Source organism: Gossypium hirsutum, chromosome D07 (genome assembly GCF_007990345.1).
Source record: "Gossypium hirsutum isolate 1008001.06 chromosome D07, Gossypium_hirsutum_v2.1, whole genome shotgun sequence".
Lineage (NCBI taxonomy): Eukaryota > Viridiplantae > Streptophyta > Magnoliopsida > Malvales > Malvaceae > Gossypium > Gossypium hirsutum.
This window is the reverse complement of record NC_053443.1, coordinates 53,495,083-53,567,171: the sequence shown is the minus strand read 5'-3', so window position 1 is coordinate 53,567,171 and position 72,089 is coordinate 53,495,083. Positions and strand designations below refer to the sequence as shown.

Here is a 72,089-nt window from a genome sequence, read left to right as displayed (position 1 = left end):
ATAGGTACCTCAATCACAACATATCATTAATTCATGTCATTCTTAATGGCATTGGAACTATACTTTATCCACATATTTCATATACATTGATAATTTACACATAGATCATAGTTAATATATACATATCTCAAAACATTAGAATAGTAACACAAAAGCCTAATACATGTCATATAATCCGAAATGAACATTCCAAAAACTATCAAGATTTAGGGATAGTGTGACTTGAGTGCCGGTCCATCCGTCCTACCTTCTAAGTATCTACAAGAACAAAGTTTAACACAAGTAAGCTTAAAGAAACTTAGTAAGCTCGACTTATTAAAATAATAAATCTTACTGAAGTAAATATAACAATAAAAAAAGTATTAATACAACTAAGAATGTTCCTTGTCATCCATAATTTCAACCGATAGATCACAAATGTTCAATGCAAAATCAAATATATGGTAAATTCATCAAAAATTACTCATCAAGTTACCTTACCGAGATTTTCAATCCGATGAACGACTTACTGATAAGAGTACATCGAAAAATCGCCCAAACACACCAGATGCTCGTAAGAGCCAGTCCATTTGAAACACACCAATGTTCATAAGAGCTAATCCCTCCAAAACACACCAATGCTCATAAAAGCTAGTCCAACCAAAACACACCAAAACAGAGAGTATAACATGAGAATTCGCTACAAATGATGAACCTCGATTTACTCGGGAAACATATATATCACTCCCTAATAATCTTCACTCCAAATCCCCCACAACACACCAAATCTCGATCATACTCTATCATGCGTTTAATTCGATCCATACATTAACATTTCTCAAATATTCTTCCATTAACAACAAATCAATATATCTATTGTACCATGCTATACTATTCAAAAATTCATATAGAAGTTAAATTTTAAACCATACGATCTTACCTAGACTGAATTATAGTAGTTGCAAAAGTTTAGAGACTATTCCGCTATTTTTACTTTTTCACGAGTATTTATGGGATCTTGATCTAAAATATAAAATTTATCAATTATCAGCTTAGATTTCACATTTCAACCCATTTTACAATTAATACCCTTTTATTTTTAAATTTATGCAATTACTCTAAACATTTACAATTTTTACAATTTAGTCCTTTAACCCCAAAATTTGTGGTCCCAAACCACTGTTCCGTCACCATTGAAAATCAGGCTGTTACAAGAGAGGTTATTGTGGGAGTAGAAGGAGAAGGAGTCTGGGTAGAGTTGTTGCCTATGCTAGGTGGGAATTTTCTGAGTTAGGTAAGATGGGGGTGCTAGGCGGAGTGGAGGAGTTGATATGATTGGCTGGTTCATTGGCTTGGTTGGTTTGGTCAGCGGGGACACCACTTTGAGATTGTGAAGCCATATTGCCTATGCTCACAGCACCAATTATTGATACAGTGACACAATAGGGTGGTGGTACAGAGGAGAATGGTGGTTGCTATGGATACCGATTCACCCATTCGGGGTAGAGGGCCAAAGGTTATGAAGAGTGGATGTGAAGATAGTATTCAAGTTGAGAGTTGAAGCTTTGTTGACAGCACATAGGCTTGGTATTCTTGGAGAGGTAATATTTTCTTCATCATTCCTAGAAGTATTTATAGGCAAGGGTCCCATGTAAGATGATGTTAACGTGTCTGACTTGCCATTTAGTCATCATTACGAATCATGTGGGGGGTGTCTTTGATGGGATGATGATGTCTGTGACAAGGTAGTTAAGCCAATGTGGTGTTTGGTGACCAACGATTTCAAGTTCCTAATGAAGACTTTGAGACTCGAACAACGGATGGCCTATACTTGTCCGGATGATCATCTCAGAAAGGAAAACTCACAAGTACAAAGGGATGCAAATTACTTTACTTATAAAGGACGACAATGGAAAGTTGATTTATTTATTTGTTGACAAAAACGAAAAATTGAGATTGAATAAGTTTTTTAAGAAATTAATTTTAAATTATTTTTTAAACTAAAAGGATATATATCACTTTCATGTGAATTAAGGGTGGGTTTGGATGGGCGATTGGGTGCGGTGCGGTGCGTTTAGCTTACTTTTGGTCTCACGCTACAGTACCGCTACAGTATCTAATCTCACCGCCACCACTGTTTTTACACTAACCGCAAGTAAACGCACCACCGGTAAACGCACCGCCCATCCAAACTCACCCTAAGTCATGGTAAGTCTTAATATCAATTCTTAGTTTAATACTTCAAGTTGAAATTCTAAACAATCCCAACACTTTATCCGTTATAAATATATCTATCTTTGGTAAAACATTTAACTTTTATCATTCATATCAATTTCTTTTGTATTATTCATGTTAAAATTCAAATTAACGTATTTCTTTAAATAAATTAATATTCCTTATTAACATTATTTAAATTTATGTAAATTTTTAATAAATATATTTTTCACGTAATATTTTTCATATGTAATAAAATTTATATGCATCTCAAACTAATTATTAAAATAATAGATTTATATATAACTAATATTGAATGAAATATGTGAGCACGACGGAGAATCACGAATAGCAAGCTCTACGGTTATCGCTCACCCTCAGGAGTCCAGCAAATATACTAAAAAGTCTTTGTCGTTTTTTAAGGTCAGTCCAGTCGTCCCCTCCATAGCTTGGAAAAAGCAGCAACCAACCAACTTAAATTACCCATTCCTTGTTTGACCTGATCAAATCCCCCCCCCCCAAACCAACAAAAAAAGGAGACAGATTTTCAATCTTTAGTTCACACTCTTTTAACACATATCTCACTTCATTTGTCCCTTTTTTTTTTCTTTAGAACTTTTAATTATGTGTTACCAAAATTCCAATTATGCTTTTGAATATTCAAACACGACGTAGACTTTGCCTATGGGGGTCTTCCCTCTGAGTTTCTCTGTGGAAAAGAATGATGTTTCCTTGTAGTTTCCATTACCCTTTTGTCTGTCCTTTGGTCTTCTTCTGTTAAAACTTGAGAAATCTAAGGTGCGTCTTTTAATATATATAATTTTTTTTTCTTCTGGGTTTTGTTTATATGCTCTTATATTCATCAAAATCTAAGTCAAGTAGTCAACTCCAACTGGTTTGCTTAAGTTTCCCCGTGGTAAAACTTTCTTTTTCTCCTTTTTGTGTTAGTCTTTCTGAATTTGGCTGAATTATTGTTCTTTATACTTTCCTTTATCTTGTTTTGGTGTGAATTTTGATTTTGGTTCCGTTTTTTCCCTTCTGTTAACTTGTTTCAGGTTTAAATGTCAAAAGAAGTATGGTTTAGTGGGTTTGGCATTTAATATCTGTTAAGCTTTTAGTAGCTATACAAGTGGGTTGCTTTTAATCCACCATTTTAAGTTTCCATTTGAGGGGTTTCTTCATGATCATGGTGTTGCATAGCCGAGTTTTTGTTCTTCTTGTCAGCGTTATGGTTTTGTTACTGCTCGGCTGTACTTTGAGCTTTGCTACTAAAGATGATATTGAGTGTTTGAAGAGCATCAAAGCTTCGTTTGAGGACTCTTTTGGCTACTTGAATTCTTCATGGAATTTCAACAACGATACTGAAGGATTCATTTGTAGGTTTACAGGGATTGATTGCTGGCACCCGGATGAGAACAGGGTTCTCAATATCAGGCTTTCTGATATGGGACTCAAGGGTGTGTTCCCTCGAGACATTATAAAATGCAAAAGTATGACAGGCTTAGATCTTTCAAGCAACAAGCTTTATGGAAAAATTCCATCTGATATCGCTAAACTTATCCCATATGTTACTTCCCTTGATCTCTCAACTAATAAATTCTCTGGAGAAATCCCAAAAAACCTTGCAAATTGTAGCTTCTTGAACATTTTGAACCTTGACCATAACAAATTGACGGGTCCGATTCCTCCAGAACTCACTTTGCTCAGCAGGATGAAAACGTTTACTGTAGCTTATAATTTCTTGACAGGGCCAATTCCGGTTTTTCGGACCATGTATTCGGTTGACAGTTTTACTAATAATTCTGCACTGTGTGGGAAGCCTTTGGATCAATGTCGGGAGACTACCAAGGGGACGAAGACTGGAGTGATTGCTGGGGCTGCTGTTGGTGGGGTGACATTTGCTGCAATTGGTACGGCCATTGTTCTCTTCTTCTATTACCGCAAAGTATCTGTCATGAGGAAGAAGGATGATGATCCAGATGGAAACAAATGGACCAAGAGCTTAAATGGAGCTAAAGGCATTAAGGCAAGCTAATTTAATACATCCATATAATATTGTTCTTTGATTATGGTTTGATATGTGATGTACTTATAAGCTAATGTTATTTCAGGTTTCCATGTTTGAAAAGGTGGTTTCCAGAATGAGATTAAATGATCTTATGAAGGCCACAAACAGTTTCCACAAAAATAATATCATCGGTTCAGGAAGAACAGGGACCATGTACATAGGAGTCCTTGAAGATGGCACCTCACTACTGATTAAGAGGTTGCAGAATTCTCAACACTCTGACAAAGAATTTTCGTCTGAGATGGCTACCCTGGGAAATGTGAAACATCGTAACTTAGTTCCCCTTTTAGGTTTCTGTGTGGCGAAGACGGAGAGGCTGTTAGTTTACAGATACATGGCAAATGGTACTCTAAATGATAACTTGCATCCTGTAGATGATGCTAAGCAGGCTATGGAGTGGTCCTTGAGGCTTAAAATTAGTATAGGGGCTGCCAGAGGATTTGCATGGCTCCACCACAACTGCAATCCTCGTATACTTCATCGAAATATAAGCTCTAAGTGTATCTTACTAGATGCAGATTTTGAGCCAAAAATATCTGATTTTGGTCTTGCCAGGCTCATGAACCCAGTTGATACCCATCTGAGCACCTTTGTCAATGGTGAGTTTGGGGATTTAGGTTATGTTGCCCCTGAATATGCAAGAACTCTTGTGGCCACTCCAAAAGGAGACGTCTACAGCTTTGGAGTTGTCCTTCTTGAGTTGGTCACCGGTGAAAGACCTACCCATATAACCAAAGCTCCTGAGACCTTCAAGGGAAGTCTTGTGGAATGGATTTCACAGCTATCAGATGACGGAAAACTTCATGATGCTATTGACACATCCTTGGTTGGGAACGGTGTTGATAATGAACTTTTCCAATTTCTTAAAGTTGCTTGTAATTGTGTATTGCCAACTCCCAAGGAGAGGCCTGCCATGTTTGAAGTATACCAACTCTTAAGAGCTATTGGTGAACGATACAATTTCACCACCGAAGATGAAATTTCGATGCCTACAGATACCAGTGATGTCGGTTATTTAGAGGAACTTATCGTTGCTCGATAAATCAACAAGAATAAGTGCAGAGATACGGGATACAGTGAGTATTTCTTGTTGTGTATGTTTAATAAAGGGCTGAGATTACATGCACTTTCTAATTAGGTCTGTGTCTTTTGTTTCATAGTAGAATACTTGATTAGTGTCATGGAGGAAACACTTTAGATTCATTAGTAAGATATTCTTATCTCCTTAATTAGGCTTTCACCCTTAGTTACACCAAGGCAATGCTACATTGTAAAGTAAGATCAAATTATAATTATGGATTCTTGTTCTTATTATTCATAAATGTGATATTTTCAAGAAATTTGCTCTTATTCAGCATCTGCCTTTAAACCCTAACTTATTCCATACAAAACAAAAGCAACCTACGTACTAGTCTCAGAGTAATTTAGCTATAAATTCGTCAATGTTTTTATCTGAATTTCCACCTTCATCAATTCCCTTCTTAGCCAAGCTCTTCCACTTGATTGAATTCTTCCTAATCTCCTTGCCTTTTTCTCCAACTTCCGTTAGTAATTCCTTTATGCACCGTTCAATGGTCTCTCTTCTCACAACCCCTTTCACATTGGGGTGAGCCCTTATTCCGATTCTCCACACATCCTCCACATGCTTTGCATTAGTGGGTTGGTCGGTCCATTGGGGCATTGCCAGCATCGGAACTCCGAGACTCAGTGCTTCTAGAGTCGAATTAAAGCCACAGTGGGTGAGAAAGCAACCAATTGCCTCATTCGACAGCACCTCCAATTGAGGGCACCATGCCACCACCAAACCTCTGAGGTCTCTTCTATGAAATTGTATGGTAGTTTGGCCATCTCTGTTTCCCTGACGACCCACAAGAAGTAGACGTTGCTCGATTTCAATGCGCATGCCAGCTCTGTCGTTTGCTCAATTCCTAGTGATGCAAGGCTTCCAAATGATACGTACAACACTGAGTCCTTTGGCTTTCCACCTAGCCAACTCATGCAAGCATCAACATTTGGCTTGAAGAGATTCATACCGTAGTCTTTGTCATTCTCGATTCTTTTGTCTAAGTACATAGATGGAATCGTTGGCCCTACTGTCATCACGTTCCAGAATCTTGACATCCAGTTCACCACCTGATGGAACAAATTCATATGGCCCAAGTCAATTGACCTGCTTATACAGCTATCATATTAAACACTGTCGGTAACCATGGTGGTCTTGATATTAGGAGTGGAATTGCATTTTGCTCATTTTTTTCAAAAAATAGGTAAATTAATCTTTTTATATTAGATTAACGAGGAAATCGGTCCTTATGTTTACAATTCCAACCATTTTTACGCTAAAAATTAGTCTTTGTATGCCAATAGAGTTGTTTATGGGCCAGTCCAGCCAAGTACGAACATTAGGCCCATTTTTTAAGTTCGGGCCTGACTTGAAAAATGAGCTTAAAATTTTGTTCAAACCCAACCTGGATAAAAATATTAAAACTCGAGTCTGGCTTGGCTCGCCTGTATTAAAAAAATTTATATTATTTTTTATACAAAATAAATTTTAAAACTATAATACGTTAAATAAAGTAAAAACGTTAAAATAAATATTTTCTAACAAATAAAAAAATTAAATAAATAAATAAATAATACTAATATAAGTGCAATTTAGCAAGTAAATACCTCTAAAATAGTAACAAAATTAATAATAAAACAAAAGTTATACAATATTCAAACAATAAAACAAAATAGTAACAATATAATAGCGAATAATAACAAAACAGTAAAAAAAAGTAAAAAAGCAGCATCAATTTTTTTACAAATTCGGGTCAGGCCTAGGCCCAAAGATTTTACCCGAGACTTGGCTTGTTTAGAAAACGGACATTATTTTTTTGTCCAAGCTCATTTCTCGGACCTATGTGTTTGCCCAAATCCTTTCACTTTTCGAACGGATTTTTAGGCTGAGCCAAATGGCCCAACTCATAAACAAGTATATATGCCAACATAAAATATACATGACAAATCATATGTACTTATTTGGTTATTTCGCTAACCACGTAAAAATTAATGAAATTTTTAATAAAAGTAATCAATTTATTTTTTGATTTAACCTATAGAAAAATATGTAATCATAAGTTTCATGCTTGTTTGAGTAGTAGCAATGAGATTCTCCAATATCATCATAAGAATAGTTAGTATTTTCAAAAAAAAATACCAGTAAGCAGAAAAATTCTGAGTGGCTGAATCCAAAGTAGCTTGCTTCAAAGTAAGCAGAAAAAGAAAAATAAGGACTGAAGTAGGAGAGTTAGAGTCGAAAAGAGGATTACTCTCTTCTTCTATAAAACTAATTTAGCTTGAGAAAAAATACAATCCGAAAACCGTGTTTAAAAAGAAAGAATATAAAAGTTTACCTCTTTCTCCAAATCGTAAAAGATGTTGAAAAACACCCAATCAGCTCCATCGATGTTGGAAAACTGATTAACAACCACATCAAACCAAGCCGGATACGATCCATAACGAGCAACAAAAGATGGTAACTCTGAAACTTGAAGAGGGGGCAATCCTGGAAGAGAAACATGAGGCACTGGGAGTGGCAACTGAAGAAGTCCCTTGCTTACATGGTAATACACGCTGTTGACGGCACAAGATTGAGTGAAAAACACCGCCGAGGGTATCCCAAACTGCTTTGCGACATCGAGTGCCCAAGGCAAGAACCCATCATAGACAAGGGCATCAACAGGGTGACCAGTTTCACCAAGTTTCTTGATTAATGCTGCTAAACTGTTGGGGCCAACGGACCAGAAAGTTGGCAGGTAGGCGTCGGAGCTACCAGCCTGTTCATAACCTCCTTGGTCGAAGCCGTCGGAGATGGTGTGGATATCAATAGAGGTGGAAGATGGGTCGGAAAAAGAGGAGTTGGAGAGGAAGACAGTGGTAACAAGGGCGGCTTTGACGCCTTTGAAGAGCAAGCGTTTAGCGAACTGGAGTATGGGGTTAATGTGACCCTGAGCTGGGTAAGGGAAGATTAAAACATGAGGTTTTTTGGGATTGTTTTCGTCCCCCATCAGTATCAGATTGCTCGCTTATCCCTTCACCACTCCTTGCTTGCCCTGCTATAAAATATTTAAGATTTACCGTGATACTCGGCAGTCGGCACTTGTCAGTTATTATTATTTTCTTCTTTTGTCTTCTTTGCCGTGTGGTACTGTGTGGATATATATAAAGTTGCTTTCTATCTGTATTTTTTAATAAGACGGCTTTTTAGTGCATGAACACAGTACATTATTATCTTTTATTATTATTATTATTATTATTATTATAATATAGGGAAGGGAAAGACATAACACAATTTAAATTCATGGTAAATAGCTGTGACAAAAATATATAGGTGAAATAAAAAAATAGTAAATAAATTATAAACAGATCGAGGCCAAGCACTTGTACGTTGAGTCCGTACAAAAGGCCATGGCGATAAACAGTCGGAGGGTGCAAACAATGAATGCAGAGTTGTATTCGTGTGACTTGGAGGCTTTTCGGGTTCAAGAGTACATTTGTCGTCGCTTGGGTCTTTCGCCTAAGTCGTACGAAGTTGGTTTGCAAAATAGGCGTTGCGAGTGAAGGATCTTTCAGACTCTCCGATATTCGTGTGGGCATGTTCATGCAGCGTGTGCGAGAGCAAAGTTAAATGTTGAACAAGTCATAAACGAGATCTACACGTTGCAGCGTACATTGCGTATCTGGGGAAACAAATTTCCCGTAATCCCTGATGTCTCAAACTGGGAAGTTCAACCGCCTGCTTTCGAGATGCTGCGAGACCGTAGTCTCCATAAACATCTAAAAGGTCGACCACAATTGACGAGAATTCAAAATGACATAGACGTCAGGGAGACAAGCGAACCCAAAGTGTGCATGGTGTGCTGAACATCCGTCCATAACCGATCAACTTGCCCACATCGTATCCATGTTTCCGGCCAATCCTCTCATAATGCCAGACTAGAAGATGACAAATGATTTATTATTGAACGCATGTTCTTGGAAAAACATTGTAAAAGTATACAAATTATAAAATGACATACTTTATTCAAATTATACAATTGATTAAATTGCAATTTAAATATATAAAAAAATTGAAATTGAAACTTGTATTGAATTGAAATTCAATTTGAAATTGAAATTGGAATTAAAATTGAAATTGAAATTGAAATGAAATTGAAATGAATTTATATTTAAAAAAGAAAAAGAAAGATATATAAGTAAAATTTAATTAATATATTTTTTTAAAATAAAAAATAATATACAAATTATAATAAAATATACATATATATTTAATTTAAAACACTTTAAATATATTAATTCAAATGTAATTCAAATAAAGTAAAATTGTAAGTTGTATTGAATTGAATTTAAAATTGGAATTGAAATGAAATTAATGAAATTATATTTAAAATATATATATAAGGAAAATTTAAAAAATAAATTGAAATTTTTATTGAAATGAAATTCAAATTGAAGAGAAATTTAAATGAAAATATATTTAAAAAAGAAAAAGAAAAAGAAAAAAAATATATATATATTGATTTGGCAGGTAGGCCTGCCAAAACCGGCCTTTGAATGGCCTACACCAAGGACAAGGCCTGCCAGGCCTATCAGCAGCCCGCATACCATGGCCTGGCCTATCAACAGCCCGCATACCAAAGCCTGTTTTGGCTGAAATGAAATTTTAATTAAAATTGAAATGAAAAAGAAAAAATGAAATTCAAATGAAGGTTTAATTAAAAAATAAAAAAGTGAAATGAAATTAAAATTTAAATGAAATTCAAATAACATGAGAAAAATCATGAAATTCAAATTAAATTTAAAAAGAAATTGCAATGAAAAAAAAATTGACATGAGAAATAAAATTTTAATTAAAAAAGAAAAAAAAAGTGAAATGAAATTCAAATAACATGAGAAAAAAAATAACATGAGAAAAAAAAATTCAAATGAATTTTAAGAAGAAATTGAAAGGAAAAAAATTGACATAAGAAATAATTTTTTAATTAAAAAAGAAAAAAAAGTGAAATGAAATTCAAATTAAAATGAAATTCAAATAACATGAGAAAAAAAATGAAATTCAAACGAATTTTAAGAAGAAATTGAAATGAAAAAAAATTGACATGACAAATGAAGTTTTAATTAAAAAAGAAAAAAAGTGAAATGAAATTAAAATTGAAATGAAATTTAAATAACCTGAGAAAAAATGAAATTCAAATGAATTTTAAGAAAAAAATTAAAATGAAAAAAATTTGACATAACAAATGAAGTTTTAATTAAAAAATAAAAAAAAAGTGAAATGAAATTCAAATTGAAATGAAATTCAAATAACTTGAGAAAAAAAATGAAATTCAAATGAATTTTAAGAAGAAATTGAAATGAAAAAAAAATTGACATGACAAATGAAGTTTTAATTAAAAAAGGAAAAAAAGTGAAATGAAATTAAAATTTAAATGAAATTTAAATAACATGAGAAAAATTGAAATTCAAATGAATTTTAAGAAAAAAATTAAAATGAAAAAAAATTGACATCACAAATGAAGTTTAAATTAAAAAAATAAAAAAAAGTGAAAATGAAATTTAAATTGAAATGAAATTCAAATAACATGAGAAAAAAATGAAATTCGAATGAATTTTAAGAAGAAATTGAAATGAAAAAAAAAATTGACCTGAAAAATGGAGTTTTAGGGCAAATAACCAATAAAAGCCCATTTATTTTTAAAATTATCAAAATGGGTCTTGAATTAATTACCGAAATGGACCATTTCTCTCAAAAACGCGTCCACGTCAGCGTATTGTCAGGGGATAAGGCAGGAAAACGCTTCCTCAAGGAAGCGCTTTGTCCACGTGGACAGAAAACGCTTCCTTGAAGGTGCGCTTTGTGTCCATGTGGACAAAGCGCTTCCTTGAGGAAGCACTTTCTTCGTTTTTTAGGATTTAGGGTTTTTTGCAATTAGAGTTAAGGTTTGGGTGTATTTGAGTTTTTAGATTTTAGGATTTTAAGGAAAAAATTAAATAAATAAGGGTTTAGGGTTTCTTAATTAAATTAATTATAAATTTTAAAAAATTATAAATTATTTATTAAGTCTAACTTTATTTAAATATAGTTAAATATTAATTACAATTATTATATTTTTTTCTCGAATTTTGAATTTAAACTTCTGCAGTTTAAAATATATATTAAATATTAAAATATTAAAATATATGTTAAATTCTATTAAATAAAGTTATTAATACTTATTTATAAATCATTCACTAACAATCAATAAAATATTTACCCATGATGTTAAGACCTTAAAGAATTATTATCCCTAAAATATTCTATTATTAATATGATTGTATTATATTAAATTTCATGTATTTTTTTTGCATATTATATTATATTAATATTTTTAATTTATTATAAATTTAAAATTAGAGCAAAAGATAAATTTAATATATATATATATATATATAAACTTTTAACTCTTTTTCTATTTTTCATAAAAAAACTCTTTTTCTATTTTAAAATTTAAAAAATACAAAAAATCATTATATATTTTATTTTTAATTTATTATTAAAAAAATTCTTTTGATAAATTTATTTTTTACTAAAAACATTTAATTTTATTAGTTTATTTTTTTAGAAGAGTTTAAAATACATAACGAATAACAACTAGCTTTATTTGATTTTTCCTTAAAAACTCTAAATACTAAACCCCAATTTAATTTTTTTTTAAAATTTATAATTAATTTACTCAAGTAACCCTAAACACTAATTTATTTAATTTTTTCCTTAAAAACCCTAAACCCTAAACCCTAATCTATTTTTTAATTTATAATTAATTTACTCAAGTTACCTTAAACCCTAATTTATTTGATTTTTCCTTAAAAACCATAAACACTAAACCCTAATCTAATTTTTTAAAATTTATAATTAATTTAATTAAGAAACCCTAAACCCTTATTTATTTAATTTTTTTTCCTTTAAACCCTAAAATCTAAAAACTCAAATACCCTTAAACCTTAACTCTAATTGCAAAAAACCCTAAATCCTAAAAAAGGGGAAAGTGCTTCCTCAAGGAAGCGCTTTGTCCACGTGGACATAAAGTGCGCCCTCAAGGAAGCGCATTGCTAAAAATGTGAATAAGGTAAATTTTATACCAAATGACTTGTTTAATTTAAATTCCTATGATCAATTGTTTTTTAAACGAGAAATATAACATTTTATTTTTACTATAAATGCAGTATCGTTATCGGATTGTGAGACCCCGATTGCATGATCCCGAATATTTTTCTGATCAGAGGGTTTTGCTGTATTTAAACGTCGCGAGTTTTGGGGTAGCCGTATACATTTAGATATCTAAGCTACAGGCCGATTTAATATCGGTCTTAGTTGAAAGATGGTGCCCAGAGACACACACGTTCCACCTCCCGTGTAGGGAGGTCACCATTACATTGCAATACGTAGCAGTCCAACTAGGGTTGTCTATCAACGGTGAATCAATGATGGTGCCTAGAAAAGTGCTTGATCCGTGGGGCACTTGCGAGTGTTTACTTGGAGGAGTGCCCCCTAACGATAAGGAAGGAAGATTAACCAATATTAATTTTACCTGGTTAAGAGAAAACTTTCAAAATCTACTGAGCAGTCCAACGTAGATGGACATTATCTACGCTACAAGAGCGTTTATTCTACAACTTATAGGTGGAGTACTGTTACCGGATGTGAATCAAAATAAAGTCCATATCATGTACCTCACCTTACTAGAGGCCCTTGAGCAAGTCAGGAGATTTAGTTGGGGCTTTGCAGTATTAGAATGCTAATACCGCGAGTTTTGTCGAGCGACAAAGCCGTCTACCAAGACCATGGGTGGTTGCTGCCTTCTACTGCAGTCTTGGGCATTATACTGAATGCCATTTCTGGCAACAGTGAGCTACCAACTGTGTGTGTGACCACTCGTGAATAGGTGAATTGATAGTTCGATTTTACCTTTTGTTTTTTAATTGTATAGTATAGTATACTCATTTTTGCATGGAAAAAATAATTCGAAAAATTATTCTATTTTTCAAATAGGCGACTCTATCAGGAATCGGGCGATCATTCACTGTACTTGTGTACCGTATGATGATTGAGACTCATTCTAGGGATAGCGTAAAATATGCTTTCAATTTTTTTTCAAATACAATAATTTCAAAAAAAAAAAAACTAATAAAGTGTTGTCTATATTACGCAGTTTCAATGAATGTTATATGTCGAGGAAGGGACACGATGGGGTTAGGTGTTAAGACAATTCGGTTGCACGTAACCTATCTGGAACCCTCCCGTCGACATCAAAGAAGTTCACAGAATGGTCAAAAAGGGTTCGGGTCAGGACGCAATAAATTGGGCGGAAAACATGAACCATACATCTTTCTGTGGAATGATCGACATTTGAGGCGCCCTTCCTTGTATGTTTTAGAGGGAGGGTTCTCTCCTTCGCGTTAGTACGCAGAATGGTTTATAGCAAACGAGAAGCCTTCATATTCCAAGGTTGTTATATACTACTCCAGGAAGACGCGCAATCGGAACCTTCCCGATGACAACGGACGAGTGCACGATCGCGCTGTAACTAAGTTCCACCATTCGGGAACATCGATATCGGTTCTACCTCTAACCTTGATCCCGAGCCCCAATATGAAGCATCAGGCTCGCCATCATACCACCTAGAGCCCGAGCCTTAATTTCGTCCCTCATTCGAGGATATATTTGGTGACGACCCCGAGCCTCAACATTCAATGCACTCCGGATCGTCCTCATATCACCCGAAGCTCAATCGACAAGCACATACACCTACTACTGAGGATATTTTTCTATCGGCACCTCCGGTCACGTCCTTTAACTCCCGATTATGGTGTATACAATTATACCACTTTCCTAAGTACACCGGACGGGACATCGGAGGCTGGACTGAGCAACTATGAAACGCCTTAGCAAGATGCACGGCATTGTCGACGGAGGCAACCAAACCATTACACGCTAGCACCTGGGACGTTGCCAGGATCACGACAATTTTGATTTTTATCTGTAAATATTTACTTTAGTTTGTAATTATTCTGTTTTTTAATATAAATTTAATTTTTCTAAAATAATTGTTTGTTTGGATAAATGACTTCAAAATATTTAACAAAAAAATATAATTCGAAAAAATAATAATACGCAAGAAATTAAATTTACATATACAAGAAAATACAAACATTCTAGAATATTAATACATGAAAATATAAAATTTGAACAACAAATAATACGGACTAAATTAAATTTTCAGATACAAGAAAATACAAACATTTTAAAAAATGAATACATAAAAATATAAAATTTGAACAACAAATAATACAGAATAAATTTGATTTACAGATACAAAAATAATACAAAATTTTTGAATAGTAATTTCTCTAGAATTAGTCATCTTCTGCTTGAATCAGGTCTACGTTGCAACAGTACTCCACCTATAAGTTGCAGAATAAATGCTCTTGCAGCGTAGATAATGTCCATCTGCGTTGGACATCCCAATTAGCCATCTATGGCGTAGATAGTCTTCCAACCTTTGATGGCATAACCTTTATAGTTCACATGACAATATATAATTCAACTCCGTTAAAACATGATAGTATATAATTCAACCTCAAAATTCGGTTGTACACTACAAAGCACTCACATCTGCGATCAACTACAACAAACTCATTTGATGATACACTACAAAACATTCTCATTTTGATGGCACTCTTAACAATTTTTTTATCCAATGGCAAAATCAGAACCCAAACCAGTGCCTATATATAGAGTAAGGGGGTTCCGGCCATTTGAATCTCAAAATTAAGAGAAATAAAATTTTTATACTTGGTACTAGCTATCAGTGTCCCAAAACAAAAAAAAAAAATAAAAATTTAAATCTAATAAAGTTGGTGCCGGCATCAGTGTCCCAAAACAAAAAAAAAATATTCAGGACCTAAAAAAGGTGGTGCCGGCCATCTATAGGCTAAAAAAAAATTGGTGTTGGTGCCGACCATCTATTTGCTAAAACCAAATTTTTTTTATATTGTACTTGGTGCCGACCATTAGATGGCCAGAACCCAAATTTTTTTCAAATACTGGTATTTGAGTATACCAATAAGATATGGTGTAAAAAAAAACCCTGATGCCGGCCAATGATGTTCAAAATAAAAAAAATTAATTTTTTAAAGCCTGATACAATCATCAAGCAATCATTGAGTCAAAATACAATAGGGTGCCGGCCGTTGGGTTCCCATAATCCAAATTTACTGATTATTTCAAGTTATTTGAATGAATGTTTTTGAACCAATATTATTTTTATAAATATTTATTTATTTTGGATTAGATAAATAAAATAACTGTATAACACAGACCAGATGTCAGCTATAGCCAACCGATCAGCAACCAAAAGAGGACTAAGAATAGAAACAAAATTGACAGCTACATTGAGAAGACAGATCAAAGTAGTATGCTAATATGACAACAGTTTTTACAGCACACAGGGTAAATTGGTTTCAAATCAAAATAAAATTGGTTGCAAATCAAAATCAACCTTTGAAATTAGACATGAGAGTAAATCAAACGAAAATGTCTTTCCAGGACTGGCCCGGAGAAAACTAAAATTTCCTAGCTAGGGTCAACCTACAAATATACACAGAGTGAAAATGTAACAAAAATCTGTCCATTAGCATGCTTCTAAACCGCTAAAAATTCACCGCATGTTAATATTTTTCTATTTCATGGAAACAACCGGACTTGTGGATGCTGCGGTATCTTCAAGAAAGTGTATTACGTCTTTATAACACAAACGAATATCAATTCACAGTTCTCCTTCAAGCTCCAGCCTTTGCAAGCTGGTGTGCGTCATCAATATTGCAGCACCTTGATTGCCGCAATAAGTTTAAAGGAAGATAGTTGTCCATGTAAAATTTAATTAATATTGCATCACCTATCCACGAAACCATTCAGATTAAAATCCGAAATTTAATTAATGTAAAATATAATACTGCATCTCCAACCCAAAAATGAGAAAGTAAAATCCGAAATCCAAAATTGCAGACATGGATTGCGAAATCAACGTGACATGTCAGAGTCAATTCTAACTTACAACAACTTACAATATGAAACAAGATTATTAATAAAAAATAGTAAATAATGAAATCCAATAATAAAAAAATTGGATAAACTATCTAGTTGGTCTCCAAACTTTTAGGACTCTTTCATTTTGGTCACCAAAAATGAAATCCTTGCAATCTCGTCAGCAACTTTTAGGGACCTTTCATTTTGGTCACCCAAAATGAAATCCTTGCAATTTTGTCACTCAACTTTTAGAGAGCTTTCACGCGCTTTCATTTTAGTCACCCAACCATTAAAACTCCAACGGTAGTTTACTTATACACGCCACATTATATTCACACTTTCATTCTGGTCACTCAATTTCTAGGTTGTTTTTATTTCTGTCACCCAAAAAATATCTTTTTTTTTTTAAAAAAAATTGATCGGGGTAAAAAAGATTAAGGATTAAAGTGAAAAAGTAGTACAAACTAAAATAATTCTTTAAAAATTGTCAAATTGTACTTGTTTACCTAATTGCTGAAAGTTCTAAATTTCTTCTTTCAATATTAAAATTTTAAATTTCAAAACATCAAGATTAGTTAAATAAGTTATTGAAAATTTTTTATCCCGATTTGTTACTATAGTGTTGAAATTAATTAAATTAGTCTCCTTTTAAATCTTAAAATTTTATTTTATGTTTCCAAATTAAAATCAACTCAAATAAATCATCTTTAATAATTGTACATAAAACCTAAATTTCTTTTGATTATATGATCTTGAGTCTTTCATACTAAGCTAAAAGTAAATAAAAATCTTTACAATTATTTAAATTAATTAATTTAATATCTAATGCCAAATAAAACCTATAATTTTTTCATAACTTCTTTACCCAAACGAAGAACAAGCAATTAATTTAATTAATTGCGATAATTTTTCTTTGCTTTTAGCTTAGTATCGAAGATTCGAGATTATATAATTAAAATAAATTTATGTTTTGCAGACAATTACTAAATATAAGTTATCGAGTAGATTTCATTTAGAATAATATGGAAACATAAAATAAAATTTTAAAATTTATGAGATTAATTTAATTAATTTGAATATTATAGTAACAAATCGGTTAACAATATCAAGAGATAAAAAAAATTCAACAATTTATTTAATTAATTTTTATATTTTGAAATTTAAAATTTCAATATTGAAAAAAAAAATGAATTTTCTGCAATGTGATAAACAAGTATAAATTGACACTTTTTAAATGCATTATTTTAGTTTCTACCATTTTTTACTTTAATCCTTCAATTTTTACCCCAACTAATACTTTAAAAAAATATTTTTTTTGAGTGGCCAAAATGAAAGTGTTAACATATGTGACATGTACAGTTAACCACCGTTAGAGATTTAACAGTTAGATGATTAAAATAAAAGCACCCTAAAAATTGAGTGATGAAATTGTAAAAATTTTATTGTACTCATCCAAAATAAAAACACCCTAAAAATTAGATGACCAACTAGGTAATTTAAACAAATCAAACGAATGAAGAAATAAAAGAGAATAGGAGGAACTTAACCTGCTTTTAGAAATTACCAGTCTATAAAATTTTCGCCAAGCCTAGTGTATCTGCCAGCAAAGTCTATAGAAAGGATTTGACGAAGCAAAGCAGTTACTATATGGCTGTGAAACTCGAATTGATCCGAGCCACACAACTAACTTAACATATATATATAAATATATATATGTAATACATAAATAATTTAAAATTTAAATAAAATGTAACCTGATTTACAAGAACAATTAACGTAGACTAGTAATTTTATTATATGTCATGCGTGGTAATCTAATTTCTTTTGAATTAGTGTTCGGTTATTTCATGACACTAATTAAATTAAAGGTTTAAAATTAGTCGAGATATAATTTACATAAGTGAATTGAAATTTTAATTATTTGAACTTTAAAGTATTTCAAGATCGTGAGTATTCAAATTCAAAAATATTTGAGCTTGAATTGATCCGAGAGACTTTACTAGCTCAACATATATTATTTTTCATTTTAAAATATGTTAATAATATTTAATACATATATAATTTAAATTTAAATTTAACGTAAACTAGTAAACGCCATGCATGTTGAAACCTCATTAATATTGAGTTAGTGTGCGATTGGCTTGTGATACCATTCAAATTAAAGGTTTAAAGTTAATAGAGTATTTCACATTCAAGCGTAATCGATATTGAAAAATATCCAAACTCGAATTGATCTCAAAGACTTAACTAACTTAGCATATATTGTTATTTTTATTTATTTTAAATATGTTAATAATATGTAATATATAAATATTCAAAATTTAAATTAAACGTAGCCGGATTTATTTGCTCAAATCTGGACATTGGCATTGGTAGAAGTCAACATTTTCTATCTGTTAGTCGTATCTTGGTCCTATCTCCTGATGAGTATTCCATGTATGTTTTTGACAAGGCTGGGGCTGGGTTTTGTGTATTGCCTGTGCCTTCATTTTAATTGATTCCTATCAGCAATAATAATCATGTTGTACTTTTCAAAAAGAAAATTGACGAATGCTCCTCTTCTTGCTTCTCCCGCTTATGTCTTCAGAAGTGTTTTGTTCATCCGCCTATGTCTTCTTTTGCAACTGTTGTAATGATGCATGTTTACCCGTGCAGTGCTTCAAGGTTTGCCTACATTTATTTGTTAGGTGCGACAACGATTCAGCCCCTGTACCAGGTTCGTGCTTTGTGGTTCTACTATATTTGCCGATGAACCGTTTGATAAAATCACCAGCAACGAGCAATCAAAAAGAAAATCATTAATATTGTGCCTCACCAATTTCCTTGCTGCTGTAGGGTTGCATCCAGCTGCTACCAATTGCCTTGCTGCTGCAGGTTTGTTTCATTAGTTGCTGCCGTGTTGTGCTCCATATTTAAAAAGCAAGGCTAATTTTTTTTTGGTAGAGTAAACAAAACTTAAGAAATTAAATTACACTGACTAATTCAAAACAACCTTTAGACTTATCATTAGCAAGGCCCTCAATCAAGTTGGGGGGAGCCGCAACTATCACATTAATACCCTCTGAATCTCCGTGTACCATCTTGGCAATTTGGTCTGCAACCTAATTAGCTTCTCTAGGAACACGTTATACCACCTAATGCTCATTATCCTTAAGCAATTGAAGAATACGTGAACAAGTGCTAACATCGAAAGGTCCGAACTCCTTGTCTGCAAACTCTGAACCACCTCTAGTTTATCAATATGAAGCAAAATCCTGTCCAAACCTCTGTCTCGTAGCAGTGTTAACCCGTCCAAAATTCCCCATAAATCGGCTTCGAAAATCGAGCAAGTCCCCAGTGAATGATTAAAATCCATGACCCATTCCCCTAAATGGTTTCGCACCACACCCCCTGCTGAGGCAGAATCTGTAAACAAATTAACTACGCCATTAGTGTGCAAATGAAACCAATTACTTGATTGGTGATTTTTCTGAGTACTGGTGCATCTTCAACTCCAAGCTTTCTTGTGTGTAGCCCAAACCTGTTTCGCCCAAGACATTAAAACATTCACAATCTCCTCAACTTTCTACGATATTCCTTGGAACACATAAAGGTTCCTAATCTTCCAAATACGCCACCCAATAAGACCACACAAGCTAGCCCAATGAACTTCAGTCAAATCCATAAACTTGTGAGACTTTAAATTCGAAACTAGCCAATCGAAAAGGTTGGAATTGAAAAAACTAGTAGCCTATCTAATTGGCACTACTTGCTCCCATACCTCCTTTGCCGCTAAACAATCTCGCAAAACATGAAGGATGTCCTAAACTACATGACCACATATTGGGCATGACGCATCTTGTCCAATGCCTCTCCTAACACATTCCAAGTTAGTGAAAAGGCGTTGCTTAAGAGTAAGCCAAAGAAAAACTCATACTATCTGAGGTCCCTTAAAATCCCAAGGTGTTTTCCATGTTGGATCTTTAGAATTCTAGCTATTCTCTTTCAAAGACCAGTAAGCACTCTTAATCGAAAAATCACCTTTTGAGTTCTGTAACCAAGAAATCCTATCTGACCCAATATCAAGATTAGGAGGGGGAATACTCACTATATGTCGAATGATATTTTTAGGAACATAAATGCGAAAGAAATCGATATTCTAAGCACCATCAGGAGTGACCATATCTTCAAGATAATAATCTGGTTCCATCCCCCACTGAACAAACCAGATTATCTCTAAGAAACGGGCACACCTTAGATAATCCCTTCCAAAGAAAAGAGCTGTTTCCATGCAATATGCTATCCGGAAGAGTATCTCGCGCGCCATATTTAGACCGAAGAACTTTCACCCAAAGAGTATATGTTTGAGACTAAATTAAACCCCAATTTCATAAGAGACAAAGTATTTTGATCTTGAAGTCTTCTTAACCCAAGGCCCCCACAAGAACGAGGTTGCCAAGCTGAATCCCAACTAACCAAAGCCAACTTCCTCTGCCCATTAGAAGACCCCCAAATGAATTGTCTGGTTAATCTCTCAATTTCATCACAGACCCATTTTTGAATTCTCATCGATTGCATAAAATAATTAGGTATTGTGAGTAACACCGATTGAGCTAAAGTGACTCGTCCTGCAAGAGACAGCTTTCTTGCATCCCAGCTAAAAAGCTTACTACATACCTTATCCACCACAAAGTTAAGAGTACTTTTAGTTACCCTTTCATGGAAAAGAGGAACCCTAAGATAAGAACCAAGATCATTAACCCTTTTGAAACCCATTCAGCAGTTAATACGATCAGCATAAATCTCACCAACAGAATGAGAGAAACAAATGCTTGTCTTGTGTGCATTAACTTTATGACTCCAGTAAGAACAGAAGCAATCCAAAACTTCTTTAATATAGTTGGCATGCATCTAATCTGTTTTACTAAAAATAACTAAATCGTCAGCAAAAAATAGATGAGACAATTTAGGACCTGACCTAAATAATCTGATTGGATTCCACTGACCATTAGAGATCGCGGAGTGAATATCATGTTCGAGCCACTCCATACACAAAACGAACAGATATTGAGATAGAGGACACCCTTGTCAAATCCCCCTTGTAGGTTTAAAACACCTTGTAGGCACTCCATTCCAAAGAACTTGTAAGGTAAAACTTGAAATTTTGGACATAATGACCCTTCCCAAATAATCTGGAATGCTAGCAACCAGAATAGAAGCATTAATCAATTCCCATCTAACTCGATCATAAGCTTTTTCGAGATCTATTTTAATCATCATCCAAGGAGTCTTGTTTTTTTTACCCTTCATCGAATGAATGACTTCTTGTGCAATGAGAATGTTGTCAATTATATTCCTTCCTACTATAAATCCTGTTTCTTCTTGTGGGATAATTTTACAAAAAACAAGCCGAAACCAATTAGCTATTACTTTCATAACCAGTTCATACAGAACAAAACACAAGCTGATAGGCTGAATTGTTGGAAACTTTTCGGATTAGCGACTTTGGGAATGAGAGTAATAAAAGGGTTATTCAAAATAAGGTTGATGCCTCCATCAAAGACGTTTTTAACCTAATCACAAACAACACTTCCCACTACGTCCTATTGATTATGGAAAAACAGGGCATGAAAACCATCACAACCTGGGGATATAAGAGGTGCCATTTCAAAATGTGCTCTCTTAATTTCGTCATTAGTGACATTCTTTCCCAAAAATTCAATATCACTCGAATCCAACCTAGGAAAAGAGCTTAGAGGTAAAGCTTCCAAAGGGTCTAAATCTGCACCATAGAGATTATTGTAAAAAGAGACGGCTTTAGATTTTAGAGTTTCTAATTCAAAACACCACTCATCTCCTCTAATTCATAAAGTTGAGATATGATTCATCTTCCTTCTTCTAAGCGTGCGATTATGAAAAATTTTGTATTTCAGTCTCCAAAGTTGATCCAATCGCATCTAGATTTCTACTTCTGTAACAATTCTTCGTGATGTAAGACTTACTCCAATTCTTCTCTAATTTGTATTTCAATATCGACAAGCCAATCCGAATTTGATTTTTCCTAAGCTGCCTAAATAGTAGCCAACCGATTCAACAGTTGCCTCTTCCTTGATCCAATATGACCATAATCTGTCTTATTCCTTGACCCAATATGACCCATAACTTAATATGACCCAATATGGACACATGATCTTGTCCGAGGTCATATGAAGACTGGGTTTGAAATTTAAATCACGCACGGGCTAAAAAAAACTCACACCCTCGTGTGACACGGCCGCTACTCTTTTTAAACCAAAAACCTTACATTATGTTTGGTTGGGTGTATTGACTACCCTAATCGGTGGGTCCCACCTAATCCTTTTCTATTCCGTCGTTTGGTTCAATGTATTGCTAATACGCGTGTAATCCATTACTTTCCTAATCAGTGAAAACCACCGATTTCTATTCCCCTCTTTTGCCCAGATTAGCTACCGCTTTAGCAAATCGTCCCTGTTTTACCCTTCCCCGATCCCCTTTGTTTCTCTTCTGTTCCTTCTAGCTTCATCCGATTTATTTCCTTGTTTTTTTGCTTTTCTTTTCTGCCGATTTGCTCCCAGTTTATTTTCTTTGTATTTGTAACATGGGCGTTTCCTTCCTTAGCTGTGAAACTGAAAAGTCTCTCTTGCTTTCTCTCCCTCCCTCGAGTATCTTCTCTTCGCAGGCAAACAAACATAGCTCAATTTCTTTTCTTATTCCGAGTCTTGGTTATCAGGTAAGGCATCTTCTCTTTTCTCCATTTCAGAAGCTTTAGAACAACCGCCTTTTCTTTTCTTTAATTCAGAATCTTGATTTTATTTCGAGACTATTCCAATTCCCTTTCTTTTCTTTTTAATGATGATTTACAACTGGGTTTTTTGTGAAACTGAAGGAACGGTGGTGGGTGTATTCTTTTTCTTATGCTAAAATTTTAGGGTTTTGTTCTCAATTTCAAGAATTTCTTTGATTTATCATTGTGTTTCTGGGTTTTGGATTAACAAGTTGATAAAGTGAACTAAACTTGGTAGGTTTCAAGATGAGATTGTCGATGGACCTTATCATGAAAACTGGAAATACTTTACATTGGACAAATATAATAGAGGGGACTGAAGTATATACGCAATTGAGCTTATATATATTATTGTTTTTTTTCTTTGTTCTCTTTTATCATATTTTTTATTGTTTTCTTGTCTTCTGCTTATAATAACTAAGCGCTTCTTGTGGATTGTGAAGTGTGATATTTGTTTTTGGCTCTGTTGATGGTTAAATAATTCTTTATTCACGCAAAAGAGGAGCCTAGCCAACTACAATAAAAGCATCTGCGAAACTGATAGTAATCACAATAGAGAAGTATTCTGGATAAGTAATCACTACACTCAAACCCCAGTTGCAAGCAAGCATCTTGTTGGTATCATCCCTTTCAACTGTGGAGTCTTAGTCAAACTGCCTCTATGATTTTATTAAGAATAACTGAAAAAGTATTAATCTTCTTGCCATGAAGCCTAGAATTCCTCTCCACCAATAACTGAAGAAGTGTGATATTTGTTATTCATTGATCAAAATTGTTCTTAAGATTATATCTAGGCTTTTGTTTCTTTGCATTTGGTTGTAGAACTCATGTCAGACATGAGTCAGGACATGATACACACACACATAAGGATTGACATATACTTGCCAAAAACTTTCGACAGGTTGTGTCAGTCGATGTAAGGTTAAGGGAACTCATATATTTCTATTTTTGCAATTTTCAGGTGGAGGTAAGATTAAGGGAAGGAAGGGCTGTCAACATTCACATGTTTTGTGCTCGCAGGGCAGGTCTCTTGCTCTCCACCATGAGAGCTCTAGACAACCTTGGATTGGACATACAACAAGCTGTAATCAGCTGTTTTAATGGGTTTGCACTGGATGTTTTCCGAGCTGAGGTGCCCTTCTTTTTTCTCTTCATCTACTTCGTTGATTTCCATTTAAAATCAATTTTAATTTGCACATCTATCCAACAGATTTCAACTAAAATCTGTCTAACAATTTTTGATGAATGCGATTTCTTTCAAAGTCTAGCCAACTCTAGTGCAAAAAATAAGGCCATATAGAAAGCTATTTCTTCTGTTTAACACTTAAAACTACAAATGAAATGAGCCTTTATTGAAGAAATTCAGTTATTTTCTGTGCATCTTTGCTACATAGAACTGCTGTTGAAAAGAACAGTTCAGTAAAAGTCAAGTTCAAATAATGGTATAGACCATGAGTCAGAAACCCTGAAATTGATGACTCTCTTCCCATTGTCCTTTTGTATATGAATAGCAGACTGACTACTTGCACTAGTTTGCACATAGATTAAAGTAAGAATCCTTGTTTAGTGGGATATATCCTAGGCAATTTTTTCTTTCTGCTCATACCTCTGAAGGTCAACTATGATGCTAATGGTTAATAATTGTTGATCTTTAGATCACTAAATTACTTGTGAGATGAATTTGTTAGGTATTTACTGCAAGTGATAAACAGAATTTATTGTGAGGTGTGTTTTCCTTAAAGTTTAGTTTCGGATCTGGTGATGCTGAACAAAGACAATATGAAAATTGGGAAATTGGAGCTATGCGAGTACCACAATTGTAACTTTGTTAAACAAGCATTACAGTACCAGCTAATCTGGAAGTCTGCATATCATCTAAAAAATAGAAAAGTTGTAAGGTGTTTGGTTTGTTGGTGGATATTAATATTTGGATAAAGAATTCAGTAATTTTGATTTGGTGTTTGACAAATGACAACAATGCAGGGAAGGCCAGGATGTATTGCCTGAGCAAATCAAAGCAGTACTTTTGGATTCAGCAGGGTTCCGTGGGATAATGTGAGGGTCAATGGTTGGCTTATTATGATGGTATTGGTATGAATAGAGGCAATAGTAAATGTTGATGTAAAGTAATTAGTTGCTTCTCATCCCAGTGGTGAAGCAAATTTTACAAGGTAGTGAGCTTTGTAGGTAGCGCAAGCAAGTAGGCAAACAATTGATTTCTTAGTTATTGTATCACTTGAGAATGAAGTTGATTCTGATGGAGGTTTTTATTTATTATATTTATTTTCTTTTTTCTTTTGGGTTAATATTCATACACCATACTCAAATCACACATGCATACACAGGGGAGTACGGATCTATTAATAAATTAAGGGTGTGTTTGTAAAAAAATTCCAGATCATCCAACTCAAATGATCGTTTTCTTTAGTTTACCTTCTGTTACGCGATTGGAATGGGTCAGAAGATTTCTTTCTGACCATTAAAAATCAAAGTTCAAACTTTTTGATGTTATAAAACTATATAACATATGGATTATGATGTAGAATTTCATTTTCATCTAACCTTTTCTTAATATAAGTTAATTATGTTTATGCAGAATATAATTCTCAAGTTATATTTTGATTTTAGTAAATTCATATAAGAACATTTTATTATTAAGAATTTTATGAAATTATATATCATTATTAAATTATATTTAATATTAATTATTTTAAATTGTATAAATTCATATAAGAAAAATTATTATCAATAATTTTATGAAATTATATATTATTATTAAATTATATGTAATAATAATTATTTTAAATTATACAAATTCATATAAGATAATTTATTAGTTATAATTATTTTAAATTTTATTAAATCATATATTTTAATTAAAATATATTTAATATTAATCATTTCAAATTATCTTTTATAGTATCATATATTATGATTTGAGTAAATTCATATAAGAATATTAATTATTAAGAATTTTATTAAATTATATATTTTAATTATAATATATTTAATATATTTAATAATAATTATGTTTAAATATGATTAAATTATTTATTATTGATAATAATAATCTTATTAAAATTTAAAGAACAATAACAATAATCATTTACCAAAATAAATTTATGCTAAGGGTATTCTAGTCATTTTTTTATTCATTTTTTTTTACTTTTTCTTCTTCCTAACCCCCTTCCCCTGGCCACCGCTCGACCAAGGCCCTCACAAAGCCATCGTCGCTGCCCCTTTACCAGTCTAGCCAGTAAACCCGTACGCTCTTCTCTTCCTCTTTTCCCCTTTCTTTCCCCCCTTTCTCACCTCTGACCGTTGCACCCCCACACCCTTCCCTTTTTCTTTCTCCTTTTCCCGACCCACGAGCCTTCCTACTCTTTCCCTCTCCTCTCACATCGACGTCAGCGCACCATCGCACAACCCTCCCTCCGATTTCCCTCTCGCCTCACCTTGCCTCACCGAACCACCGCAACCAACTCCCCTTCCCCCCTTTTTTCTTTTCTTTCTCCCTTCCTATCGTCCATTTTGTTACACCCTAGCCACCCCGCCGTTCGCCCTCGCCCCAAACCCCGATTTTTCCCCCTTTTACGAACGAGCCCCCTTCGTCGGACCCACCGTCTCACATCCCTCCATCACTGCCGTAGATCCTCTATCGTAACCTATCGTTTGCCCTTTCCCTTTTTCTTTATGTTCTTTCTTTCTTTCTTTCTTTCTTTCATATTTATTTTTCTTATTAATATTTTTTTATTTTTTTATTATTCTTAGTTTTATTATCATTAATTATTCTTATTCTTATGATTCTTATTATCATTTTCATTATCATTATTACCATTGTTCTGAAAAGTTTGGTTCTTGTTGATTAATTTTGATTTTCTCATTCTTGTTTTGCTTTGTTTATTTTTGTTATTACTATTCCTTAATCTCATTACTGTTATAATTATAAGTCATTTTGGTATTTCTATGGTTATGTTAGTAGTCGATTATGTTAGGGTTTTGTTTCATTATTATTATTATTATTTGTTGTTTTATTTGTGTTCTTTTTTCTTAGTTTTATGATTATTATTATTTTTCTTATTATTTGTTTTACTGTTTTGATTACTATTATTATTATCATTATTTCATTATTTTTCTTTTAATTTCTCATTTAGTTTATTTTATTTCTTTTTTCTTCATTATTGTTTTTATTACTTCTAGTTAGTTGGAATCATAGTAGCTTAAGTTCATGGTTTTTTTGCATGATTAGGTATTAGTACATATTGTTTTAAGAGTATATTTTCTATTTAGGAAAATTGAATTTTGATGAGAGGATTGCACATTGCTTTGTTGGCCCCTCTATTTGTTTAATTAATGCTCCTTATTGTTTATTGGTTTTCTGATATTGGACTCTTTTATTTTTTTAGGTACACTATGACAAACACTAGAGGCAAGTCTAAGGTCGTCGTCCCTGTTTCAAAAAAACAAAAGACTCCGGACGTGACCTCTTCGCCGAATGCTGCCGTCAATACCTGTTATCCATTCTTACAGTTTCCATAGGATCCCCAGGAGGACCTATATTAGCGGCTCCGATAGCGGCCGTTTGGATTAGGCTGATGTATTGATTGGAAGGCTTTGGAGCAGGTCCAATTAGCTGATCGAGTCCGCACCATCATTGCTATAGCTCTTTGGGACCATTTCTTTTCTATCGTTGAGCCCACCTATTTGGAGCTGACCTTTGAGTTTTGTTCGACATTTCTCTTATAGCAAGTGATGTCGACCCATGACGAGCTACGCACTATTACTTTTTGATTCGATAGTATGACGCAGCATATGAGCGTCCTAGAGTTGGGAGTTACATTAGGACTCTACACTGAGGAGTTCTTGGGTGCCGAGGGGTTTCCAATTATACCGGCACATCCACTACTCACTAACTCTTTGCTGGGTAGACCTTACGGCTAGTACAATAACCTATGATCTGAGCCGGTCGAAGGTGACTTCACTACCTCTTGCTTTGCGATATATCCATGCCATCTTGGCCCACACTTTGACCAATCGGAGGGAGAGCACAGGAGTTGTCGGTACACTCGACGCTTATTTTTTGTGGAGCATGGCCACGGGGTGCACTTTCAATTTAGCCTAGTTCATCGCTCTCGCTTTCTGCCACGTTATGTTACTTGACTTGCACGTCACTTTGGCCTCCTCGACACACCGAAGTTGTCCTCCTCCCTTACACTAGTTGGATAGATGTCTTCGTAAGGATCATCCAGTATGAGTCACATGAGGATATCGAGCAACTGCGTGGAGTGGATCCTCCTCAATACCGATTATCTCATTCTGATCCTTAGGATGAGCATGAGGACTTCATTGATAATGTTCCTTTCCACTACGAGGGTCCATATCATCCTCCATCTTAGACTCACCGTTCTGCTACTTCTGTTGCCACCTTAGTGGACCTCTCTTAGTGGTTTACTCGTTTCGAGTGATACTGTTTTGAGCGGTTCGACAGTATCGATGCGACTTTGCAGCAGATCTGTCAGCACCTCCTTATATCCTCTTCAGCGTCGGCGACTCACAACACCGATGCCTCTGACGATAAGGATAATTGATTTTATTTGTTTTCTTTTTCTTTTTATGTTTGTTTTTGTTTTTAGTTGTTTTATTTTTATTTTCTTAGACATCTTTCGTTTATTATCTTCTGAGCTATATTTTAATTTTTTATGGTTGTTTCTAATTGAGTTGTAACCTCTTAATATTTTTTATTATTTTTATTTATTTTCTTATTAGTTGCTCGAAACTATGCATTACATTTCAATTGCCTACAATTTCGATTTTTACTATTCTCGCGATTTCATCCATATTCAAGGCAGTTTCAGTTTTCTTCTTCTGTTATGATATTCTGCTTATCCTGTGTTTATATTTGTTTGTACATTAAGGACAATTGACATCTTAAGTGTGGGGAGGTTATTTATTTAATTATTAGAAAATTCTTGAATTATTTTTGGTACTTAAGTAATATTCTCATACTTACATTAGAGTGAATTATAGTCGATTTGGGATTTTTATTGATGTTGTTTTGGATTAGTTTGTAGATATTTGTGCATTGGTTGATTTAAAATTTAAGACATGAGAGAATTAAGTATGATAAGTTATTTTTCAAAAATTAAAAATTTTTAGGTTGTTTCTCTGAATTGAGGTATTGTCTTGAAGTTTAAATTTGCAAGTTTGACATCAAAACCATGATTTTTTGTGAGATTTTGAACCTTTAGAGCATTCATTTTTCAAGCATGTCGATACCACACCTTGATTTGATATATTGAGATGATAGAGGCACTTAGGTTTTAACCCACTAATCCCATAATAAGCCTATCCTTGTAATTTACCCTTAATGAACCTTGTTGAGCCTAACACACCGTTTCTTGATTAAATTATTAGTGTTAACCCATGACCCATTTTTTTTGCAACTTTTTCTCGTTTTATATGACTCCATTTTTTTTGTTGAGATTTGATTTGGTTAGTTGCCTAACTATGTTCCTTTGTTTGAATTGCTAAATTTTCTTTCTTGATTTTTAATATTTTACATGAAAAAAATTGAAAAAAATTGATTATTAATTAGTTATTTGTTGATTGAGCTTAAACAGTTAAATTCATATTTTGATAATAAGCTCGTTTTCTTATTCCTGTTAATTCTTGATTGATGCGCTTGTTTTTAATTCAGCGTTTGTTATTTTTTCTAGTTTGGTAATTTATCAAATCGATCTCGATTGTAACCAATTTTTTGGCCTTTCTCTACACCCTTAACCTAAGCCCCATTACGACCTCTTAAAGACCTTTTGATTGGTGTGTCATATCATTTTATAGTGGTGGAGATTTGATTTTCAAGCAAGCTTATGGTAATGACATTTCTTGTTAAATTGATGAGTGCTTATTCTTAAACCTTTAACACTTTGAGTGATTTGAGTGAATTTTTAGTGAGGATGTAAATTCTTGTTGATTTTGAATTAAAGGTAATCACTTAGATAAGGGGAGATACCTATGTTTTTGTGTTTTTTTTTTAAATCGACTTGGATTGTTTGAATTTTTAGTGCTCTTTTAGTTGAACATCCAATGCATGATTATTTGTGAATTATTTTGAGATATTATTGATGAGAATTACAAGTTGAGAAATATTAACTTTCATGTGAGTTGAGGATTTTGCTTGAGGACAAGTAAACACTAAAGTGTGGGGATATTTGATAAGTTATAAAAGTAACATATTTTAACACTGTTCTTAATGCATTTTTGGATTATTATTTATGCAAATTGGTGAATTCGATACTCCTAATCTTTTAAATTCATGTTTCTATACTTAGGAGAACATTTGGGAGCCAATGAAGCAAAAACAGAGCCAAAATCAGACAGATAGAGTTGTTTTCAGGAGCCAAACGGCCTGGGCCTTTCCAGACGGACTAGACACACACTTGTGTGAGCTACATAGGCAAGACACTCGGCTATGTTCCAGGCCATGTCAATTTTGCAACTCACATCCCAAATGTGCAGAAAAACAAAATTATTAGGCTTTCTGGGCATTCTAAAGCCTATAAATACCAATTAGAAGAAGAGAGAAAGGAGCCATCAGAGAATATCAAGAAAACGACTCGAAGAATACCATTGGAGCCACTTTCGAATCAGATTACTATCAAGATTGAAGACCTCTTTTTAATTTATTCTGAATCTTTTATAAGTTTCTTTGTTTCTCGTGATTTTTCTGACTTTGAGATGTTTTTTTTCAGAATTATGAACTAATTCCCTAAATACTTAAGGAGGATGAAACCTATGATGAATTCTATTATTTAATTTCTATTTTACATGATAAATACTTGATTCTTGTTCCCAGTTCTGTGTGCTTATTTCTTATTTTAATATTTTCAGGAAATTAATTCATGTCTAATGTGCTTAATCAGAGGAGCAAAAGTCCCTATTTAAGAGTAGATCTAGCATAATTGAGTGGAGTTGCATGTAATCCTAGAAATAGGATGACATAAATCTACCAGATTAGAGTCAAATCTAATTAGAGAATCCATAGATCGAGTTAATACGACAATAGAGGTTTTAAATAGAAATAGATTTCAATTAATCAACCTAGAGTCAGTTGCTCTTACTCTCGAAAGAGATATTAGCATAATTTAGGGATTTCTACGGATTAAGACATCAAGTGAATAAATCGTTTAAAACAGATTCATAATAATAGAAAATGTGTAGGTGGATTGTTTCCTGGGGATTGTCTCTCTCATTGGTTATCTTTTAGTTTTTTTCCTGATTCATTCTCCATTGAGTTCTTAGTTAAATTAGTTTAGTAATTTTAGCTTAAAACCATCACTCCAATTTGTTGGCTAAATAATAAGAAAACGATAATTACTAATACTTTTAGTCCTTGTGGATATGATATATCTACTCACCGTAGCTATACTATAGTTCGATAAGTGTGCTTGTCTTTGTCGTAAATTTTAGTTAGTACCAAAAACGCTCATCAACTAGTCTAAATGCAAACAACCTAAAATCATTTATCCTGAGGCTAAATTTACTGTTTAAACAAACAACCTATTTACATGCTTTTTAACCAATCACTTGTATTTCTACAAGTTCGAGCACAAAGAAAATACAAAATAAAAAAAATTAACTACTAAAAATCTACTAAAACTAAGCAAAAATAACGAAAAAATAAAAAAATTTATGTCACCCCCACACTTTATTTAGCACATTGTCCCCATTGTGTACCCAAAAAAATAAATAAGTGACGAGATTACACATTTTGTCTTGAACGGTTTGTAATGTTAGTTTGGTCATCTCCCCTCGCAGGTTTAGCTTGAATATGTAGTGTCGTCTAAAGTGTGGAGTTCCTACACAGAAAGAAAACACAAATTTTTTAATATTAAAGAATTAGATAAAATAAATAAAACATACAAACTAAAAAGTTAAATCATATGTACTTGCTCCAAAATTTAGAACATACATCACCCTTAATGTAAAAGAAGTAAAGTGCAAATAAAAAAATTTTCCTAAAAAGGCTGAATTCTCATTGTTGTATCGACATCGAGATTTGTGTGCTCCAAGCGGATGGAAAAGTACCTACAGTAAAGAGAACAAGAAAATATTATATCTAAATAAACTTAAATGAATAAATAAAACAAGAGTTGTTGAGTTTGTGAATGGCAGAGAATGGTAGAAACGAAGAATGAAAACATTGCTTAGAGTAGCTGAACAATGTCAGAAAATTACAGAATTGTGTCGCAATGTGACGGGCTTTTTCCGAGCCTCTATGCGTGAAGTTTCAATTTCTTCATCTCTTTGATTTGTCCACTTCACAAGCTCAACTACCACTACAAAATAAATTAAAAAATTTTATGTCACCTCCACACTTTATTTGGCACATTGTCCTCGTTGTGCACCCAAAAAATAAATAAGAGATGAGATTACCCATTTTATCTTGAACGGTTTGTAAGGTTAGTTTGGTCATCTCCCCTCACCAGTTTAGCTTGAATATGTAGTGTCGTCTAAAGTGTGGAGTTCCTACACAGAAAGAAAACACAATTTTTTAATATTAAACAATTAAATAAAATAAATAAAACATACAAACTAAAAAGTTAAATCCTATGTACTTCCTCCACACTTTAGAACATACATCACCCTGAACGTAAAAGAAGTAAAGTGCAAATAAAAAAAATTTCTAAAATGGCTGAATTCTCGTTGTTGTATCGACATCAAGATTTGTGTGCTCCAAACGGATGGAAAAGTATCTACAGTAAAGAGAACAAGAAAATATTATATCTAAATAAACTTAAATGAATAAATAAAACAAGAGTTGTTGAGTTTGTGGAGGGCGGAGAATGGTAGAAACGAAGAACAAAAACATTGCTTAGACCAGCTGAACAATGTCAGGAAATTACAGAATTGTGTCGCAATGTGACGGGCTTTTTCCGAGCTTCTATGTGTTCAGTTTCAATTTCTTCGTCTATTTGATTTGTTCACTTCACAAGCTCAACTACCACTGAAAATAAATTAGATAATTAAAGACTTAAAATAAAATAAATAAAAATTAACTAATGAAAAATAAAATTTAAAATTAAACAAAATTTAAAGAGAAGTCCTTTTTCGGAGTCAAGCACCGAAGAACTTCCAGCTGGTCCTCGACACTTTGATTCTTCATTTGTCTCATTGCCGATGTATCTGAACCAGCACATTCGATTGACTCCAATAATATCGTCTTATTTTTTTACTGTCACAACATCTAAAATAACAAGTCATTTGGTGCCAAAATCGAGCCAACTCTAAATTATTTTTCAAACAAGAGCAAGAATGAGATGGACTCGTCGATTTCTTTGATTGGCAGCCCCTCGATTTTGGCCAGAAAGTGCATCGACTCGTCTACACTTTCATTTAGAATTTGGTTAAGCTCCACATTAGTGGTTAAGTCTACTTCTACATTTACATCGACGACTACGTCTATCTCTATGTTAATTGGATTGGAGATGCTTTTGGCTATATTTAACTTCTTCCTGTGGTTTTCAGTTCCAAACTCTTGTTGACTGTTTCATCTAATTCAGAGTGCTTGGCGATGATACAGTGGTTCTCATAATCTGGGTTGGGAACATCATGTCCGTTCTCTTTTAAATAACTTTTCACCTCCATTTGTTGTGTAAGTAAGTTTTTCATTTCCAAAATTTGCACCAGCAATTCTTTTATTTCCACCACGTCTGCAGTGTATGTTGACGTGGTTGCTTCGCATGAAACTTTCTAATGTGAATTATGAGAGAGATCAGTTGGATATTTGGATGTCTTTAATCGGTCTGATTGTCTTTGGACTTCTAGCTTGAGGTAGAAGGACTTGGCTTCATTGTTTCGTTGAGGCTCCATTCAATCATCGTGATCTTTGATTGTTCTTATATTGCTCATACAAATCTCGGTATACCTTATCATCCATGATTAGGTCCAATTCTTGCTGAGTTGGATCATAACTTCATTGGTTTGTGGAGGCTCCGTTCATCCAACTCTTGGTTTGTAGAGGCTTCATTAATGTACCCATCATCAACGTATTGCGAATACATTTTTTCCATAATTGCATCCAACTCTTGCTAACTTTTACAATTTAGTTCAGGGTGATTGACAACAATATAATGGTATTCGCAATCAGGGTTAGGAACATCATGCACGACCTTTTCCAATGGGGTCATTCCTTCGTTTATTTGTTAGAGCATCTCTATTATGAGCAACCTTTGGTCCTCCGTAATTTCTTATTGATCATATACTCATTCTTCGTATACTTCTTCATCGTACCATGCAGACATCTCGCGTTCTTCTTCCCAACTACTATTGTCATCAAATTCATCATCAACTGCATCTATAATTAAATTAAATAATCAACAAGGTATCTAAAAATATTTAAATAAATGAAAATAAAAATATTAAAATTAGCACATTATCTAACTCGTTTATCTTTTGACTAGTATTATTTTACAAAACAAATTAAATTAATAACAATTTTCACCGTCGCAATCCCCGATAATGGTGCCAACAATTTGACCATTGGCAGAAGTGCAAACGTTTGGACTGGAAATACTGCAGCAAAATAGACAATAAATAAAACAGCGGTGTCTGGAAGTATACGGGTCAAATTATAATATAGAAGAATGTTACAACAAAACACTCCGAGAAGTATTCCGAGGATCATACCCAAGGGATTGCGGATTCGAGAAATTTATTATTAAATTAATTATAGAAATTAATTACTATTCTAGTTGAGTCACAAACTAGTAGTGTTAATACAAAATTAAAATATTAATTAAACTAATGAAATTAATTAGCCTAAATAACCTAATGGAATTTTCCTATTCTTAATGTCAATGATGCGAGCTCCCGACCTATGGTCAATTAAATCTCTAATTATCAACTAAACAACCAATTACCGTTAATTGAGTTATTTGTCACCCTTAGTTATGAATACCCTCTCGGTCTCATCTTTACTAAGGATTACCACCTAAGTCACCCTTGTAACAAGTTATACTCGATAGGATTACCACCTAACGGGTTGTCGAAACACTAGAAAATACGTAAAAACTCTTATTTTGCTAATAATTAGGGCTACTAAAACATAAAATGAAACAAAATGACATAAAATGACTTGAAATCAAGCTCATTAAGTGCTAAAAAGTCTCTAATATGCCACAACGAATTGTGGCAGATCAACAATTTATAAGGAAAAGAGAAAACAAACGGGATAAGCATATGAAATGCTTAGTAAGTTCATAAGCATTAAACAAAAACTTACATTAGCTTTTAGTTAAATACATTAAGCTACCACAATGTTGGCATAGTTTAGCTAAACATAACGATTCACGACATCAGCAAGGTGAATATTATATCACAATCAAACCATATGATGCTGTGCTAGTTCATGACATATTAGATAACAATTTCAAATTCATACTCAATCTAGGGATAATTTCATCGCATACATTTCATAGTCATCATCCAAATACATTGTTCAAGTTCAATTCAACATTTTTCCATTTGAAAATCTTATCTCAATTTAATTTATCGTTCCATATAATCTGTTTCACCTGATGAACCATAGAAAATGGACTCGGATACACAAGTAGCTACATCACACCAATTGCTCATCCAAGCTACATATATTTGTGTCAAGTTACCCGTTTGGGTTAAACCTTTGTAACGATGCTTCCATTTTCTTGTCCAAGCTACGTATATATATACATGTCAGGTTACTCATCTAGGCTAAACTTTTACAATGACATCAGGTTACTCATCTGAGCTAAACCCGTGCCATATGAGTATTCGCAACAAATGTTGAACCTCAGTAATCCTCTAGAATCAATCCCGTACTAGCAGGCACAAAACCCTATGGCATACCAATTGTATCCTAACCTTTACTAAGTTCACACAGGTCTTATTTTCACTTATAACCATCATATTGCAATTTAGTCCAATTCTCACCTTTCATACCAATTTACAACCAATTAATCCATAATAATCATACATATACAAATCAAACATATAATTACTTAAACACATAAGTACCATATGAATTTATCAGGTCAAAATAGCGAACAAGTTGAACCTCCAAGGACTAATAGACAAATTTAGCTTTTCCTTAATTATCTCTAGTATGATCCAATTTTTGATCTATTCAATTATTTCATTTAGCCCATCAATATCAAACATTTATACATTATAACATGATCTGAATGAACCTATAAAACTGCATTTTCGATACCTCTATAGTTTTACATTTTATTCAATTTAGTCTCTAAAATCAAAATAGCATAACTTTCAATTTTAAACTTTGGTTTGAAAATCGACCTCAATTACATTCATTATAGACCCTCTACTACCTATTTTTACTAAAATTTCACCTCAATTTCATAATTTATTCACTTTAGTTCTTATGTACAAAACTAACAACCAAACATTACAATTTAGTCCTTTTTCATAATCTAAGCTTAAAATGTATCAATTTAACACCAATTTCTTCAATAAATCAACAATGAAAAATTTTAAAAACTTTAACAGTTTTGCAAATTGGTACATGGGCTAGCTAAATCAAGCTCCCATTACCTTAAAAACGTAAAAATTACAAGAAAGGGACTTTATTAAACTCACCAATTGATAGTCGAAAGCTTGAACTCAAGGTTCCGACCTCATCATCAACAATGTTCGATAATTTCATTTATGAATGGTATTAGCTTCACAACTAATTAATCATAGCCAAATAACCAAATATAAAAGCCTACTTTACAGTTGAATCCTTTTTTCTAATCTTAATATATTATGAAATACTCGTATCTCGTTATTTATCTGATCGAATCAAAATTTGACTTTGTATTTATTCACTAAGGACCACAAGCTTTCAATCCATAACAAAATTTTCCATTGGCTTTCGTTCTATTCAATTTGGTCTTTAACCACACAACTATAATTTCCTTTTCGAAATCCAAACTTTCATTTAATCATAATCTCACCAATCTAATATCTAACATACCCTTCACATACCGAAGCTACTATAATCAAATACATCATGTTCTCACCAATCTAATATCTAACATACCCTTCACATACCGAAGCTACTATAATCAAATACATCATGTTTTCAAGTTCAAATGGCGATTTGATTTAAACAATCAATTATTTAGGCTAGCTAAATCAAACTCATACTATCATGAATCTATAAAAATATAAAAGAAATAACTCACCTAAATTGCCAATTTTGGATTCGACGATGGCTTGAAAGTAGAAGAATTTTCCTTTCTTTTTCTTTTATTTCAGACGGCGAAAGAGAAGAAGATGAATGAAAATCTCACTCTCCCACTCAACCATATATATAGATAGATAGATAGATTATTAGCAAAGTGATTAAGTTGATTATATTATTAACTTATTACTTAATCATGTTATAATATTAATTAGTGGATAATGAAGACTTAACATTTATTAAGCACTAACATATTTTCTATTTTGGTTTAATTATTCCATGATCCTTAATTAAATTTAACATCTCTTAATTTCCTTTTAACTAAATTCTTCCTAATTTATTCGCCTTATAATTTATTCTTTTTACTATTTATTTAATACTCTATCTAATTAATTACTAAAACAAAATTTTATTTTTAATTTAATTACTTATCTTTTTATTTTTTAATTCTTTACATGCTTTGAAACTGCTCGATAAAAATCTTTGGACAATCCGATTTCATATAGTCGGTCCCAAAATTATCTTTTTCAACATTCACAAAATTAAGCCGTTACAATTCTCCCTTTTAAAAAATTTCATCTTCAAAATTTGTTCTGCGAATTTACAGTCTTCTTTCCATTACTTGAGAACTTCCTCGATGTTAAATAATTTTCCTGGGGAACTACTTACATGAACACGTTATCATCATTATAACTTCTTTGCCTATCTTTCCAACTTATTAACCCTTTTTTTACACTCGACTTAGTATTAATTATAATGTAAAAATGCTAAAATAAATAAAATTTATATTTTATTTGATGGATACTGTTAAGTATGACTCCTATTTTCAGTCAAATTTGAGAAATAATCTTTTAGTTAAACTCTGTTTATTTGTTTCAGTCAAACACTGATTAGTTTAGATTATTTTATTATTATTTGACATATGAATTTAGCCTATAAATAGGCTCTTTTACAACCTTAGTAAATACACCTATTAGATTAGAACTCATAACACATTCAGAGAATTTTGTGTTTACGTTTTGAGGGTTCTTTATTTTTCGGGTTTTCAGGGTTTAGTTTTATCTCCATCTTTTGTACTCTTCATTCTTTTGGCATTATAGTAAAATTATCTTTGCCCGTGGTTTTTTATCCTTTTTGGAGGGGTTTTTCCACGTTAAATGTGTGTGTTCATCTTCTCAATTTCTTCTGCTATTTTACTTATTTGTTGCTTAACCGGGATGATCCTTAACAAGTGGTATCAGAGCTAGTTCAATTTTTATAGATCAGCCCATTCAAATATGGCAACAACAAGGTTTGAAATTGAGAAGTTCGATGGTGAGACAAATTTCAATCTGTGGCAAGTTCGGATGATGGCAATTCTAGTTCAATCCGGTTTGAAAAAGGTTGTTACCAGAAAAAAGCCTGAGAATCTAAATAAAACAGAATGGGAAGAGCTTGATGAAAAGGCCTTGTCTGCAATCCAGTTGTGCCTCGCGAATACGGTATTGCAGGAGGTATTGATGGAGAAGACCTCATCCGCCTTGTGGAAAAGGTTAGAAACTCTTTATACGACTAAGTCTTTGGCTAACCGTTTAGTGTTGAAACAATGTCTATTTACGTTTCGCATGAACAAAGGTGAGCTTCTTAGATATCACATCAGTCAATTCATTACTCTTTTAAATGATTTAAAGAATGTTGAGGTTCATATTGATGATGAAGATCAAGCTATGCTATTATTGCTCTCTTTACCCCCTTCATGCAAATCTTTCAGGGAGACCCTGATTTATGGAAGAGAATCTCGTTCGAAGATGTGAAGGGTCATTTGTTGAGTAGAGACAAACTCGACAATGAGCTTTATTTGGATAGCAAGGCAAATAGGCAAGCTTCCGTTTTAGTAGCATCAAAGAAACGAGACAAAAGGTGTCGCTATTGTAAAAAGTTAGGTCACGTCAAAGCAGATTGTTATAAACTGCGAAATAAAAGAGCTGCTGAGAGTAACGAGGAAGATGTAGTTGGTGCTAATTTGGCCGATGAAAGCGGTGATGATTTCTTGTTAGTGTCAACAAGCGATAACTCCAAGCTCAAATCCAAGTGGATCCTAGATTCGGGATGTTCTTTCCACATGTGTCCCAATAGAAAATGGTTCTCTACATACAGTTCGGTTGAAGGTGGAGTTGTGCTCATGGGAAACGATTCATCTTGTAAGGTAGTTGGTATTGGAACTGTTAAAATCAGGACACACGATGGGGCAATTAGGACACTCTCAGATGTCAGGTGTGTACCTGACTTACGAAAGAATCTCATCTCCTTGAGTATTTTAGACTTGAAAGGATGCAGAATCAACATCGAGTCGAGCGGTATTAAAGTATCTCGTGGAGCTCTCGTTTTGTTAAAAGGTAAAAGAACTGGCAGTCTTTATATTCTGGAAGGTTCTACAGTGACCGGTGAAATCGGACGTCCCTCGTCCGTTACAGAGTCGAAGTCAACTCGTTTGGAGCGGAGGCAACTTGGTCATAGGAGAGAAAAATGTATGACTGTTTCATTGAAGAGAGGTTCTCTTTTGGATGCAGGTTTTGAAAAGTTAGGGCACTGTATTCGTGAAAATCAGACCCGAGTTAGTTTTGATTTGGCAGTGTACAAGTCGAAGGCTAGAAGTCTTCCAGTTTCTAAGCACAGATTCGACTCAGTTAATTCCCTGCATAGTTCAAGATAGGCTCGTGGTGGGCTTTGGCCAAGATGGCGTTGTGGAAATATGAGTCAAGGTGGAGATTTGTTATGTACGACTCCTATTTTCAGTCAAATTTGAGAAATAATCTTTTAGTTAAACTCTGTTTATTTGTTTCAGTCAAACACTGATTAGTTTAGATTATTTTATTATTATTTGACATATGAATTTAGCCTATAAATAGGCTCTTTTACAACCTTAGTAAATACACCCATTAGATTAGAACTCATAACACATTCAGAGAATTTTGTGTTTACGTTTTGAGGGTTCTTTATTTTTCGGGTTTTCGGGGTTTAGTTTTATCTCCATCTTTTGTACTCTTCATTCTTTTGCCATTATAGTAAAATTATCTTTGCCCGTGGTTTTTTATCCTCTTTGGAAGAGTTTTTCCACATTAAATGTGTGTGTTCATCTTCTCAGTTTCTTCTGCTATTTTACTTATTTGTTGCTTAACCGGGACGATCCCTAACAGATACAATTTCAACTATTACTATTAAGTTCTTGTTTACTAAGAATCACATTGTTAGGCACACCTCATTCATGAGAAAATACCAATCACTACTGTAGGTACATATCTATAAGCATTCATAGAATATCAATTTATTTTTTATTTTATGAAATTTTTATGTTTAGTATATTTCTTTTAGTACTACCAATACAATAAGTAATTATATTATTTTCAAACCCGTCTATTAATAAAAAATGTTCACTCAAAATTAATGTCGTAGAATTAAATTGTGCTAAAAAAAGTTTTTTATTAAAATGAAGGGCATACAATCAAAGAAGCAAGCACCCTTAAACAAACAGGATCAAGGGCAATGCCAGACGAACAAACACAGATACACCCCAAAAGAAAAATCAAGACTCCACTCCCGTCCAAGAAGGCATGCAAGAAAAGATGACGCGGGTCACATTGACTAAGGGACCATGAAAGTTGTAGCAACACAATCCATCACAGCTTCATGCCAATGCCAATGGGTCTTTGTTACACTTATTGCAACTATAATAAATGTCACCCTACGTGCAAATACTAATCTCAAATTAGTTTAGCTATAAATTCGTCAACATTTTTGTCTGATTTTCCACCTTCATCAACTGCCTTCTTAGCCAAGTTCTTCCACTTGATTGAATTCTTTTTAATCTCTTCGCCCTTTTTTCCAACCTCCATTAGTAGTTCCATTATGCACCGTATGATAGTCTCTTTTCTCACAATCCCTTTCTCATCGGGACGAGCTCTTATTCCGATTCTCCATACATCCTCTATGTACTTGGCATTAGTGCATTGGTCGGTCCATTGAGGCAATGCTAACATCGGAACTCCGAGACTCAGTGCTTCCAGAGTCGAATTAAAGCCGCAATGGGTGAGAAAGGAACCTACGGACTCATGCGACAGCACCTCCAATTGAGGGCACCATGTCACCACCAAACCCTTATGTGAGGTCTCTTTTACATAATTGTGTGGAAGCTTGGGCTTCTCGGTTTCCCTGACGACCCATAAGAAGTAGCCATTTCGGTCTTTCAATGCCCAAGCTATCTCCTCCATTTGCTCAATCCCTAGTGATGCAACGCGTCCGAATGATACATATACCACCGAGTCCTTTGGCTTTCCACTTAGCCAACTCATGCAAGCAGTAACATTTGGCTTGAACATATTCATACCGTAGTCTTTGTCATTTTCGAGTCTTTTATCCAAGTAGATAGACGGAATCGTCGGTCCTACTGTTATCACGTTCCAAAATTTTGACATCCAATCCACCACCTATTTACAGAAATCCATGAGGCCAAAGTTAACCCATTTAAATGATTTTTGTAATTTTATTTTTAAGTTACAATTAAAATCGGTCATTATAAGTATCAAAATAAGTAATTAATTCAACTTTGGCTAACTCAATAAAATAAATATGGAGTCAAACCTGAACCCCATGTGATGGTTTGACGGTTAAGGGTGTTCACAGCCTCAGGTGTGGCCTAAGTTCGAGACGCGCTAGTCGCGTTGGTTATTCGGACTTTTCCTTGTTATTGTAATTCATCAAAAAAAATATGGAATCAAACCCATGAATGGTAGGATTTGTATTTAGAGAGCTTATATTTAGGGTTTCACATTGCCATTAAGCTAATGCTTCACCCGCAAGTAACATGTAAAATAAAAAAATAATAATACTAATAAGTGTTGGTTGCAGCAGTAAAGTACATTGTATTCTCATGTAAAGAATGTGGGTTTGAATTTTGGAGACGACATTGTAAAGAGGGTCAACTACGAACCTTGAACATGAACCGTAAAATGAACATGGACCGTAAAACGAACATGAAAGATAAAAAAAATAAAAAGAATTATAAACATATCATATAATGATATTAACAAAGTTTATAAATATAAAATATCATAAATATTACATATAATATAATTTAATGTAATATGATAGGTTTTCTATAATTTTTTTTATGAAATGAATTTGGATTGTCATTATGTTGAAATAAAATTAACTATTAGGGCACGTTTGGTTCGCTGTATTGGATTAGAGGTGTATTGGATTAGAGGTGTAATGGATTAGAGGTGTATTGGATTAGAGGTGTAATAGCAAATCAACTGTTTGGTTGAATGTAGTGGAATAGAGGCGTAATAGTAATCTTGTGTTTGGTTGAATGGAATAGAGGTGTAATAGCATAATGGAAAAAAAACTAAAATGACTAGAATACCCTTACCATAAATTTGTTTTGGTAAATGATTATTGTTATTGTTATTTAAATTTTAATAAGATTATTAATATCAATAATAAATAATTTAATCATATTTAAACATAATAATTATTAAATATATTATAATTAAATATATAATTTAATAATATTATTAATAATCAATATTCTTATATGAATTTACTCAAATCATAATATATGATACTATAAAATATAATTTAACATAATTATTATTAAATATAATTTAATAAAAATATATAATTAATAAAATTCTTAATATTAAATATTCTTATATGAATTTAATAAAATCATAATATATAATACTATATAATATAATTTAAAATAATTATTATTAAATATAATTTAATAAAAATATATAATTTAATAAAATTCTTAATATTAAATATTCTTATATGAATTTAATAAAATCATAATATATAATACTATATAATATAGATTAATAATGTAGATACTTGCTAAGAAAACATGGATTAAACAAATGTCAAGCATAGGCTTCTTCCAAAAAAAATTTTCTATGAACAATCACATAGGCATAAAGCAACCATGGTAAACTATATAAAAAAAAGATCTATATGTTATCAAGCAGCAAATCTGTGTTTGTAACTTCTAATATATAAGTTCTGCATGCATATTCAAGAAAAACAACTAGTATACAAATCACTTACCATACAAAAGTTAAACTATAAAGCAGTAAACAGAGTGACATTAAAGTGAACTTGAAACAACCAACACTGACTCATAAAACAGATTCTTAAGCCTTAGCAACAGCTTTCTAGTGACATTTACATGCAATCGCAGGCTTTGAGAAATGATGTAGACTAGGGTCATTTTCTCATTTACAAACATTATGGACAAACATTGCAAGTATTGACAGGTTTCTATCCACACTTTATTTCATCAAAAACATTGCAAGTATCTCTTCATCAGTCGAGTACAAATTATCAAAATCTGACTCGAACTCTTCATCATCCACATTGTCTCGTGGTTGCACCTCCAATTCATCCATCAATTCATCATCGGTCTCCTCATGCTTCCCAGCTAACTTTCTACGCAAAATGGCCTCAAGAACTGAAGGGAGTGCCTCTTCATCCCCTTCAAAGTACTTCTTGATTCGGGTTTTCAGCTCTGGCACCAAATAACTAAGTTAAACAACATAACAAAAAAACAAACTATCATGATTTATCCAAACAAATATATACATATATCATGATTTAGTTTCCCTTCCTTTCTTAACAACCAAACAAATAATTTCCAAATAAAAAAAAAGTAAATTCCAGCAAAGAAGAAGCAAAGATTAAAAAAAAAAGTAATTTCATCTTATTCAACTCTTGGAAGAAATCATATAAAATTTAGTTTTAGCCTTAAGTTCTACACCAGTAGCATCAGTTGACACATTATACACATAGGCAAATTCAAAATACTAAGAAAGAGCTAAACATTGTAGTAATCGATTAACTTTCTGATATATTAATGAGTCATCCATTTCAACATCACCAACTACACATATAAATAAGAGTACCATAGAGTCGCATTTGCAAGCTATGCTACTCGTACTCGAGTATGTTCAGTTTTTTAAGTTTTTTGAGACATCTTCAAACTCGTATCCGGAGATATACCAAAAAAAGGCCAGCCATGAATACTTCAGGAAAAGAAATAAAAGTTGCAAGTCTAGAATTCCAAGCAACTACTGTTCTAGATGAAAAGGGCATATCAAAGCTCCTTTTCAAAAGCATAGGCAATTTTCCAACTGATGACAGCAAACTAGTTCTAGAATAAGAGCTAAACTATATACATATATAACTCAAATATATGTGCTACAATGAAAAACAATCGGCTTCATCACCTTTCTCAACATGGTCTACTGTGTTATTAATTTTATGAATTTAAGCAATGAGAAATGCTACCAGAGACACCGATCACCTCTCCTTAGGTAATGCCAATTTTTTATCTTTAGCTACAACATTCGGAGCAAACAGCAACAGATATGAACATCATATTTGAAATGAATGGATGGTCCACTGGAAGGCAAGTTATAATAGTAGTCCTATGTCCTACCAACTGTATTGATGCAAGTAATATCAATGCTATTAACTAATTTAAGGGAGGCATCCAACAACAGAAGGCGAAGTTGGTCCATCCAAAGAAAAGACAAAAAGAAGCTGGAGTCCAAACACCATAGTTGAAGCAGGAAAATCATCTAAACAAAAGGCTTTGCATGTCCAGAACTAGAATGCAGGCATATTATAGCCTTGTGACAAGTATTATAACAAAAAAAATAACAGCCAAACCTCTTGTCCAGCACCAGTTGAAATGATTGAAGTCGGTGAAAAATCTTCCAATTCAGCAGCCTTTTCTCTTGCAAGAGCAACAACACTTTCAGGAAAATTGGCAAATTCTACCACATGAATACCAAAAATTTCAGGATAAACAGGTATATTTCAGAAGCTATAAATCATGAATAAAGCCTTAGTGCAACACATAAAGCAAATAACCTATCAAATAATTACAGTTCTTCACAGCTTGCAGACCTTAGCAGCAATAAGTCCACTGATTTGAGCCATATCACAAAGCAAAACAGCACCACACTTATCCGCAATCTGTCGAAACCTTCCGTAATCCCATTCCCTCGAATACGAACTACCACCACAAATCAATATCTTAGGCCTAAAATCAAGCGCCCTCTATTCCAACTTCTCATAATTTATATACCCAGTTTGTGGATTCACTTTATATGGCAAACTCTCAAAGAAAATTGAAGCAGAAGATACTTTTCTACCATGTGGGGTATAATACCCATGACTGGTATTCCCTCCTGATGGAGTATCCAATCCCATGATCCTATCTCCGGGCAATAGTAACCCAGTATAAACTGCGGCGAAGATGAAACTAACCCTAAAGAGAGCGTTGATGAAGTGTCAGCCGATTGAGATAACAAATCCATGGAACAAAAGCTTGCATTCAAACAAAACCCAAACGAAAAAAACGAATAAATGAGAGAAAAATTAAAACAGAGAAAGCCGAAGACAATGTTGAAGCAAAGATTCATACCTGAAATCGGCCTCCGATGAAACAATGTTGAGGATTTGTTATGAAAGCATAAGAAATGAGGATAGATCTGCAATGCCGATGGAAGAAGAAGCAGAAATCTATGAGGGCAGAAAAAGGAAACGAAAATAAGAAATGGGGTAAGGATTCTCTAATCGGCGCTGGATGGGGGGAATAGCTATTACGGGACCGGGTGTATTAGGGAAGGAACAGATTTGGGACGTAATGGTAATACAACCAACCAAACAACAGATTAAATGGGGATTAAGTGGGGCCCATCGATTAGGGGTGTATTGGCAACCAAACATGCTGTTAAATTAGAAATTAAAATATTTATAACGTATAAAAATTTAAAATTTGAATTAGGCTAAATCAATCCGGTTAAAATATGTCATAAGTATATACACTCTTCATAAATTTAAAATTTTGTCTTTGTATTTTTATTTCTAGGGGTTTAGTCTCTCTACATTTCAAATCTCAAATCCAATTTTTAACACTGTTAAACTTATTTTGTCAAATTCAAGCTCATTACAAAAAATTTTTTAGTTATATTGCTACTAAGTGAGGTTTTTTTTTTAAACTTTAAAATGTCACACCTACAAATTTAACAGTACTAATAACTAGATTTGGATTTAAAAATCTGAAAAATAAATAAACTAAATTCAGAAAAATAAAACTACTGAGACTAAATTCTAAATTTGTAAAGAGTATAGGTAAATATTATGTATTTTAGCCATCAATCCATCCCAAATTTATTTGAAGCGAAAATAATTCGAGCTCCAAAAAACTGATCCCGAAAAGGTTATTCAAATTTGAGAAGATTCAAGTCAAGAAAACTAAGCCCAAAAAATCCGAACACAAACTAGCTAAATTAAAAATAATCCAAAAACATCACCATCTGAACTCGCTGACCTGTCTGTTTGCCACCAAAAATTTCAGTTAAGAACATAGTAATCACAATCACCAATCATTGCATGAACATCCACGATAAAGCAAATCGAAATCTTTGGCAGCTAGCAACCGATAAATGTTTGGTGTTAAAAGAAATACGCACTATACCTCTGGCTCCAATTCGTAAAAATGGTTGAAAAACACCCAATCAGCTTCGTCAATGTTGGAGAACTGATCCACAAGCACATCAAACCAAGCCCGATACAATCCATAAATAGCAACAAAAGATGGTAACTCCGAAACATGAAGCGGAGGCATTGCTGGAAGAGAAACATGAGATCCTCGGAGTGGCAGCTGAAGGTGTCCCTTATAAACATGGTAATACACGCTGTTAACGGCACAAGATTGCGTAAAAAACGCGGCCGATGATATCCCAAACTGCTTCGCGACATCAAGTGCCCAAGGCAACATAGTATCGTAGACAAGGGCATCAACAGGATGAGCAGTATGACCAAGTTTCTTGATTAAAGCTGCTAAGCTCTTGGGGCCTACGTTCCAGAAAGTTGAGAGATAGGCATCAGGGGTATCCGCCTGCTCAAACCCGCCTTCATCGAAGCCGTCAGATATGATGCAGAGATCGATGGAGGCGGATGAATCGAAAAACCAGGACTTAGAGAGGAAGACGGTGGGTACCATGGTAACTTTAACGCCTTTGGAGTGTAAGCGTTTAGCGAATTGGAGCATCGGGTTAATGTGACCTTGACCAGGGAATGGAAAGATCAAAACATGAGGCTTTTTGGCTTTGTTTTGCATCTTCATTTAATCTCTTTTTCTGTATCAGATTGCTCACTACCACTATCAGCTGCTATGCTCCTCGAAGCAAGAAGTATGTTCTTATTTATAGCGATACCGAACATAGATCATAATCCTTCATTAATTTTTCTTAAAAGAAGAAAAGGAAAGAAATTGAGTGGCAAAAGCAAAATACAGGCCCCTCGGTTAAATTCGCAGGTGCCTGCGTCCACAAGCAATATTACGTACTCCTCTTTGCATGGGCCACCAAGTGAAGGTCCCCAAACACGAATAGATTACCCCAATTGCGTGGCACTTTTGGTGCCTTCCGAATGTTTTTCGTCCACGAGCCTCCCTCTTAATTGAGTCCCAATTCCCTTCCCGCTTCTAAATTTGACATCTTAATTTTTTTTTTGTGTGTGTGTTCTTTAATTTTGTTAACCAAAATTTTAGACAAATAGTGTTGGACATTTTGAGTGGAGAAGATAGATCCAGAGACTAAATTAAATTAAACAGTAGACTTTGAGGCATGGGCGACGTATTCCAAAAAGAACTATTTACCCCCACACAAAGTTGTTAGAGGGTTAAGATAAAGATCCTCATGAGATACAACAAAGCTTTTGAATTTCCTGTGATTAGCAAAATCAAGGTATTCCCTAACTCTTACCCTAATTTCTAAAAATAGAATTGATTGTAATAATATTTGTGAGCACCGTAGACCCTTTATTTATATGCACTCAATGGATCTTATTTTGAAGAGTCACAACCTTCATGTTGGATATACTTCTTAGAAAAAATGTCTCATGAAAATGTATTCATTGAATGATAAATCATCACTTTCTAAATTTGAATAAGTGCTCATCCATAATTAAATTTGCAATCTACAATTTCCAACAATAATCCCCCACTAGATTGCTAATTCCAAAAAATAAGTACACAACGATTATGCATAAAGAAGGGCGCCTAGTTGCTTTAGTGTAAACTGTCAAAGTATCTACAAAGTGAATGGTGGCTAGTTGCTTGAACCATCACTTTTAAAGTCAATATCAGAAAATTTTCACAGATAATCGTAAAGTATTAGAGTAAAAGTTTAATTTGCTTTAGCACCGTTATGGTCATGTGCTCATCCCGTTTCATGAACATGTAAGAGAGAAAACCATAAAGAAAATCTCGTTGAAGTGACACCACTTCATGTCAATATAGGTGGATTTCATGACAATTAATGTCCATCCATTAAGAGTAAAACTCATCCTCCTAAAATATAAACACTAAATCCTAATCCTTAGTGTACATTGTCATTCAATAATTTGTTATTACCCTTTGAACCTCGAAACTAACTTTTGGCTTGAATAAGGTAGGATTTCTATTATCAATGACGAGATTAGAATGGTTTTAATCCCATTTTAGTGGTGGTACTCTTAACCAAATCCCTTGACAAACCTTTTGTCAACGGATTTGCTAAATTGTCAATTGACTTAACATAGGTAACAAATATCACGTCGTCTTGAGTCAATTTCTCACATACTCATGTCTCAAACTTATGTCTAGACTTTCCATTAAACGCCTTATTGTACGCTCGAGACATGGTGGATTCACTATCACAATATATGGAAATAGTGAACCTACTTTGTGGCCACAACTTTATATCTAGAAAGATATCTCTTAGCCATTTCGCTTCCATGCCAGTAGCCGCCAAGGCTATAAATTCAGCCTCCATAGTTGAATGTGAGATGCAAGTTTATTTCTTGGAGGCCCAACTAATAGCTCCACCTTCGATCGTAAAAACCCATCTTGATATGGACTTATTATCATTTAGACTTGTAATCCAATTTGCATTCGAGTAACCTTCTAGTATCGCGGGATGATCACTATAGAATAGTCCCAATTTTTTGTTTTTTTTAGATAGTCAAAAATCCTACAAATTCCTTTCCAATGATCGATACTAGGACAATTTGTAAATCTCGCCAATTTGAACACAACAAATGCGATATTAGGTCTAGTGTAATGCATTGCACACATTAGACTTCCGATTACGCTGGAGTACTCAAGTTGCGCTATAGCCCTGCCATTATTCTCACTTAACTTGAAGTTCGAATGGTATGGAGTGTTTCAATCCTTGATATTCAAGTGTTTAAACTTTTCCAATACTTTCTCGATGTAGTGAGATTGGCTTAGTGCAAAGTTCCTTTCATGCTTTTTCACCTTTGTACCTAGAATTGTATCTACCTCGTTGAGATTCTTCATCTTAAAATTAAAGGCTAAATACTCTTTAGTCTCAAGAACACCTTTCATGTTCATCCCAAAATTAACAAATTGTCCACATAAAAATAAATAATTACACCATACCTATTGGTGAATTTAGTGTAAATACATTTATCTACACTATTATGTAAAAAACCACATGACAAGATAACTGAGTCAAATTTTTCATGCCATTGTTTAAATACTTATTTTAAACCATATAATGACTTGATCAACTTACACACTTTATGTTCATTCCCAGGGAACACAAAACCTTCTGGTTGCTCTATGTAGACTTCCTCTTCAAGACTACCATTCAAAAGAGTCGTCTTAACATCCATTTGGTGTACATGTAACTTATGGATAGTTGCAAGTGCTATAAGAATTCAAATGGAGGTCATCCTAGCCACTGGTGCATAGGTGTCAAAATAATCAATGCCTTCCTTTTTGCCTAAATCCTTTAGCCACCAACCTAGCCTTAAAGGTTAGACAACCCCCTGTTGGAGTATTCTTCCTTTTAAACACTCATTTACACCCGATAGGCTTTGATCTTTGAGAAAGATCAACTAGAATCCAAGTACTGTTTGACAATATTGAACCCATTTCATCATTGATCGCCTCTTTCCAAAATGTCGCATCCCTAAAAGTCATGGCTTCACCATAGGATTGCGGATCACCATTCACATTAAACATTATGGGGATTTTCCTAATTACGGATTCTCTATTTCCCTTACCAATGAATGCTAGAGATTGCGAGGAAATGAAATTGGGACCGAAGTCCTTTACTTTTCTCACTCTTTGACATTTTCTCGGCTCTGTATCCTTATTCTCACAAAGACTTCTTTTGGTTTGATCACTTGAGATCATTGGTTGATATTCTTTTTCCGAATCCATTGAATAATCGAAAACCTTATTTTCAATGAATACAACATCTTTTGTTTCAATGATCGTATTTGACACTAAGTCAAGAACACGATAAGCCTTAGAGTGTTAGGCATATCCAATGAATGCACCATTGAAGGCTCTTGGTCCTAACTTTGTTCTCCATTGGTCGGGAACTCTATAGTAAGCCAAACACTCCCACACTTTGAAATAATCTAAGTTTGGCATCCTACCATTCCATAACTCATATGCAGATACTTTAAATTTTCTCGATGATATTCTATTAAGGATATAACACATAGTCAATAATGCTTTACCCCATAGATTATATGGAATTATAGCATTTAACAACATCGAGTTAACCATATGCACTAAAGCACGATTTTTTCTTTCTGCCAAACCATTTTGTTACGGAGTATAAAGCGCGAAACACTCATGTACCACACATTTTTCCTTACAAAATACATTAAATTCATTTGAAAAATATTCACTACCTCTATCACTATGAAGCACTTTGATTTTCTTACTAAACAAATTCTTAACCTCGTCATTTTTAAAATGTTTAAACCTATCAAAATCCTCATCTTTACTTTTCATGAGATACACATTAGTAAATCTAGAAAATTCGTCTATTAAAGTGATAAAATATCGTTTTCCACATCTTGTTAGAGTTCCATTTAATTCACAAATATCTGAATGGATTAAATCTAACACTTGCAAATTCCTTTCACACTTATTAGGAAATGGTTTATTGGTAATTTTTTATTGAATGCAAATTTCACATTTATCCACAAACTCATCATTACTTAGATTGATATAACCATTCTTTTGCATATATTGTAAAGTTTTAAAATTAAAATATGCTAAACGCGTATGCCACACAGTATAAGACTCAACAATATAAGTAGAATAATTGACTTTATTCATATCAATGTTTAACTTAAACATACCCTCGTTACAATATCCTTTTCCTACATATATATAAACCCTTAAGCAAAACAAACTTATCAAATTTAAAGATAATCTTGAACCCCTTGTTACACAGAATACTCACGAACACTAAATTCTTTCTCACATCGGGAACATGCAACACATTGGTCAAAGTCAATTTCTTCCTAGATGTGAAGTTTAGTTCCATCATCCCTTGACTAAGCACTTTAACCGATTGATAGTTGCCCATAAGCACTTCACAGTTTGCCACTAGTTCATAACTCTTGAATTCTTGTTGGTCATTACAAACATGTAACAGCCTGATTTTTAGTAGTGTCAAAAATAGTGATTCAAGACCACCAAATCTGATAAGTAAGCTCGTAAACTTTACTATTTAGTATTTATGAGTTAAATGTGATTTTAGAAAGATTTTGAATTAGTAATTTGTGTTTTATAAGGATTTATTAGGTTAAGTGGTTTAGAAAATAAGGTATCGAGACCTCAATTTTATAAACCGAGCTGTAAATATTTTTATAAATATTTATGTCGTGTCATTAAGGTAGTATTAAAGTTTCGTTAGAAAATTTTAACGTTTCAATAGTTAATTAATTAAAAAGAACTAAATTGGAAAAGGTGCAAAACTTGCTAATTAAAAGAATTAGTGATTAAATAGCCTAAATGGTAAATAAGGGAGGACTTAAAGAGTAAATTAGCCACAAGGATTTGGCTGAGGTGGCATAAGCAGAGAAAAGAAAACAAAATAAGGTGATTCAAGGGAAAAATGGTAATTTGGTGAAATTAAGAAAAATAAAACAAATGGCTAATTGATTTCTAGACATTTCTTCCCCAAAATTTAGCCAAAAACAACCATAGGAGAGCTCCTTAAGCTGGTTTTTCATAATTTATCTCCATGTGAGTTTAATTCTTGCCTTTTTCTTGTAATTTTTATATTTTTGAGACTTTTACAATTAGGTCCACTAACTATTTCATTAGTTTTTTTTTATTTTATTGAAAATTTTGGAAGTTACCATTGATTAATATAGGATTTTTTGGATGAATAAACATGGATATAGAGCTTTAATTTTGTTGTATGATGATTTTACATAGTGATTTTGTTATATATTGATTTTAAGACCAAGTTGTGAAGAATTAAAGAATTAGGGTTTAGTATTAAATTTATGTTTTATCAAGGGCTGTATGATAGCTTAGAATATTTAGATAAATTATTAATTGAAGAAAAAATTGTTCATTTGATGGATTAATTAGTTAAGGGACTAAATTGTAAAAGTTGTAAATTTTGGGGTAATTGTGTAAATTCAAAAAATTGAATGGTATTAATGGTGAAGTGAATTTACACTGAATATATGCTAATGAATGAGTAATTTTATATTTTAGATTAAGAGCCCGTAGATACTCGTGAAAAAAGGAAATTAGCAGAATAGTCCCTGAACTTCTGTAAATATTACAATACAGTCCAGGTAAGTTCGTACGGTTGAACTTTAATATTTACATGGATTTGGTAAATGATATTATGTATTTATTCTATTGTTAAAAATGAAATATTGTTAAAGCTATAAATTTGAAATAAACATTTGGATTAAATGGAACGCGAGATTTGAGTACAATTGTTGTGTGGCACAAGATAGTAAAAGACGAATTGATGAAAAATTACCCAAGTAAATCGAGGTTCAGCATTTGTCACAAAATTTCATGTTTACTTTTCGTTTAACTCTCATGAGCTTCTGTTCAACTCATATAAGTTTTCGTTCAGCTCTTTTGAGCTTTTGTTTAACCCTTATGGGTTTCCGTTCAGCTATTATGAGCTTTCGTTCAACCCTTCTGGGTTTTTTTAGCACTTATGTGCTTCTGTTCAGCCTTCGAGCTTATAAAAACGATGTACTCTTATCCGTAAACCGTTCACTAATTTGGTAAGATTTTGTAAGTGACTTATGTAATTGAAATTGAAATACTTTTTGTTTATCATTGAAATTGATTTGAAAGAAGAGTGTTCATCAAATAATGTTGTGTTTGACAGGGAGATCGCATAAATAATTTACTTAATTGATTTGGTCATAGTAGGTTCAGTAAGATTTATGTTTGACCCATCGAACTTACTAAGTTTCATTAGGCTTACTTGTGTTGTTTAATGTTCTTGTAGAATAATGTAAGGTCGAAAGATTGGATCAACACAATCAAGTCACACTATCCAGCTTATTCCAGTAGTTTTTGTATGTTTAACATGGTTTATATGGCATGTATAGGGTTGGTATGGATTTGATTAAAGTTTGGTTTGTATAAATGTTAGGAGTGAGGTTTTGTTTAAATAATCAACTTATATATATATTTATATATGTTGGTTTGGAAATGAAGTAAATTAAAATGTGGACGTGAATGATATATACTTGTATGTAGATAATTAGTAGTAAATTTTAATAAATTAATGAGATGGATTAAATAGGTAAGTTAAAGTATTTGAGTATATGTGATGTTAAGTTATGCTTAAAACATGATTTTTCCTTTTTTTTAATTGCTTGTTTGAGATGTATTGTAGTATCGAAATGTTACATATAGGTTGGTTTCAAAAAGGGGTGAGAAATCTGGCCTTAAAATGACATATTTTCGTCCACACGGGTAGAGACACGGGTGTGTTCTCAGCCGTGTGTGACAAACGGTCCAGTCCATAAGTGTGTGGTTTGGCTATGTGACCCCTGCATCTTAATTTCATAAATTAGTATTGTAATAGCCCAAATTTCAACCTAATCGGACAAAGTGGTTTTGGGACCACAAATCAGAGTTAAAAAATATTTTAAAATTATTTTCGGTATTTGCAGTATGTGAATTAATATGTGTGAAAATTTCGTCTAAAAATTTGATCGTTTGAGTGCTCAATTTGATAAAAACGGCTTAATCGCGTAAAATGAAAACTTAGGGATTTAATTTAAAAGCATCTAATTATTGTTGTCTTTTAAATTAGGAGGTTTAAAGCTACAATTTGACCACTATTTAGATAGCGGGGGGCTAAGGTCAAAACTAACCTTAATATATATGTTATAATTATTTTAATAAGGTTAAATTAGTAAATTATTATTTATTATAATACATAATAGTTAAAAACATAATTTTATAGCATATATCATCTTCCTAGCCGAAACTTAGATGAAATAAAAGCCATTAAAGCTTGAAGAAGGTTCGGCCATGTCTTTGCATAATTAAAGGTTCGTTTTTGTTCGGTTTTTAAAAATTTTTATGTTTTTGAGATCGTTGCTTTGTGTACTACAAGACCCATACCTTAATTTTAGAATTTGGTGTTAATTTTGTTATATGCCATTGATGAATGTTTGAGCTTTTTTTTAGTTAATGATGAAATATGAAAGATATGTGAAAGATTAACATGTTTTGTATTTGAATTTTTGGTGAAATTGAGTAATTAGGGCTAAATTGTGAAATTAAAATTTTGAGGGACTAAAATCTGAAATAAATGAAATATGTGAACTTGTATGAGCACTAGGGATATTCGGCCCTTCTATAGTGTGGGTAAATTTTGTGTATTTTGTGTTTTATGCAATAGTGACTAAATTGCAAAAAGTGTAAATGTTAGGGGGAAATGGTAATTTGCCCATTTATGTGTTTTTGGACTAAATTGAATGAAATAATATTTAAACTAGTTCATTTTGAATATATTTAGATCAAGAACTAAAGAAATCGGAGTTGGATCGGGGAAAAGCTAAAGTCGTCGACTAATCGTCTGGTTTCGATTTTTCACTGTCTGAGGTAAGTCTATTAGTTATTTAATGTTATTATATCTATATGTATGTATATCTATTTTATTTTTTTGAGCTATAATTAAAAGTAATTCGATTGAATAAATTTGAAGTATAAATGGTATATATGTGTATATACAATATTCGAATATATAGGTATATACTTATATAGATCTTTGAATTTAGTTAAAGTAAGAAAAGGTATATAGGTGTATATATATACAATGTTCGAATATTTATATATGAATCTATATATATATATATATTTGTGATGAATTTAATTGAATGTATGAGAATTATATGTGTGCACAAGGTTCGAACAAATATGAGTATATATATGTATATATTCTAGGTTTAATCAAAGATATGTATATTATATATATATAAGATTCGAATATATATACATAATAATATACATGTATAAGCTTTTGGGTTGATTGAAGGTATGTATTTTATAATTGTTTAAATAATTTCGAATATATATTCATATGTAATTTTTAAATATGTATGAAATTATATATATGTATATGTTTTTATATTGAACTTATGTATGCAATTATATATATGTATGTGATAGATTCAATTATATATATATGAATAAGTTTTGAACCTAGTTAAAGGTAAAAATTGTGAAAATAAATACATTTATGTTCGAATATAAATGTATATACATGTATGGGTTGTTGATTTTAGTTAATGGTATAAATGTTAAATATATTCATGGGATTCGAATATATATATGCATATTTATGTATTGGTTCTTGGATAGAATTAAAGGTATAAAATCTATCTCTTTTTTATAATTGAGGTTCGACTTTATATATATACGTATATATATATGTTTATGAATTTATAAGCACTTGAGTTGAATTGAAGGTATGATTGGTAAACTCTATTACGATTTGAATATGGTATATAATGAACATGTGATTGTTATTATGAATGATATGAGGAATCATTTGTATATGTGAAATTGAAATTTTAGGCTCTCAGCCTAACATGTTTATTGACAATAAAGTAATTCAGACATTACGTCCAGTAGGCTTGATGCCGGTGAAACATACCAGACATTACGTCTAGCAGGCTTGATGCCAGTAAAACATACCAGACATTACGTCTAGCAGGCTTGATGCCGGTGAAACATACCAGACTTTACGTCTAGCAGGCTTGATGCCGGTGAAACATATCAGACTTTATCTCTAACAGGCTAACTGTCGGTGTACTAAAACAGGCTTTAAGCCTAGCAGGCTAAGTGTCGGTGATATTGTTTATATTATGTATATACATGTACTGAATGTGTATATGGATTTGGTGGTATGAAATTGAAGAATATGATTACATATACGGTCTTCATATTTGATGAACATACAAACTGTTAGAGTATGCCCAAAGATCAATCATGAGATGGTTGTAATAACATACTTGATTTATCATGTTTATTAATATAAGGCGTTACCATTATTATTTCAGTTTCTTTTCTGTGTGCAGAAATAAACTGTTTTATAATAATGTCCTGAGAATAATATGATTATTCTTAAAAGATCTTTAGTTAAGTATTATTGTTGGATAGGACAACGATAATGCATTAACCCTAACATGTAGTTGATTGATGATAAAGAGCTGTCATTGATATGGACTGTCAAAATCGATGCATGAATATGTGGTTAGAGAACAACATATTAGACTAACCCATTATGAGTATGTTTCTTGGATTATTATGTAATTGTCACGACATTACTCCTAGTGATTAATATGTATATGATCCTCAGACTTGAGATCATCATAATCCCAACATCGTGAGTAGTATATCTTAATACAGTCAAATGTACACCGCAGATGGTTGTTCTATAAAGGCTGATGTTGGATATACCATAATCGATGTAGAGGGATATTGTAACGCCCCCTAACCCTATACCGTCATCGGAACAGGGTTACGAGACATTACCAGTCAGTACAGTCCAATTTTGGTCATTAATTAAACAGTTCCTGCAGATCTTATCAGCCCATAAATACTAATTTGAAAAATTTAATGCTTCAACCCAAAAATTTCAACAAACCCAACAGGCGGATCTTAATTTAGAATTCTATAACTCAAGATATGAATTAGTAATGTATTAATGATTATGAATTGTATTAATTTCGTAGTCAATGTGGTACCAGAAATCTCGGCTAAGAAAGGACAAGACAAAGTCAACGGGAGTTAGCTCGAAAATTACGGTTTGTATTTCTATAATCCGAACCTAATACTTAATTTTTGAATTTATTTCTTAATATGTATATTAAGTGTTTTGAAGTAAGAATTATTGTGTTTTGCAAATGAAATGGATTCGTAAGTATTTATTAAAAATATTTACGAATCCATTTTTCAGAAACAGAGACCCGAAAATACACTTTTTCGGTAACGGTAAAATTCGGGTCGTTACAGATATGGTTGGTCAATATAGAATAAGTCCCTCCTACATAATGGGAGTAATATCTTAGGCCACTTGATTAAGTGAGACTAGAATTGCATGGTCATGCTCAAATAAGTTGATATGAGATGTCATACTTATTTGTATATCGTAGTCTACTTAAGATATCAAGGAACATGGAATGGACTATGCAAGTGTGACTATTCCATGACTTGTGTCCAATCCAGAGATAAAGGACTTAAGGATTATTGCATAAAAGGTTAATCATAAAAAAAAGTTATGTCGAATCATGATCTCTTGTGACTTAGGTAGCAATGATGCATTGCTAGATGCCACTCATTGTTTTCAACATTGGAATCGTTCTAGTATTACTGCTAACGTTACAGGAACCTACAGGGTCACACCCTATAGTTGAAATGAACGGAATAAACCATAGTTGGTATTGTTTTTTTGGGGTCGCTTGAATTAAATTAATTATAGAATTAATTTAATTCGGTAATCAAATTTCCAACACATTATGTACAAGGTTGTTGTACGCATAATGAGGACTTGAATTTGGTTAGCATATGAATTCAAATAAATATATGGTTTATCGAAATTATATTATAATTAATGTAATTATAATTTTCAGTTTAAAATATTATTATATTTATTTAATTCCTAAAAACCCTAAAAATAAAAGATTTATAAGGATCCCGTTTTTCCTTTGCTTGGGTCTAGCAGCCGTCAAAGAAAAATCACTTTTAAAAACTGTTTTAGGGATTTCTTCCATTCGTAGTCAACTGGGAGGATTACGTAGAGGTCAGAGTCTCGATAGATTACGGCTTGATTCGACTGTAGATCAGACTACACGTTGTTGGGAAATTGTTGCCTAATCAGAATAAACATTAGGTAATTCCGTAACCTTTTTCACCCTTATTCGTTCCTCACACATGGATCCGTGGTTAGGGTCGCCGATTTTTAAATTTTTCCGCTGCGCTGCAGGGGTGTCGGTGATCCAACAATGGTATCAGAGCCACATCTGTGACACGGACTGGGGTTTAAATACTTGGGTGATGCAATTGTATGAGATGCACGCTTCAATTTTATTAAATTTCCGACTATTTAAATCGTTTAAGATAACCTGATAATCGTTCCTTTTGACAATGGATTAAATGTTAATCATGGTGTTATGGCTTAATCGGTTTTATGTTATTACTGTTAAGTGTTAATAGGTCTATGATGGTGCGACGGTGGTGTTGACAGTTTCCAGTAAGAGTTAACTGGTTAGTGGAATAAGGGTTGTTCCGGCATGAAACCTCAGGGATTAAAATCCCGAAAACACGATTCTGTTGATAACAGTTATCAAATCATGAGGTTTCATTTTGAATGGGGTATGCATTCGGTCGCGGGACTTCGGCCCGCTCCCTCCACCGCCTCAGCCCCCATCTTCTTAAAGTATGTTTTTTTAATAAATAAAACTTTGTGGGCCATAAAAGTTGAAAGGATATGTTTTAATACACCTTAACAAAAGTGTTTATTTATGTATGCTATTTTTGACATGCACAGTGTTTGAAATGCATAGTTATAGCCCGACAGCCCATATGATAAAAGGTTGTAATTTTATAAATACGGCCTGCGTGTCATGCCTTGCTACTATTTTCTTGTATTTCTCTTCTCATGTTACTCTCTCGTATGTAAAACGAGTTTCTACATATTGTAATTTACAAGAGTTGTTGTGGGCTAGCCGAGAAGGAAGATGGGCCAACCAGTGTGGACTGATAACTTGAAAACCGGCTTACACCTTTAGGTTTCCTTTTGGTTTTCCCATTGGCTTGGGTACCTTAGTTTATAGGCTATAACTATTGCATTTATTTATTGCTTTATTCATGTATGAGATGCTATGGATGTCTAAAGCATGCCAAATTTTAAACATGTTAAAATTTGATAATATTGAACCACATTAATTGATAAGATCAATTAAATGGCTAAATGGACTAATGTAAACCATAATTGGTGAGATGGAATGATCTTAATAAAATCCCTCTAGTAAAATATTAAGTCAACATAGCCTTCCAAATTTTGCCCTCGTTAAGGCCTCGATCAATACTGTGTAGGTTCTGCTAAAGTGAAGTACTAGTATTTATCTTGGTTAAACACGAAGAATAAACAAGTGATATTTGCTGGTTAAAATTGGTTAATGACTTAACTAGGTTATTCTAATAGGATTAGAAACCTAGAGGTGAGTAATTTGGATAAATCATAAGATGATTAGAACAAGAGTTGTTCACCAAACTTTAGGAGTTACATATGATGTAATTAGCAAAGAGTTGCTTACCTAGATAACCATAATCTTGAGAGTAAAGCCAAAGCTGACTTAAGAGGAGGTGAAATATAGATCTTTAACCCACTTGAAATACTTTTCGAGAAATTCTTTTCGAAACTAATCTATGAGGGTATTAGTTTTGTAATACAATAGTGGGAACATCATTTAATTAAGTCCTTTTAATGATTGATATAAATTTGATAAATTTTCGCACACATAATTTCATTGTTGTAGATATATTATGGCTGCAAACACAAATACACTATCATTGCGATTGGTCCTTGAGAAGGACAAGTTGAATGGTTTAAATTTTCTTGACTGGTTTTATAACTTGAGGATTGTCCTCAAACAAGAACGAAAATTATAGGTCATTGAACAACCAGTTCCTAACGAACCACCCGGTAATGCCTCGAGGGCTGATAGAGATGCTTACAAGAAGCATCTCGATGACATGGTAGACGTTGGATGTCTTATGCTCACCACTATGAATCCTGAGCTTCAGAAGCAACATGAGGACATGGTTGCTTATGAAATGATTGAGCACCTGAAAGAACTTTATCAAGGGCAAGCACAGCAAGAGAGGTTCAATATCTCTAAGGCCCTATTTCAATGTAATCTGGCTGAAGGAAGCCCAGTAGGACCTCATGTCCTTAAGATGATTGGCTATATTGAAAGCCTGTCTAAGCTTGGGTTTCCATTGAGCCAAGAGTTTCCTACTGATGTTATTCTGCAATCGTTGCCGGATAGCTACAGCCAGTTTGTCCTCAATTTCAATATGAATGAAATTGATAAGACTCTGCCACAGTTGCTCAGTATGTTACGAACTGTTGAAGGCAACATGAAAAAGGTTGGACCCAAGCCTATACTGATGGTCCGTAATAATAAGGGCAAGGGAAAAGCCAAAGTTCAGACAAAGCCCAAGGGCAAAGGTAGGCCCAAGCCTGAAAAAGTAAAGGCTGCATTGAAACCTAAAGGCGGGGTGGCTAAGGAAGGAAACTGTTTTCATTGTGGTGTGACTGGACATTGGAAGCGGAACTGCCCTATTTATCTTGAGGAAGTCAAGAAGGCCAAAATAAGCAGAACGTCTGCTTCAGGTATTTATGTTGTTGATATTAATTTATCAACTACTACTTCATGGGTATTAGATACTGGTTGTGGTTCTCACATTTATACTTCTGTACAGGGACTGGAAAGGAGTAGGACTTTGGCTAGAGGAGATGTGGACCTACGAGATGGAAATGGAGCAAAAGTTGCTGCATTAGCTGTAGGAACATATAATTTATCTTTGCCTAGTGGACTTGGTTTATGTTTAGAAGATTGTTATTATGTGCCCAGTTTGACTAGAAACATTATTTCAATTTCTTGTTTAGACAAAATTGGTTTTGAGATAATTATTAAGAATAATTGTTGTTCCTTTTATCTCAATAATGTTTTCTATAGTTCGGCACAATTGATTAATGGCCTCTATATTTTAGATCAAACAAATCCCATCTACAACATAAATACTAAAATATCAAAAATAAATGACTCAAATCAAACTTATCTATGGCATTGTCGTTTGGGCCACATAAGTGAGGAACGCATATCCAAGCTCCATAAAGATGGTTTCTTAGATTCATTTGTTTTTGAACAATTTGAAGTATGTGAATCTTGCTTATTGGGGAAAATGACTAAATCTCCTTATACTGGTAAAAGTGAACGAGCTAGTGATTTATTGGGATTAATACATTCTAATGTATATGGGCCAATAAATACACAGGCTAGAGGAGGACTTCACTACATCATTACTTTCACTGATGATTTCAGTAGATATGGGTATGTTTATCTCATGCGCCACAAGTCTGAATCCCTTGAAAAGTCCAAGGAATTCAAAAATGAAGTACAAAATCAACTAGGAAAAACTATCAAGACACTTCGATCTGATTGAGGTGGAGAGTATATGAGCTTAGAGTTTGATGACCTTTTGAAGCAATGTGGGATTGTCTCACAACTTACTCCTCCTGGTACTCCTCAATAGAATGGAGTTTCTGAAAAAAGAAATCGAACTTTGTTAGACATGGTTCGATCCATGATGAGTCATGCTGATCTGTCGACTTCCTTTTGGGGACATGCACTTGAGACAGCTGTTTTTATACTAAATCGTGTTCCATCTAAATCGATTCAAAAGACACCATATGAGATGTGGACTGGGAAATGTCCCAATATGTCTTTTATGAAAATTTGGGGTTGTGAAGCTTATGTTAAACGTCAGACGTCTACTAAGCTTGAACCCAAATCTGAAAAATGTGTTTTTGTGGGGTATCCAAAAGAAACCAAAGGATATTATTTCTTTAATCCCACTGAGAACAAAATACTTGTTGCTCGGACTGGTGTCTTCCTAGAGAGAGAATTTATTTCTAGAAAAGGAAGTGGGAAAAAGATTGAACTTGATGAAGTTCGAGAATCGCAAAATACCACTGAACCAGAGATAGAACAACAGCAAGTTCCACAAGGGATTGAGGAATAAGTAATTGTTGTAGAAACACAACCACCGCGTAGATCTTTAAGAGAACGCCAAGCACTCGAGAGATATGGATTTCTCATTACAACGCATGGTGACGTACTACTTATAGATCAAGATAAGCCTAGGACTTATCAAGAAGCGGTGACGAGCCCAGACTTCGAGAAATGGCTTGAAGCCATGAGATCTGAGATGGATTCCATGTATGAAAACCAAGTATGGACTGTGGTTGACCCACCCGAAAGGGTTAAGCCTCTAGGGTGCAAGTGGGTTTTCAAAAAGAAAACCAACATGGATGGTAATGTACAAACATACAAGGGGCGATTAGTCACTAAAGGGTTTCGCCAAGTTTATGGTGTTGACTATCATGAAACTTTTTCTCCTGTAGCTATGTTTAAATCCATCAGGATCTTGCTCGCTATAGCTGTATTTCATGACTGTAAAATCTGGCAGATGGACGTCAAAACAGCTTTTCTTAATAGGAAACTTGAAGAGGATGTGTACATGACACAACCTGAAGATTTTGTCAATCCAAAAGATGCTGGAAAGGTATGTAAGCTACAAAGATCCATTTATGGATTAAAGCAAGCTTCTTGAAGTTGGAATCTTCGTTTTAATGATACAATCAAGGAGTTTGGTTTTATCAAAAATGAAGATGAGTCATGTGTTTACAAGAAAGTTAGTGGGAGTACTATAACATTCTTGGTACTGTATGTGGATGACATACTTATCATAGGAAATGACTTACCTACCCTGCAATCTATTAAGACTTGGTTAGGAAGTTGTTTTTCCATGAAGGACTTGGGCGAAGCGACTTACATCTTAGGAGTAAAGATCTATAGAGATAGATCAAGACGACTATTAAGTCTAAGCCAAAGTACATACATAGATAAAGTACTGAAAAGGTTCAGTATGGAAGAATCTAAGAGAGGATTCCTACCTATGAGACATGGTATTTCACTCTCGAAGGAAATGTGTCCTTCAACTCCACAAAAGAGAGAACACATGAGTAAAATTCCATATGCTTCCACTATTGGATCTATCATGTATGCCATGTTATGTACCCGTCCAGATGTCTCATATGCCTTAAGCATGACGAGCAAATACCAAATAGATCCCGGTGAAGGTCACTGGACCACAGTCAAGAATATCCTTAAGTACTTGAGAAGGACTAAGGATATTTTCCTAATATATGGAGGTGAGGAAGAGTTAAGTGTAAAAGGTTACACTGATGCCAGCTTCCAAATCGATAAGGACGATTCTCGATCACAATAGGTTTTGTGTTTTGCCTTAATGGTTGTGCTGTGAGCTGGAAGAGTTCAAAGCAAAGTACAGTAGCCGATTCTACAACAGAGGCCGAGTATTTTACAGCCAGTGAGGCAGCAAAAGAAGCAGTTTGGATTAAAAAGTTCATTACTGAACTAGGGGTTGTGCCTAGCATATCAGATGCTATAAAACTCCGATATGGTAACAATTGAGCCATTGCACAAGCTAAAGAACCTAGATCTCACCAGCGATCCAAACATATACTTAGGCGCTACCATCTTATTCGAGAGATTATCGATCTAGGGGATGTAGAGATATGCAGAGTACCTACAGGTGATAACATTGCTGATCCCTTGACCAAGCCTCTGACACAACAGAAGCATGATCGTCACACAAAGTCACTTGGTATTAGATATATAAGTGATTGGTCTTTGTCCTAGTGGGAGATTGTTAGAGTATGCCCAAAGATCAATCATGAGATGGTTGTAATAACATACTTGATATATCATGTTTATTAATATAAGGCGTTACCATTATTATTTCAGTTTCTTTTCTGTGTGTATAGATAAATTATTTTATAATAATGTCCTGAGAATAATATGATTATTCTTAAAAGATCCTTAGTCAAGTATTATTATTGGATAGGACAACGATAATGCATTAACCGTAACATGCAGTTGATTGATGATAAAGAGTTGTCATTGATATGGAATGTCAGAATCGATGCATGAATATATGTGTTAGAGAACAACATATTCGACTAACCCATTATGAGTATGTTTCTTGGATTATTATGTAATTGTCACGACATTACTCATAATGATTAATATGTATATGATCCTCAGACTTGAGATCATCATAATCCTAACATCGTGAGTAGTATTTCTTGATACAGTCAAACGTACACCGTAACTGGTTGTTCTATAAAGGCTGATGTTGGATATACCACAATCGATGTAGAGGGATATGGTTGGTCGATATAGAATAAGTCCCTCCTACATAATGGGAGTAATATCTTAGGCCACTTGATTAAGTGAGACTAGAAATGCATGGCCGTGCTCAAATAAGTTGATATGAGATGTCATACTTATTTGTATATCGTAGTCTGCTTAAGATATAAAGGAACATGGAATGGACTATGTAAGTGTGACTATTCCATGACTTGTGTCCAATCCAGAGATAAAGGACTTAAGGATTATTACATAAAAGGTTAATCATAAAAAAGGTTATGTCGAATCATGATCTCTTGTGACTTAGGTAGCAATGATGCATTGCTAGATGCCACTCATAGTTTGTAACATTGGAATCGTTCTAGTATTACTGCTAACGTTACAGGAACCTACAGGGTCACACCCTATAGTTGAAATGAACGGAATAAACCATAGTTGGTATTGTTTTTTGGGGGTCGTTTGAATTAAATTAATTATAGGTAATCAAATTTCCAACACATTATGTACAAGGTTGTTGTACGCATAATGAGGACATAAATTTGGTTAGCATATGAATTCAAATAAATATATGGTTTACCTAAATTATATTATAATTAATGTAATTATAATTTTCAGTTTAAAATATTATTATATTTATTTAATTCCTTAAAACCCTAAAAATAAAAGATTTATAAGGATCCCGTTTTTCCTTTGCTTGGGTCTAGCAGCCGTCAAAGAAAAATCACTTTTAAAAACTGTTTTGGGGATTTCTTCCGTTTGTAGTCAACTGGGTGGATTACGTAGAGGTCGAAGTCTCGATAGATTGCGGCTTGGTTCGACTATAGATCAGGCTACACGTTGTTGGGAAGTTGCTATCTAATCAGAATAAACATTAGGTAATTTCGTAACCTTTTTCACCCCGATTCGTTCCTCTCATATGGATCCGTGGTTAGGGTCGCTGATTTTTAAATTTTTCCGCTGCGCCGTAGAGGTGCCGGCCATCCAACACAAACATTCGTTTATACATATCTGATGAGTATGTATATATATATATACAGTTTTAAGCAGTTGATAGATACATGCACATTCACCTATATGCATGTGATAAATTTATATTTGCATTATGTATATGCTTTTATTAAGCATTTATGTGATTGGTGATATGCATTTTGGGTAAGTATAAATGTGCCCTGTTATATTAGTTTGATGTACATATATATATATTCGGTTATAATAATTGTTGAGTATATATGTATAAATATGCATTCAATTATACGCATTTGAAGTGTAGGTGTATTGGCTCTAAGTATTGATAGTAATGTATGTAATTGATTTCAAGTAAGTGATAAGTTCATGTATTTGGTTGTAAGTTCCTGATGAGTATTTAAACATACAATTGGTTGTATGTATATAGAGTATATATATACTCATTGGTAAGCATTCTATGATTACATATATTTTATATAAATAAGATGACTATACATTTTAAATTCAGTTAGTAAAATATGTTGTACTTGTGACATCTATAAATGTAATCAGGAAATTATATGATATTTATGTGTTTTATTTATAGGTTGTTTTAGTTATGCCATAAACTTACTAAGCTAAATAAGCTTACCTTGTTTTTTACGTCTCTCTGTTTTATAGATTTAAAGATCAAGCTTCAAGCTCTGGGATTGTCAGCAAAGATCATCACTCTATCTACTGTCTCGGTATTAAAATGTTTGGATTTTAACTTAGGGCATGTACATGCTAGATAATGTTATAACAACGTACTTTAATGTTTTGTAAATGAGTTTCATAGCCAGCAAAAATGGCTTATTTCCTTATAGTCTAGTTGGATTGTAATGTTTTCGTTTTGTTTTAAATGACTAAAAGAAAAGCTTAAAATTTCGCATGTTTCATATTAAACCTAGCTTATCTGATGTAACTACTATAATTATTGAACTTTAATGAATGTCTGTTTTGAGTTGTATTTTGATTAGTAATGCCATTTAACCCTAATTTGGTGACGGATACGAGTTAGGGATGTTACATTTGATTGGTATCAAAGCTACGGTTTAGTTGGTTCTAGGGCTAACGTAGCGTGTGTGAGTCTAGCTGTACATGCCATATTTTATATTCCGATAGTGTGATGACTTCTGACATCTGAAAATACGTTTTCGTATAGTAATGGATCTCGATCGAGTTGTAGCTGATGACGTTGAAAGTATGGCGCCTACTCCTGCTCGTGAAGCAGTACCAGTTGACTCTCGGCCTACCTCAAGTAGCCAAGAGAGGGAGGCAAAGCAAGCCTTCTACCAAATGATGAATAATTTGTTTACACAATATATTCGAACCAATCCGGTTGTGCAACAACCCCCACCTCAGAATAATCCATCTCCGATACCTGTGATACCTCCGACAATTGATCCAATGAGGTTAAGTAAGCCCCCTGTTGATAAAATTAAAAAATACGAGGCCGAAGAATTCAGGGTCACAGTTAATGATGATGCTGAGCGGGCTAAATTTTAGCTCGATAACACTATCCGTGTATTTGAAGAATTGTCATGTACGCCCGATGAGTGTTTGAAATGTGTCATATCATTGTTACGTGACTCTGCCTACCATTGGTGGAATACTCTAGTGTCTATTGTACTAAAAGAGCAGGTCACCTACAAATTCTTTTAGACTGAGTTTCGCAAGAAATATATCAGTCAGAGATTCACTGATCAGAAACGTAAAGAATTTCTTGAACTTAAACAGGGTCGTATGACTGTTACTGAATATGAGTGGGAATTTGTGTGACTTAGCAGATATGTTCGAGAGTGTGTAGCGACTGAAGCTGTTATGTGTAAGAGATTTGAAGATAGGCTGGATGAAGATATTAAACTGTTAGTTGGTATACTTGAGATAAAAAAGTTTGTGGTACTTGTTGAACGAGCTTGCAAAGCCGAAGAACTCAGGAAAGAGAAGAGAAAGGCTGACTTTAAAGCTAGAGATTTTCATAAAAGAACATTCAGTAAATCATTTCAATCGACTTCAAAGAAATTCAGAGAAGATCACAGCCAATCTAAAGATACTGCAGGATTTTTTAGACGAGATTGAGAACGACCTTCTGTGAGTTCACGAGCTACTTCAGTTGCTAGTGTTGGTAATGTCCGAAAAAATAGATCTGAGCGTAAGCATTGTGGTAAATGGCATCCAGGAGATTGCAGATTGCATGATCGGTTTTGCTTTAAGTGTGGATCAAAGAATCATTTTATTTGAGAGTGTCCGATGGTGGTCGAGCCAAACACAGTAAAGAGTACCACACCGAGTAATGTGCCAGTACTAGGTAGACCAACCAGGCATACAGGTAATGTAAGTGGTAGTCAGAGAGGGACAAAGAACACGTCAGTTCAATCTGAGGCTCGTGCACCTGCCAGAGCATATGCCATTCGTGCTCGAGAGAGGGCTTCTTCCCCTGATGTTATTACTGGTACTTTCACTCTTTATTATAATAATGTTATTGTATTGATTGATCCTGGTTCAACTCATTCATATGTGTGTGAGACTTTAATATCCAGTAAGACTCTGCTTGTTGAGTCTACTGAGTTTGTCATTAGAGTATCAAACCCCCTGGGAAGGTGTGTTTTGGTTGACAAAGTGTGTAAGAATTGTCCGTTGATGATTCGAGATTCATGTTTTTCGGCTGATTTGATGTTGTTTCCATTCAACGAGTTTGATATTATTCTGGGAATGGACTGGTTAACTTTTCATGATACTGTGGTAAATTGTAAAAGGAACACTATTGATTTGTGATGTCAGAATAATAAGATTATTCGAGTTGAATCAAATGATTTGAATGGTTTATCAGCAGTGATATCTTCAATGTTAGCTCAGAAGTATGTGAGAAAGGGTTGTCAAGGTTACTTTGCATATGTGATTGATAGTAAAGTGACTGACAAGAAGATTGAATCAGTACCAGTTGTCTGTGAATATCCAGATATGTTTCCAGAAGAGTTGCCAGGGTTGCCACTGATTAGAGAGGTAGAGTTTGGGATTGAGTTAGTACCAGGGACGACTCTGATATCCATAGCTCCGTATAGAATCACACCTACAAAATTAAAGGAATTGAAAGCTCAATTGCAAGAATTGACAGATAAGGGTTTCGCGCGACCGAGTTTCTCCCTTTGGGGCACACCAGTTTTGTTTGTGAAAAAGAAAGATGGGACAATGAGAATGTGTATTGATTACAGATAACTAAATAAAGTGACCATAAAGAATAAGTATCCATTTCCATGAATTGATGATTTGTTCGATCAGTTGAAAGGGGTCACTGTGTTCTCTAAAATAGATCTGAGGTCAGGCTATTATCAGTTACAAGTTAAAGACTCTGATGTGCCAAAGACTGCTTTCAGAACGAGATATGAACATTATGAGTTTCTGGGCATGCCTTTTGGATTTACTAATGCACCCGCAGTTTTCATGGATTTGATGAATCGGATCTTTAAACAGTATCTGGATCGGTTTGTGGTAGTCTCCTTCGCTATTTCCAAAATAGTTCTCTTTGATTGTTGGAAATATTGAGTGGAGAAGATAGATCTGGATTTGAAATTAAATTAAACAGTAGACTTCGAGGCACGGGTGACGCTTTCCAAAAAGAACTATTTTCCCTCACACAAAGTTGCTGAGGGTTAAGGCAAAGGTCTTCCCAGGATACAACGAAGCTTTTCAATTTCCTTTGATTAGCAAAATCGAGGAATTTCCTAACTCTTACTCTAATTTCTGAAAATAGGATTGATTGTTATAATATTTGTGAGCACCATGGACCCTCTATTTATATGCACTCAATGGATCCTATTTTGAAGAGCCACAACCTTTCATATTAGACATACTTCTTAAAAGAAATGTGTCCCATGGAAATGTATCTATTGAATGATAAATTATCACTTTCTAAATTTGAATAAATACTCATCAATAATTAAATTTGCAAGCCATAATTTCCAACAAATAAAAATTTAAAAAAAAATTTCTTTTATATAACTTAAAGGGTAATTGAGGATTGCTAATTCTCTTTTACCCAAATTTGCAACTCTTTTTATAATTTTTTATGTTTAAATAAAATTAACTTTTTTTTATAAAAAAAATACAACTTTCTTTATGAAAGAAAAAATAAAATATTTTTTAAAGATTATAAATAAGGAATTTTTTTATTAATAATTTGACTCTTCTTATTTTTTTTTCAAATTACCCTCCATTTTATTTCTTTAAAATTTTGGTTAAAGTTGTAACAATTTTTTAACTCTTGTAATACCCATTTTTTTCCTGGGCCCGATAAATATAAAAAAATCAAATATTGATATTAAAAGTCCTAAGAACCAATCATTTTTAAAATTATAGCAAAAAAAATTTCAAGCCAAAGCTTATCTTGTGAATTCGAAATGTTATGTCCTAACTCACTGGATACAACATTTTATTTTCTCGAGACGAGGTTTTTAATAAAAGCAAATTCGTGTGTTGTCATCGAAACTTCAAAGAATCACACCCTAACTTACGAGGTTTCGATTTCTTCATTGAGGTAAGATGACCAAAATTTTTAGTTTTCAAAATAATAAATTTCAATAAATTTTTTTTTAAAAAAGGGAATCGCTTTTAAAATTTTTTTCAACATTCGACCTTAGGACATTAAATGATCAATTTTTTTCAACACCCTTCCTCGTACGTAACTAACTCCTGAACTTATTTTTTTGAAACTCGTAAACCAAAAGCGTTTTCAAGGTAATTCGATCACATTTCAATAAAAGATCGGTGGCGACTCCTATTTTATCGTTTTTTAAAAGTCGACACTTTTATCTAAAAAGGTGGTTTCGACAGCTTGGCAACTCCGCTGGAGACTGGTTTTGAGATTCTAGCCACAAATTGATTATTTTTTATCTTTTGTCGAAAGTTGAAAACTCGATTTAAATTTACGATCCTCTCATCGCATTTTTATGGTCTGCATCATTTTGATATGTTTGCTTTATTGGTTGAAGTATTTTAATCTCTGCATATTGCATTGCATAATTGCTCAATTATACCCTTTTAAGTGGAAGTAAGAAACTATTCATTCGTGAGTTCTTCACCTCCGTGCAGGATAGTGGATCGCTTTCAGGATACATCCGTACCTATGTCTTCGTGAGATTTTCGTCTCCATGCAGCCATAGGGAAATGTCCTCCACTGAACTGAACTCGGTCTATATGAGCCTATAATGGGTAAGGATCAATGAATCTGCTGGTTTAGGTACCCTTTCTTTAGAACCGAACCGCATGTAGTAAGCCCTAAGAGCCTACCCTAGGTAGAACCACTCCAAACACCTAGTGGTCACCCAAATAGGTGCTCTATTTATTTATCTTGCTTGCTTTTGCCTTGTACTAACTTGTTTTATTTTGGTTATGATTGCGTTGCATTTTCATCGTAAAAAAAAGTGTTGATTTACGTTCAGTTGTTAAATAGAGAGTCTGTCATGGAAAATGAATTTCTTGATAAAGTGGAAGACAATACGGTTGTCTGAATATGGTCTAAGAAAACGTGACAATAGAAGGGTGATAGTCTAATGGAGGACTACACGACTTTACTTCGTTGCCCGAGGATTCATGTTGAAAAATATTATTCGAAAGTCATCAATATCCCAATTTTTTTAAAAAAAACTTAACGAGCATCACGAGAATGAGTGAACAATGAGTCGTGGCCCGGATCAAGCAAAAATGAGCTAGTAGAGGCATCTATTAGAAAATTCGCGAGGTTTATCTTAATATCCGGATGAAGAAAATGATCGATATCTTCGCTTAGAGTATGAGGGCAAAGCCATATATATATTCGCTTTATATAAAGAAATTTGTTTTCTAGTAAAGTTGTTCGAATAGAATTGAACCAGGGATCAACGTCTCTTTTTGCATTCATTTCATGCATTTGCATTACATTACATTATATGCATTAAAGTCCACCAAAAGATCCTGATTGATTAAAATTATTTCAGTTCATCTAGAAACCAACAAAAATTTACCAACCAAACACCGTTACAGTACTCGAGCAAAGTCAAAAAGTATGGATCAAAGATTGGAAAGACTTAAACAGTTCCAAAAGGAGATACAAGACCAACTTCAGCTGCAAATGCAAGAGCAGCTAGCTATGATTCAGCAAGATATGATGGACAAAATGATAGAGTCTCAAAGTAACATGATGACTCAGTTGACTTAACTATTTGCTGGGGGAAATGATAAAGGAAAGGACCCTATGGCTAATGCTAAAGAAGTAGACAAGTTCAAAACGCCAGACTTTAAAAAATACAATGGAACCAGTTACCCTGAAGCTCACATCACCATGTTTTGTAGAAGA

At 33.5% G+C, this 72,089-nt stretch overlaps 4 protein-coding genes and 1 long non-coding RNA gene across 8 annotated transcripts; 2 read left to right on the top strand and 3 right to left on the bottom strand.

Annotated features, from left to right (window-relative positions):
• Nucleotides 1–2,520: 2,520 nt before the first annotated feature.
• LOC107955011 (probably inactive leucine-rich repeat receptor-like protein kinase At5g48380) lies at nucleotides 2,521–5,611 on the top strand. 2 transcript variants are annotated; one of them, XM_016890714.2, is made up of 3 exons: nucleotides 2,521–2,991; nucleotides 3,249–4,219; nucleotides 4,305–5,611. In XM_016890714.2, the coding sequence occupies exons 2-3, from the start codon at nucleotides 3,374–3,376 to the stop codon at nucleotides 5,301–5,303; spliced, it is 1,845 nt and encodes a 614-aa protein (XP_016746203.2). In that variant the 5' UTR covers nucleotides 2,521–2,991; nucleotides 3,249–3,373; the 3' UTR covers nucleotides 5,304–5,611. The 2 variants fall into 2 exon arrangements, with proteins under 2 accessions (XP_016746203.2, XP_016746204.2); XM_016890715.2 differs by having other exon boundaries at nucleotides 2,565–3,109.
• Nucleotides 5,551–8,431, bottom strand: LOC107955012 (UDP-glycosyltransferase 74G1-like). Its single transcript, XM_016890716.2, is given in 3 exon segments — nucleotides 5,551–6,073; nucleotides 6,076–6,394; nucleotides 7,660–8,431. Coding segments are annotated over 3 exon segments (1,371 nt in total). The 5' UTR covers nucleotides 8,314–8,431; the 3' UTR covers nucleotides 5,551–5,675.
• A 14,186-nt stretch (nucleotides 8,432–22,617) lies between these two features.
• LOC107955010 (transcription factor SCREAM2) lies at nucleotides 22,618–25,431 on the top strand. Of its 3 annotated transcripts, none has more exons than XM_016890713.2 (3): nucleotides 22,618–23,100; nucleotides 24,116–24,286; nucleotides 25,138–25,431. In XM_016890713.2, the coding sequence occupies exons 1-3, from the start codon at nucleotides 22,969–22,971 to the stop codon at nucleotides 25,159–25,161; spliced, it is 327 nt and encodes a 108-aa protein (XP_016746202.2). In that variant the 5' UTR covers nucleotides 22,618–22,968; the 3' UTR covers nucleotides 25,162–25,431. The 3 variants fall into 3 exon arrangements, with proteins under 3 accessions (XP_016746202.2, XP_016746201.2, XP_040953773.1); XM_016890712.2 differs by having other exon boundaries at nucleotides 22,621–23,100; nucleotides 25,130–25,431; XM_041097839.1 differs by having other exon boundaries at nucleotides 22,621–23,100; nucleotides 24,902–25,431.
• A 15,663-nt stretch (nucleotides 25,432–41,094) lies between these two features.
• LOC107955009 (UDP-glycosyltransferase 74G1) lies at nucleotides 41,095–47,607 on the bottom strand. The gene is made up of 2 exons (XM_016890711.2): nucleotides 46,902–47,607; nucleotides 41,095–41,841 (listed from the first exon to the last, which is right to left on the bottom strand). The coding sequence occupies exons 1-2, from the start codon at nucleotides 47,550–47,552 to the stop codon at nucleotides 41,119–41,121; spliced, it is 1,374 nt and encodes a 457-aa protein (XP_016746200.1). The 5' UTR covers nucleotides 47,553–47,607; the 3' UTR covers nucleotides 41,095–41,118.
• Nucleotides 43,679–45,821, bottom strand: LOC121219543 (uncharacterized). Its single transcript, XR_005916387.1, has 3 exons — nucleotides 45,326–45,821; nucleotides 45,086–45,152; nucleotides 43,679–43,922 (listed from the first exon to the last, which is right to left on the bottom strand). It is a non-coding gene; the product is annotated as an uncharacterized lncRNA (long non-coding RNA).
• Nucleotides 47,608–72,089: the final 24,482 nt, after the last annotated feature.

Excerpts from the sequence above, each read along its gene's own strand:
- LOC107955011 (XM_016890714.2), top strand. The coding sequence starts at position 3,374 with ATGATCATGGTGTTGCATAGCCGAGTTTTTGTTCTTCTTGTCAGCGTT. Across the intron at positions 4,220-4,304 it reads ATGGAGCTAAAGGCATTAAG|GTTTCCATGTTTGAAAAGGT; the intron begins GCAAGCTAATTT and ends ATGTTATTTCAG.
- LOC107955010 (XM_016890712.2), top strand. The coding sequence starts at position 22,969 with ATGGGCGTTTCCTTCCTTAGCTGTGAAACTGAAAAGTCTCTCTTGCTT. Across the intron at positions 23,101-24,115 it reads TTCCGAGTCTTGGTTATCAG|GTGGAGGTAAGATTAAGGGA; the intron begins GTAAGGCATCTT and ends TGCAATTTTCAG. Across the intron at positions 24,287-25,129 it reads TGGATGTTTTCCGAGCTGAG|CAATGCAGGGAAGGCCAGGA; the intron begins GTGCCCTTCTTT and ends GACAAATGACAA.
- LOC107955009 (XM_016890711.2), bottom strand. The coding sequence starts at position 47,552 with ATGAAGATGCAAAACAAAGCCAAAAAGCCTCATGTTTTGATCTTTCCA. Across the intron at positions 41,842-46,901 it reads TTTACGAATTGGAGCCAGAG|GTGGTGGATTGGATGTCAAA; the intron begins GTATAGTGCGTA and ends TTCTGTAAATAG.